Raw genomic sequence first — 70,690 nt, forward strand, 5'->3', positions numbered from 1 at the left:
ATTTTGCCACCTCGATCACTTATGAATGTTAAATAGGACTGGTCCCAGTACAGACCCCTGGGGGACACCACTATTTACCCCTCTCCATGGTGAAAACTGGCCATTTATTCCTACCCTTTGTTTCCTATCTTTTAACAAGTTACCAATCCATGAGGACCTTCCCTCTTATCCCATGACAGCTTACTTTGCTTAAGAGCCTTGGGTGAGGGACCTTGTCAAAGGCTTTCTGAAAATCTAAGTACACTATACCAAGTAGATCCCCCTTTGTCCACATGCTTTGTAGGGTGTGTACGCTTTCATTTACAGTGCTGCTATAACAAATTTTAGCTCTGCAAAGTTAGAGAGCAAGCGTCCACTACTGCTGCTCACTGTTCATCCAGAAAGCAAGCTTCTCCCTCAACCTGAAACACCTTCAGGGCAAACTTCAGCATTCAGTTCCTAATCTGAAAGCTTATTTGTTTAAAAAAAAAAAAAATAATGCTCAAGATTAAGTGTCAACCTTTTTTATCATATATAAAGAAATCCAGCTGTAATAACTACAGTGAAATGCTCATTTTTCCCTATGGGAAATACTCAGCTAAGCTTGGGGAAATGCTCTTCTAGTATATCATCTTAGGGTAGCACACCAGAGCCTGAGACCTGATTGTGCTAAGTCCACAACCCTTCGATTAGTTATAAACTGAATACAACTTAATTCTCCTTAATGGGGTACATGTAGAAGACCAAGGATCAAATATTCTAAAGGGAGAAGTGCAACAAGAAATTGATAAATGTAGTAGAAAGACAAGTTTGTTATAGTTAGCCCCTCTTTTGATTCTGTGTGGGCATTCTCTTTTTGTCCTGAAGCTTAGTCTGCCCTCCAATACCACCTCACTAAAACTCATGAATTGATAGATCTGGCTTTTACTTGTAATGTTCATATCCCATTGTTACAAATGTAACCACTTATTTTCAGATAATGAGTCTTTGGTTCCTATCTCATACCTACACTATGTAGCAGTGACACCATAAATATTAATGGTGTCCCATCCATTGAAAGTTTGCTTTTTAGATAACTAAAAGGCAAATAAGAAGTACCATAACTTGCAGAGAGGTCTATACAACTCATTTAGACAAGATACAATCTTCTAGTATTGGGAAATATCTCAATGAAACTGATTATGAATCACCACTTGTTTTCATAATGCAAGATCTTAGCTTTTCTAGCCCATTACACATTTATTTAAGGCTTGTCTACACATGGAGTTATTCTGGGATAAATTGGCACTTATTCCAGAATAAGTGCCTTTTTCCAAATGTAGCTTAGCTTAATTTAATCAACTTCCAAAGAATTTCAATAAAGTACAGAATTAGTCTTAAATATCATCTTCTCCTGTGATCTCTAAATCAAAATGACTGTTAGATGCTTCTGTTCTCAGCTACTTTAACAGGATAAACTTGCATAAAGCATGAGAAACCAGTTCTCAGAAACACAATCTGAGTTAGTTTCAAGACATTTGCGAGAGAGAAAAGTTTAACTGTAAAGCTATAACTATTATTCCCCTTTCAACAGGAAATCTGGATACCAAGACAAATTTAAGAGGATCCAAAACAATGCTCACACCTCTGAAAACAGATCTTTAGACAGTTCAGATGGAAAGAATATTTATACTAGACACAGGGCTCTAAGTGCGGAAAAGGAAGCAGTGGAACAAGGGGAATTTCAGGTGCTACAGCTGTAGAGGAGAATATAGTGGTAGGCTATGGAGGAAATTTTCTACAAGGCCATAGGACATATGGAGCTTAGGAAGTATTAAATGTGAACACTATCTTATGGCAACTCATAAGAGCTCAGAGTAGATTTCAGCTTTTGACTACAGCTCAATAATAGAGGCAGTAAAAGAACAGGCTTCTGAGAAAAGAGAAGGTTTTCTAGCCTCAGAAGGAATAGACACACAGCAACATTACTAGTCTGATGTCTGCTACACTCAAGTCCTTAGCCAAGGCATCCCCCTGGCTACACGGCTCTTCCAGAATAACAGCTTGTATGTTTGGTGCAGTTCAAACCTTAGGAATTTGACAAGTCAATCTGAGTCATGACCCAATTCTCGTATCTTAGGAAAAAGCGTCCTTTTTGTTGTAGAATTTCATCGTTTCTCCAGTTTTTTGTACTTTGCTTCTGCAGAAGAAAAGCAGAATGGTTGTTAGAACTGAGAGGAGGACTAAAGGCTCCAATCCTGTAAGCTGATGCGTAGTCTAGATTCCCCTTGACTTCAGAGTGACCAAAGGCACTTGAGACAGTTTTTCAAAGGTATTTAGGCACCTATAGTTGCAAACAGGTGCTTTTAAAAATACCACTCAGTACCTAACTCCCATGGAAATCAATAGGATTTATGCACTTAACCTACTTAGGTGAAATTTTTAAGAGGACCTCTCTGCATCTTTAGGCACCAGATACCTGAATGCCTTGCAGAATCAGGTGGTGTTAATAATTATATTGGAACACTACCCACATTATAGTCAGCCTTCTCATAAAGCCTGCTACTTCTAATATACCCAAGTTATAATACCCTTCTTGCTCTTCCGAGTATATTTCTATTACCCAGTTTCCTGAAAGGAGAACAATCACATACTGCATTTTCAGAGTTCCAACACAGACTAGTTAAATCTCTATGAAAATTACTCCTGGCTTCTTCTGTGTACATTGTACAATAGGCTATCCTGCTCAATAGTAACAATACAGGAACATGGTTACCAAGCTTTTTCGAATAGGCATCCAGCTTGTAGGCTGCCTGCTCAAGAGCTGCCACTTGCTCTTCGATTAGGTTGATTTGTTCGAGATACGGCTGAAGACCAGCATCTTAAAAAAGGGGGGAAAACCAGACCAATCAGTTCTTACTAATTCACTGAGAGGGAACAGTTCAGAGCTGAAACAAAGAGCTTCGCAGGACATTGTTTGGTCAGTATATTTTACGGATGACAAAAAGAACAAGTGTCTAGAGTTAAATTTTTATTTTATACTTAAAAATCTAACTATTCTCAAACTCACCACCAAAAAAAAATACAGTGAGAATTAAATCAATACAAGTATCTTTTTAAACTCTTAATCAGTTTCTAATCAGCTGAAAGCAAATATACTAAGTATGTAGCCAGTTATGAGAATGAAAGAAGAATCTATTTACTTCACTCACTGTACAGGCATTTTATTACCTATAGTATATAGCTTTATAAATTGTATACAAGACAGACAGCTGCACAATGTTTATCACCAATTTTGCATGTAAATCCTAGAAATCTCCAGCTTTCAGCAGTAATCAAGCAGAATTGATTCATTATCTGTAGTGATGTTGAATTGCAAAGTTTTACGGTGTTTGGAAAACAAGATCACATGTACATTTCACTGCCATAACCCATAGCTGTGATGGAAGGTATATAACTGACAGTTACACAAATACAGATTTTGAAGATCCACTAAGGCTTTCTAGAAAGTCATCTCAATCTTAGAAAGAAACTTTCACTCTTACAGAAACAGGTACTGAATTAAAAAAAAAAAAATTGAGGACTCTCCAAAAGGTAGATAAATACATATCCTGGGCTAAGTTCGCTCTAAGATGTGCAGCTGCCTATTAAGCCCAGCGGAGGGGCTCAGGTCTGTGGCAGGGAGAGGTGCCCCAGTATGGAGTTGCCATGGTGGGGAGAGGTGCCTCTCCCCCGGCCATGAGTTGCTGTGGCAAGAGAGGGCTGGGGGGAGTCCTCTCTCTTCCCACCATAGTCCCTGGGCAGCCTGCACCCCAAACCCCTCATCCCTGGCCCCACCCAAGCCCATCCCCCCTGCACTCCAACCCTCTGCCCCGAGCCCCCTCCCAAACCCCTCATCCCCAGCCTCATCCCAGAGCCCTCACCCCCTCCCACATGCCCCAGCCCTAAGCCCCCTCCCACATTCCAAACCCCTTGGCCCCACCACATGAATTTTGTTACGTGCACTAATATGGAGGTGATGTGTCACACATCACCTCATATTGGTGCACATAAAATTCATTCTGCACATGGATGTAAAAAATTAGAGGGAACACTGATCCTGGGCCAGGATATTCACAATGATTAGGGACCTACCAAATTCATGGCCATGAAAAACGAGTCAGATTGTGAAATCTGGTCTTTTGTGTGTTTTTACCCTAAACTATATACTGATTTCACCGAGGAGATCAGAGTTTCTCAAATTGGGGGTCATGACCCAAAAGGGAGTTGCGAGGGGGTCACAAGGTTATTTTAGGGGGGGGATCATGGTATTGCCACCCTTGTTTCTCCGCTGCCTTCAGAGCTGGGTGGCCAGAGAGCAGCAGCTGTTGGCCAATCGCCCAGCTCTGAAGGCAGTGCCCTGCCAGTAGCAGCAGAGAAGTAAGGGTGGCAATGCCATACCATGCCACCCTTACTTCTGTGCTGCTACCTTCAGAGCTGGGCGACCGGAGAATGGCAGCTGCTGACTGAGGACCCAGCTCCGCAGGCAGCAGCGCAGAAGTAAGGGTGGCAATACCATACATCCTTACTTCTGTGCTGCTGCTGGTGATGGCTCTGCCTTCAGAGCTGGGCAGCTGGAGAGCATTTGGTGGCTGGGAGCCCAGCTCTGAAGTAAGGGTGGCAATACCACACCCCCCTTACAATAACCTTGTGACCCCCACACAACTCCTTTTTGGGTCAGGACCCCACAATTACAACACTGTGATATTTCAGATTTAAATAGCTGAAATCATGAAATAGTATTTTAAAAATCCTATGCCCATGAAATGGACCATGAATTTGGTAGGGCACTAACAATGATGACACAAAGTGCCAATATGGCTAGAACAGTTTCCTTTAGGTTACAAATCACTATTTAACCTAATCACATCTTTCATTTTTTCCTTTACCTTCTCCTGTGCATAATCTAAGCAGCTAAAATAACTAGTTGAGACAATAATACCAAGGAAGGGCAAAGTATTTTGGTGGATTAAATCTCTTTATCCCCATGCCACTGTTGATGTAGATAAATATTATTGTCCCTAATGTACAGATGGGGACAGTGATGGACACAGCTTATGGACCTGAACAAACTCTCCCTCAAAGTTAGTGAAGTCTTTCCATTGACTTTAAGTTGGATCAGACACTAACCTGCCCAACGCCACAGTGGGACTCTGACAGAGCTGGGAATACAACCCAGGGTTCCTGGCTTCACTTCTGCTAACTTATCACAAAACCATCCTTCGTCTCCCATACAAAAGCAAAGGGAGGATTAGTACTATTCAGAGAGCTCCATTCATTTAACCATCAGCTTCAAATGAAACTTATTCTACACTTATCACATATTCTAGGCACATACAGCCTTTACAGAATCTTCTCTCCTTCGAAAGGTACTAGAGTCATTCCTGACTCGTTTTTACTTACATTTTTGATTTAGGTCCTTCAGGTTTCGACTAATGTTTACAGCAATATCTTTCATTTCCAGATATTTCAAGCTAGTCAGCTTGTTCATGTTTTCCAGGAGTTTGTAGTCTTCACTGGTGGCTTTAGAAAAAAGAAAATATTTACACCTTTATAAAAACAACTAGCAGAGTTTGGAATCTACGTGCGCACTGTTCAGAGCTGAAGAGTTCAAGGTGACAGCTGAACATAGCTTAGAGTATCTCATTCAATAATATGGCTCTTAGCAAGATGCTCCCTAAAAACAATTTTCAGAGTAACAGCCGTGTTAGTCTGTATCCGCAAAAAGAAGAACAGGAGTACTTGTGGCACCTTAGAGACTAACAAATTTATTAGAGCATAAGCTTTCATGGACTACAGCCCACTTGCATCCGAAGAAGTGGGCTGTAGTCCATGAAAGCTTATGCTCTAATAAATTTGTTAGTCTCTAAGGTGCCACAAGTACTCCTGTTCTTCTTTTTGCCTAAAAACAATGAGATCAAATGTTGCAGATTGGAATATCAGATGGACTCAAGAATAAATATGTAGCATATTCAGTAAAAAACATGGGCTTATTTTATACACATCTACAATACCAATCATTCTGGCAGACAAAAGTTTCTATTTACAAAGCTAAAGGTCTTGATCCTGAAAGTTGATCTGCATGCAGGAACACAAAGCCCCACAGAAGTCAATGGGGCTTCAAATGGGGATGGTGGTCTGCCTGAATTAGGGTGACCAGATGTCCCGTTTTTTGGGACTTTTTCTTATATAGGTATCTATTACCCCCGACCCCCGTCCCGTTTTTTCACAGTTGCTATCTGGTTACCCTAGCCTGAATGCAACAGCCTGCAAACTGTTTTTGGTTTTGCATTTTTGTAGAGAAAAATAATAAGAGAAACATTAAGCTGAAAAAAGTTGGAAAACATAAGAGGTAAGACTTCTGTGTTAACCTTACCTCTGTTGGTTCGCATATAGGCTTTGATTTAACAGAGCACCACTAGAAAGGAAGGATGGTCCAGTAGTTAGAGCATTAGCCTAGGACTCGGGGGATCGGGGTCCCTGCTCTGCCATGAACTTCCTATACAACATTAGGCAAGTCACTTAGTCTCTCTACGTTTCAATTCCCTAGTTGCAAAATGGGGATAATAGCTACCTAACCTCACATGGGTCCTGGGAGGAAAATAAAAAAAAAAATAGTGAGGTGCTCAGATACTACAGGAATGGGGGCCAGATAAGTCCCTAAGATAGACAGAGGTGTTTAAGTGCCTTACTGAGTCAGGGCCACAGGCAGTATGAAATGACAAAGGTTCTTTCAAAGTCTGCTGATGTGATGTGGACAAAATGGGTAGCTTGCCAATAACATGCCACCAGGCTATTTGTGGCTTAACAACTTTAGCACAAATGCAATTTACATAAAGTTGTCGGTGCTACAGAGCCAACACCCTGAACCAGCAATTTCTATTCTCTCAACTGCAGCTAATGAGAACAGTAACCCATTTCAGCATGCTTCATGGGATGTTGGCTCTGCCGCATACGCACAGTACTTGTTCCATTCAGTAACAGGGAGCCGCCAACTGAGCACCCCCTTGTTGTCAAAGATCATTTCATGGCACCTGTCTCTGTCACTCCTGCTTCAGGGGCTTCTTAAATAAACTCCACACCCCTAGTCCAAAGGTAATGTAAGCACTCCCCTTCTTGAGTCCAATTTATTCAGTCCTCTCGGTACACACTGGCACTTCAGGCCCCAACCCCAGTTCAGTGTCTCTCTTCCCCTTAGCTAGGGAATCCCCAGCCCTCTTTCCTGGAGCTGTGTCCCCATTCCGTGACCACTCTCAGGCTTTACCTAGCTGGAGCTCAGCCTTCTAGCTTTGACTTCCAAACTCCCCTGATGTCAGGGTTTTTCTCCTGCCTTAGCAGGCTACTCCTAGTTGGGGTAACCTCCTTGATTTCAGTCTTCCCTGCAGGAGCCCTTCCCAGGTAGTCTTTGCTGCAGCTTCCTGCTGTTCTTAAAGGGGACAGCTGTGGTTCCATTACATGGCCTTTACTTCCCCCACCTATGGAGGTCAGTTATACTTGCCACAGGGGAATGGCAGCCCAGCTCAGTTCCAAAGTCAGCTTTGGTCCAGTCATGAAGCTACAGCATGTTTATAGGTCCCTCTTGCTCTACATCTGTTCCCTCCCCACTGAGGGCTTGTCTATGTGAACACTTAGGACCAGTCTACATTACAGTATTAAGTGGACCTAAATTATGTCGACATACAGCCATCGCAGTAATTAAATCGCTTTTGCATGTCCACACTATGCTCCTTGTGTTGGCAGTGCACGTCCTCACCAGGAGCGCTTGTACCGATTTGACTGTCAGCATGGGGCATTGTGGGATAGCTTTTGAAAGGCAGCAACAGTCGATGTAAGCAACGCAGTGTCTACACTGACACTGCATCGACCTAACTACATCGACCTAAGCACTATGCCTCTTGTGGAGGTGGAGTTATTAAGTCGATGAAGTGGGCGAGTTACATCAGTAGGAGCTACATTTTAGCATAGATGCATACAGAGTTAGGGAATAGATTAAAGCATACTAGGGAACTTTTAGCACGTGGCAACAGTGTCCATGCAGGCACTTAGTGCATGGCAGGCTACAGAGAAATAGATTTACACCTCACCTTGCCACAAATTAAGTGTTCGTACAGACAAGCTCTCAGAAGAAGAAATAGTTAACCTGATTCAGTACCGCACTAAAAACTTTTTGAAAGATAAAAAGGCACATCAATCTGGGGTCCTCTTTAGCTTTTCATTCAGATGCTCTGATGTTCTATCTCAACACATGATCCAAGTGGCAGCCATCTAACTGCCCGTGTGACCCCGCTGACAGCTGACATGCGTTAACAGTTCGCTAGAGCACTTTGATCTCGTCCTCTTTGAAATGGGACTAGCTCAAAGAACATTAATGAACTATTAATGCACATCAGCAGGGTGCATGTGGACAGTTAGATTGGGGCAGGCTAGTGCAAGGTGGATTCACATCCCAGCTTGCCATGGTCTAATTGCTTGTGTACATAAAACCACCAAATTATATTAAGGACACTTTAATTCTGCCCACACAGGGGCTGAATGCAGTTTAACTAATCCCCTTTTAATTCACACCTTAAATAATTCGGATTACTTTTCCTGAGTGTCCCTGTGTAGACAAGCCCTAAAACACTAAGCAGCATATTTCCTTTTTTAAACAGTTTATCTCCATGCTAGCCAGGTTTGTTAGTTTCACAGTTTGCCTTACCTGTCAGTTCACCTGTTAAGTAAGTGGCCATTTTGTTAAACATATTCTTACAAAGCTCATTGATATCTGCTTCTGCTGGTTCCTTAGCTTCCTCCGCTGTCTCCACAGCAGGATCCTCTAATCAGGTTATAAATGAACAGTACAAAGGTAAGGGAAAATTAGTCAAATACTGAAGTTCACAAAAGATTGTAAAAACAACACAGATCTTTTTGTTACATTTATTTTCAACATAGGGTGTACATTTTAGATTAATAAACAATTAACCCACAAAGTTATCTGTAAAATAGCATAAAGTTGATTTAACAGCCTCTCCAGTTTACCTTATTATTACAAAGGCAAAAATTAACCATGGCAAAGATTAGATGATGTGAAGACAATGATTTCAGGAAAGATCTTTGAGTCTGATCATTTCTATTGGCTGTGCCTATTGTCATTTTTTTTCATCTTTGATCACTGATTGAGAACTGTTCTCTATGTCCCCTTCAGAAGGTGCTGCAACAGTCCCCCAGTCCTGTCCACTAAACTTTTTCTTCTCCTTCAAATCCCTTTGTAACATTCCTTCTGTTCTTCCCACAAATAATCTCTCCACTGCTTCATTGGAGTTGTTTTCTTCTGCTCTGTATTTGCTTGTATTTTCTTTACATGGCTTGATTCTGAGATATGCCCAAGCACCCATAACTCCACCTGACTTACCTAGGGGCTGAGGGCACTTAGCAACTCCTGGAAGAGCTTGGCATACTGCAGGATCAAGCCCATAGGCAATATGCATTTTGGAGCAGGGAACCAGACTTACTCTATGTTTGGAATAGTGTGATGATAATTTGCAGGCTATATAAATGGTTAGTAAGCATCAGTTCCTTCTGCAAAGAACTGATAGTCTTATTAGCCTGGAATAGCTTTTCATGACAAAACCATAGGCTGCCCGTCTAAGTGAAGACATTTTCCTCTCCCTCTTGATGCTTCATCCTTCTCAGTGTCATTGTAAGCAAGGAATATTTGCCAAATAAAGGCTGCAGCAAGTCACATGTGAGACACAGAGAGAAACAGCACCAGCTGCCTGTGACAGAAGACTGGTGCCATCACCCACTTCTGGAAGGTTTAACATTATGTATGACTGGGTGCACTGCGTGTGGGGAATAAGACTAACTCAGCCTAGTGAAGGACAATCAGCCAAGCCAGCACCGCAGCCCATCACCGTTGAAACAACCCCTGCTCAGTTAGGGGATGGAGACCCTGGTCTTTTGGCCACAGAGCGATGCCACCCGGTTGGCTCACACCTGCCACAGGTGACGGGTGAACTGAGAGCTCTGGGGGGTGCCCCGTTCCCGCCCCAGGAGTCACTAAGGCCAATGGACAAATGCGGGTCCCTTTGGGATGGGCGCTCTGGCCCCTCTCGTAGCCTGGGGTGTGCGGGGGGACCAGACCCCAACTCTGCGGGGTCTCCTGGGCAGAGGCCGAACCCCTGAGACCCCTGCTAGGGCAACAGCACCAGCCTGCCAGGGGCTCCGCTCAGGGGCTGGGGGCCAGCTGGGCCCAGGGCCCCCTTGGGAGGTGGGGGCACATTAGTAGCGCGGCACCCGGGGGTCACAGCTCCAGGCCCCCAGCTTGGGGCGGGTTCGCGGGGAGGGGGCGCGGGTCTTAGGCTCCCCGCGGCCTCTCCCTTACGTTTGGCTACTTGCACCCGGGCCTCCGGCGGACCCTCGGCAGCGGCGGCGGTTGCCATGACGACAGGCCCCCCTCCGATAGACAAATCCCGGCCGCTTCCGCGTTCCCCCGAACTCGCCAAGCGTGGCTCCGCCCCCTGCTCCCTACTGCGCAGGCGCGGGAGCATAGCGCTTGCGCACAGACACGGCTGTCACATCCTTCTGCGCACGTGGGTGGCACTGGCGACCGGAGGGGCCCTGGTTGTCCCGGGCGGGGCCTCAGGTGCCGGGAGCCTAGTCCCCCATGCCGGGGATGCTAATGTCCACCTGGTGTGAGGGGGATGTGGTAGGGCCCCTCTCCTGCCAGACCATTTTAAAACCACCGAAAGCTTTATTTCCATTCCCTATGGGGCTCACCCCGAAGAAAGCTCCACCTCATGCTGGTGGAGGGAACCACGCTTCTGGCTGTGTTCCTTCAACGACCCTGGCGGTGCCCTAATGCCCAGCTTAGATGGAGGCGCGGTTGATGTGACACTTGGCGGTGTTAAAACCATCACCAACCAGGCTCTACTGACCTTTTTCTACCCACCTGTACAGCACCTAGCACAATGACTGATCTCAGTTGGGGCCAGACGGTAATATAAATAGCTATGAACATGTTAATTAATGCCCCTGTACTACTAAAAAGTGTCTTTTTCCAGCAAACAACACATTTTAAAATGTTTTTATAATAACTTTAAAAGCAAGAAGACTAATCACAAACAATTCTAAGTATCAGACAACATTGTTTAGTTATTTAAACAAACCTAGTAAACCCAACATTTGTACCAACAATTCAAAGCTGCTGAGGAAGTGAAAAGCCAGGAATTGTGGTTTCAGATCTAGCAGGGGCCCTTCCTTCTCTGAAAGTGAAAAACAGAAGCATTCATGTTTTGTGGTGTTAGCATGGCTAGTTCCCCATTGGGTTCAACTGTGATCTTGACAAGTGCTCTCTGCCTGCCACATATTATGACTAGCACATGCTTATCTTTAGACACTAAGGGTTGTCTTTACTGCAGCACTAGCTTGAGCTGTAACTCCAGTGTTGCCTCTAACCCAGTGGTACTCAAACTTTTGTCCTGGTGACCCCTTTCACCTAGCAAGCCTCTGAGTCCGACCCCCCCTTATAAATGAAAAACACTTCTTTATATATTTAACACCATTATAAATGCTGGATGCAAAGCGGGGTTTGGGGTGGAGGCTGACCCCCCCCCCCCATGTAAGAACCTTGTGACCCCCTGAGGGGTCCTGATCCCCAGTTTGAAAACCCCTGTTCTAACCTGAGTTAGGCCCACACACAAAAATCTGTAGATCGAGTGAAGTGGTGCTTTACACTCAAGCTAGCTTGGCCTGTCAGGGGGTGGATTGAAACTCCACTGCTGCTGGCATTGGAGCTAGCAATGCAGCTTCTCTGTGCTGCTAACCTAATCACGCTGTGCTGCTCAAGTGTTGTTTGGCAGCGTGTCTGCTCCATTGGAGCTAGGCTCACTTGAGAGAAGTTAACTTAAGCTAACGCTGCATGAGGATACTCTCTGAGACAGTGGTTCCCTCTATAAATAAACATTTCCCAATTTCAGAGTGGTAGCCATGTTAGTCTGTATCAGCAAAAAGAACGAGGAGTACTTATGGCCCCTTAGAGACTAACAAATTTATTTGGGCATAAGCTTTTGTGGGCTAAAACCCACTTCATTGGATGCATTTTCTACTGCATGCATCCAATGAAGTGGGTTTTAGCCCACGAACGCTTATGTCTAAATAAATTTGTTAGTCTCTAAGGTGCCACAAGTACTCATTCTTTTTACATTTACCAGTGTATCACACAGAGGTATCAGATTTTGCACTGGTTTCAGAGTGGTAGCCATGTTAGTCTGTGTCAGCAATTTGTATTTGCACTCTTTCACTATACTCAGAAAAGAAATAACTGCAGAATCTTCGGTGCTGCTATGGTAACATTCGATGTACATGACTTACTAGTTGCAACTATTCACTATATGTATAGAATTAGGCATAACATTTGTTTATTGTTGAAAAATTCCAATTCTGCAATGTTAAATTCCACAGCCCACTCTGCGCCCGCCTGAGGTTGAGACCCACAGCTTGAGAAAGACCACACTAGTGGACCATGAGTCTGTTCGTGTTTGACAGGTCCTACATAGCTGATCTTTCTTCTTTACCTTTTGGGAGGAGAGTTGATTTTGGTATGGGGAAAGCTTCCGATGTTATGGTGCTACTAGAGATAAAATCTGCACCATGCCCAGTTTGCAAAGCAAGGCAATTCAAAATGTTTTCTAGTCTTAAATCTTGAAGCGCCTCATAGAACAGGCCTCTATTGTGATCCAATAGGCACTAGTAAAAACCCAATACCAGTGCAGAAAAACAGTCATTATATATCAATGATGGACAGAATAAAGATGATTGCCAAAATGAAATCTGGTTCATATTAATTTATATGTTTAAATATGTTTTCCTGAGATACTGCAGACAGTGGCCACAGAATAATGAAGTTATATAAATTAGAGTGCACTTTTACAGAAGTGTGTAAGAGAACTTCATATTCTAACAATTTCTTACAATAAAATAGCCAGCAATTTAACTATAGACAAGGTAAAAAATGTTACTCATGATCACATAATAGATATTTCTTGCGCTTGACAAGTGGGCACTGAATCTTTCATTGGTTTTCAATGAGCATGGGCCTGACAAACTTTGCAGTTCCAAGTCCTGAGGTAAGTCACAGAGTAAAGTGAGGGTGAGGCTAGGTGAACTTCTTCATGAATCGGAGTTTCCCATAGGCTATCAGGAGGAAGATGGCAGTCATGCAGCCTAGAGCCACTATGTTTTCCCACATGGCCCAGTTGGTAGATGCAATCCCTTGGCTGCACAGATATGTTTCACCATAACACCTGCAGGGGGACATGGGACAGATGTTAATAGTGACACTTAGCACATTCTGCCAGAGATTTCCAAGTGCTTTACAAAGGTGGCTACTATTGTTTCTGTTCTGCAGAGACATTTTCTCCCCAAACAGACACTGAGGCTTATCCAGAGTCACACAGTGGGTCAGTAACAGAGCTGGGATACAACCCCAGGTCTTGTGACTCCCACTTTTCCTATCCTCTAGACCTCTTTGCCTCCTGTAATGGCTTCAAAGTACCAGCAATACCTAATGTGTCAGCACAGTGACCCTTTAATCGTCACATCTCACTGTATCCAGGGTCAAAACAGTTCAGGCTGGTACCATATCTTTTTGACTCATTTGGGTTGAAGTGTCCTACCATGAGGTAATACAGCCTGTTCTTCTGTATCATGCCAGGGATGATTTCATTCTTCCTAAACCATCTCAGATGGGCACCTTTTAACCTCTCATGATAACTCCACAGCCTCCCTTTTGTTGTTAATATACCCCCATTCTGGGAAAACGTTAGGATTTTTTAAAAAAATATCCTTTATAAAGATAAGCCATGGCAGGCTACCAAAACTAAATTTCAGATAGGCAAAGTCCGTTTGGATATGTTGTTGTTGTTGTTTGTCCTTTCTAGGCTGGGGTTCCAGGCCGGCACCCTACAGTTCCCCCCTGAACTATATTTGCTAAAATTGCTCAGTCTCAAATAAGCCCTCCAAAATGTGCTGAGGTGAGTGTCCTGTGATGCTTCCTTGAGAAAGCTGGCTGAAGAGCAGCTACTTTCAGGAGCGCTATAGTGACCCCAAACTAATGGCTGTAGAAACTCCACCCTCAGGAAACTCATTCCCACTGAGGCCCAAGAACCGTTGTGAGCTAGAGACTTACATTTCTCCAAATTGTGTAGCATTTGAGGAGCAATCAGCCACATCCCCAGGGGACGCAGTGATATTCTGGGGTTTCTCACCACAGAAGTAAAGGTCTCTAAATTCATTGACTTGCAGGGCCTGTGGAGGAAAGCAGACACCACGATGTAGTAAAATACTGCAACATCATCCTGCTATGCTGAGTAAACATTCGACTTTGGGTGAAAACATCCCCTAGGGGCTGCACCCTGATGAGGTGAGAAGGGCTGTGTGTCCCAATGACCTTGAGAGTTATGCCAGTGGGAGATTTTAACTCCTGGTAGGGCCACCTAAGTTGGGCAGGTCAAAGGGCAGGGACCAGTAGAAGATCAGTTTTTGATCCTCCTGGCTGGGAGTTCATTGATAGGCCAAAAACCTATCCTCAGGTAGGGTGACCAGATGAGAGAAAGAAAATATCGGATGCGGGGGGGCGGGGGGGTGTCATCACTGGCAGAGCAAAAAAAAAAAAAAAAGGTGGAGTGCCGTGAAATATCAGGATGCGGGACAAACGCCTAAATATTGGGACAGTCCCGATTTTATCGGGACGTCTGGTCACCCTATCCTCAGGGGGGAAAAAAAGTTAAGTTACTGAAACACAGCAAGGGAGCCGTTCTAGCAAACAGCACAGCAGACTGGGACGGCAGAGCGTTATTATTGCCCTAAGCGACTCCTGATGATGCAGGAAGGATATTCAGATTTGGGTGAAAAGCTACACTTTACTATACTGGGTGTCTCTCTTCCCTGTGGCTAATTACGCCTGGCAAACATACAGAGTTTGCTTCTCAGCTCAGCTCGCTAGTTCAAATCCAATTTAAGTAGGTAATGTCCAAATGGAACAGCCAAGATTTTCAAGAGTGGCTAGTGATTCTGGGTACCTGATGTGAGATACCTCAAAGTGCTGGGCACCCGCCCTCTGAAAGTCAGGGCCCCTTCAGGTGTCTCACATTAAGCACCCAAACTGAGGGGCCCAAGATCACTCATCGATTTTGAAAAACTTGGCTGTAGCCTTCTGAGAAGGTGTCTGAGGTTCTACGTGAACAGGGCTGGGTGTCCCAACTTGGTTCCTAGTGGAAGAGAAGATGGTGTGGTGGCTAGGGCAGTAGCACTGCCCTGCCTCCCACAGAAAATATGTTAAAGATGGTGAGGTGCTCAGACACTGTGGTAATGGGCACCATACAAACAATATAGATAGATGTCCCACATCACACAAAGTGCCACCACACATTGGCCACTGCCCTGGCTGTCTCTGCTATCAGGCCATGGACTACTGAACTGCCCTCTCACCCATAGAGACTGTCTCTCCAGGCTAGGGACTAAGTCCATGGGTGGGTGGTAGGATAGGGTGATTTCCCTGCTGCCGCCCGTGTGGTACCTATTTTGTGGTTCAGTAGAGGAGTTTATTCCCCAGAGCTTCCAACCCAACACCTTTCATGAAAATATAAACTCATAAAATTAAAAAAGGAGTCCTAAGCAATTACTTTCAAAATAACTTTATTCACCTTAAAAGCCTCTCCAGGAAGTGACACCTTGAGCATCTTATTCATTTCAGAATAACATTTTCTACTCACTGTGAGGCCGTATCTGGGGATGCTGAAGTATTTGAGCCAGTTCAACCATCCCATCACAGAAGGAAGGTTCACCAACAGGCCAGAAAAGATCTGAAATGACAGAAAAAAAAGAGGCTGTCATGCGTTCACGCACTGACAGAGATTCATACACTTTTAGGCCTTGGAAACACACAAAAGAGTTGTCTCACTTTAACTATACCAGTACAGTTAAAGCAACACTGCTTCCTCTAGGGTGGATGCAGCTGTACTGGTATATGTGTACCTTATACTGGTTATTCCCCATCCCATCTGGGAAAACGGCACTTGCATGTCAATCAAACTGCACCCACACTTCAGGCTATACCTGTAGAACTATAGGAGTTAAATACCCATCACCTCCGCCTTAAACTCTCACTCACTTGGTAGAACTCACCCAAGCCTTGAAGAAATGTAGCCAAGGAAGAAACATGTTAATGGTGAAAGCCAAAAGCAAACCAGAGCCAAAGCATAAATGAGGGGGTGAATGTCCCCATTCCTCAGACTACGTGCAGCATTTGGCACAACAAAATACATCCCTTTAGAGCTTATTTCAAGTCTTTTCCCCATGACCTGGCACAATGCTATTTGTCCAGGCTGCCTGCAGTGCAGGGAAGAGGGGTTTGTTTTTAAACTCCCTTGACTGAAGTTGTTAAAGAAATCATGAAAACATTTACTTCTATTTGAGACACTGAATTTTGGTGTAAGCAGACTTGCACCCACTAATGCCACTGGTGAATATGGTCCCGGGTGAGCAGTAAAAGGAGCCTGGTTCACTCAGGCCAGTCCTCGTTATGCACACACTCACATCATGGAGCCACAAGCCTCAGTAGCTTTCTTTCCCAGAAGGAAGGCTATTGACTGTGTGCACTGGGAGGGCTATTTGATGGGCCAGGACTGGAATAGCAGGGGAAGTTGTGGGTCAGCAGAATTGCACTGGTATGGTGTGCTTGGGACTAGACTAGCAGGGAGCATTGCATGTCAGGGTTAAGGTGCATTGTAGAGCAGTGGAAGGCCCAGGACTGGAATGACTAAAGGTGAAGCAGCAGGTTAGGATGCGGTACACTGGCTGCAGGACAGGATGGGAATAGCAGAGGGTGCAGTAGGAGAGTGGTGCACTGGCAGAGCTATGTTGGGCCTGATAACATGGGCAAGGGGTACTGCAGGTCAGTGCTGAGGCCCACAGGCATTTGGCAGCATTAGGTGGAAGCCTAGGACTGAAATAGCTGGGGGGAGCTGCAGGGCAGAACTAACATGCATTGGTAGAGTTGTGTGTGTGATCTCGGACTGCAGTGACAGAGGGTGCTGGAGGTCAGGACTGAGGTGCATTGTGTATGGGCAAGGGCCAAGACTGTCAGAGCTTCCCCACCCCTATTAATCCCTCACTTCCATTAGTGCTCAATCAATCCACATCTGCCTTCCATGCAACCCCCTCTCCCCCCAGCCGCGCACACAGTACTCACAAGCATGAAGACAAAGCAAATAGTGATAAACAGATTGGCAATGGCCACCACATTCATCCCAGCACTGATAGCCAGAGACATGGCCGTAGCGGTGTAGGATACTAGCACCAGTGTCAGCATGAAGAAAAAGAACCGTCCTGCTACTGCCTGATAACCTGTCAAAACAGCATGAGACAGAAAGGTCCGGTGAATGGCTGGGTTATAAAACCTTCGCAGCTGCCCTCGGAACCCTGTCCATGGTAGCAAGACACTTGCTCAGGCGAGGAGCAAAAGAGTTTAGAGTTGGCTGCAATGAAGCAGAAGCCAGATGGCCAGGAATTCAGGAGATGAAAACTGAAAAGTAAGTTTACTGGGAGTCGGTAGCCAGCTTCACCTTGCATTCCTGTTGCTGGCTGGCCTTTTTCTAGTAGGATTTCCAGCTAGATTTCACCCCATGAATTGTTCCTGTATATCAGACTGCATTTAACAGCCTCCAAACACACGCACAGTTCAGTCTGTGCAGGGACGCTGGAGGCACTACCTCCCCCTTTTTAAAAAAAACCATTTGTGTGGCTTAGCTGTAGAAATAAGCATGGACGGCTCAGATTCAAGATATCAAAGGTGTTTATGCAAGAACAAAGCGGGGCAGGGGTGGTTAAGTGAACGTATCAGTTTTTTACCAATCATCCAGTAACTTATGCATGAAAAGATAATGCCTGGAAGAGTTCTCATGGGCAAAAGGTCTCCAATCATCAAAGCAAAGAAGTATGCTGACACTCGGTAGTACCCACTGGTGTACTGATGGCTGTGAAGACAGGAACACAGGTTATTGTACATGTTTAGAGGTTATCAATATGGATGAGAACTAACTTCAGCAATGACTATCTGTTATTTATTAAAAAGACAGCTGTAATGTCAGGATAACTGGGTTCTATTCTTAGCTCTGCCACTGACTCACTATCCAACCTTGGGCAAGTTGCTTACTTGCTCGGTGCCTCAGTTTCCCATAATCCATAAAGTGGGGGGAACAATACTGATCTGCCCCTACAGGGCTGTCATAAGGGCTTCCTTATGCTTTGTAAAGGGTTTTGAGATCCCTGAGTGGAAGGCACTATAGCAGTGTGAAGCATTACTATACTGAAAAAGCCTCCCATCCCTGCAAAGGTAATGGTCCTGAACATTGCACAGGTGGAAGGCCAAAGGCTGGTTCTCACTGGAAGAGGATTGATTTGAAAGCTTCCATAGCTAATTTTGAATATCTGTTTCCAAGAGGAAGTGGAAGGCTCAAAACTTGGAACTCACTTCTAGGCCACTGACTCAAATCCAATCCAGGTCGTGACCACAAGTCGTTGGCTGTTTGCTGGGCCAGGTGAAATGAGTTGGTCTCAGGTCAGTTACCAGGGCCCAGGTGCCTGGGTCGCCACTGGCACTAACTGGAGCCTCCACTGGCAGTCTTTGTAGACAGGCCAAGCAGTGGTTAAGCTGTCGAGGCTGAACTCTGACAGGCCCTCACCCTAAAGTGCTTTATAGGGGACAGCGCTGGCAGAAATCAGCCTGAGGGAAGCTGGCAGTGCTGCTGCTGAGGCTGTAGTGGGGAGAGGCAGATGCGTCCAGTCTCCAGGGGCTATCATGCCAGTGCCCTACGGAGGCACTGCATACACTTTTAAGAGGTAATTATGTGACAGCCGTCATCTTGTCAACACAATGGGGATTGATTGAGCGACCTTCAGAGCTAAAAGTAGGAATTACTACAGCTTGAGCCAAGGTGCAGTAGCTGAGGGCTGTAACAACTCATACCCTGTGTGGATAGACACACTGGGGGACCTGTAACATACACTTCCCAGTGGGTTACAGTCACATTTCAGAGAGAGATTCCCAGTTGCCCCTTTAAGGGCAGCTTTAAACCACATTTTCATTACTGCTGTGGTGCAAAGAGGACTTCACAGGGGCCCAGGATCTGACACCCACTGATATGGAAGCTATTCTTTGAGTCCTATTTCCTATCTATGTATGTGGGATCACCCAGCTCATAGTTCAGGCGTCCTTACAAGGCTGGGCCTCAATGCTAAGCCATTATGGGCAGGGGTGATGGATTCTGCCTAAAAGTGGGGGGGCACGAGGGCCCATCCCTTCTGTCGTCCCACCCCTGCCCCTCCTCTTTCCCCTGAGGCCCTGTCTCCTGGCCAAGCTGTAAGTCAGAGCTGGGGGTCCTCCACCAGCCTGGAGTGGAGTGGCCTGAGAGCAGCTCCTGGCCCATGTCCAGGGCAGGTGGAGGGTCCGCAGTTTCCCACAGCTGCCTGTGTGGCTCTTACTCTGATCTGGCTCTGGCTCCCAGCCTGGCCTGGGGGCAGGGCCTCAGGGGCTGAAGAGCCGCAGCCTGGCCATTGTAAGAGCTGCCTGGCAGCTGTGGGGAGCCATCGACCATCCACCTGCCCTGGGTAGGGGGCCCAAGGGGTGGGGACACAGGCCGGGGGCTATTCTTGCTCCCCCTCCCCCGGCAGGTGGAGGGTCTGCAACTCCCCAGGACTGCTCTTACCCAGGCCAGGCTCCAGCTTCTGGCCTGACTAGGGGGCGGGGTCTCAGGGGGAAGAAGAGGGGCAGTGGGCCAGGCCTGGGCAAAAAGTGTGAGGGCCATGGCCCCTTGGGCCCCTCATTCTGGTGCCCCTGATTATGGGTTGTCTTTTCTCTACCTCTTGAGCATTCCTGTGCAGCTTCCCCAGCTTCTGCCCCCTGCTTAGCCTGGACTCTGTGTTCCCTTTGTCCCATCCCAGATTCCTAAAACAGAGCAGGGTCCCTATTTCAGAGGCGCAGTCTTTGTTAGCACCAGAGGTTGCAGAGGAGAAGCAAAGCCTCAAAGTCGGGTCCTGGCAGGTGAAACTTGTTTCAGGTAGTCTGTCAAAATTCGCACCCTCCACCCTAAATTCTGATAAAGAAATTCTTGTGGGAGGGCTGCTACTTACACAAACAATTTCTTGTCCTTTATAAACAGCTCGATTGCTGATACGCTGGAAAAGCACTGGTTTGAGGTTACGAAAAACAAGGATCCAACCCTGGAATACAAATCAAAATAGTTGAAGACCAAGGCACAGGCCAAAATCTCCAATACCAGAAACCTTATCCCGGATCATAGCAGCTAGAGATGCCAAAGGCCTATTATATCATCAAGGCATTTCCCTGCCAATACAGTACAGTTCCCTGACACAGGAGTATCAGAGAGACAAGGTGGGTATGGTAATACATGTTATTGGACCAACATTGCATACAGGAGGTATCATATACTTAACTGATACCTGCCTCTTCTTGTCTCCTTCATATTCCACGTGGGAATACTCCTTGGGGTGATGGGACAGCTGCTGTTTCAGGAACTACAGTAATGCCTGACCTCGGGCACCAAAAGTTAGGAGGTCAAACCCTGTTCACCCCTCCTGGATCTGAATGTAGCCCAGGGACCCGACGCCTCCCCGCTGCTGAAATGTGGCAGAGATTGACCCGAAATAAATGGGACCCTACTTCAAGCCTTACCTATTCTGAATGCCACTTTGGTCTAGTTTTACTCTGAAAAAGATGGCCCCCACAATCAGGGCTAGGAGGGTGGTCACTGCGATCTGGAGGTGCAAAGAAAAAGGAATTGTGCAAAGGGAAGAACAGGGAGGAGTCACTGGATAGAACACAGGTCATTAGAGCCACGTACAGGGCCCAAAATTTACATTTGTCTCTGATATTTTGGACCAGTGTTTGGGTACAAACAAAGATACTGGGCCAAATTCTCATCAGTTACCCTCCAGACAAGCCTAAAAGCCTTGGCCACACTCCTCCCCAAAGAAACAGAATCACGTGCTCCAAAGTAACAGCCCATCATCAATAACCTTAAACAGGGCAGAGAATTAACAGCACACTCAAAATTCAAGGCACTGTCTATATCCCCAGTGGGATTGAGAACTGATCATTTCCCAGACAGCCATCACTGTACTTGCACAAAACTAAGGCTGGGATCTTTAATGGTGCCTAAGTGGGTTGGGTGCCCATTGTCTATGAAGGGTGCCTAGTTCCCTTAGGGGCCTGGAAAATTCCAGCCCTATTTTGGCAGGTGCTTTATAAATATCGATAGACATAATGGGATTTGGAGTCCTCTGCCTCTACCTCACTGACTGGACTCTAGTCCTGGTCAGCAGGGAGCAAAAGTCACTCAGTGGCCCATGTGAAATTCTGTTTCTTAATGGACCCGTGGCCTAGAGATGTCTATGGGGTCACAGGAGTGTTCTGAGAAGAACTCAGCCCACTGTCTCTCTCTGCTGGATCCTGCTTGCTGCTCATTTGTTTAGGGTTAGATCGTGCTTTTAGTCACAGCCCCTGTCGTTCAGGGCTGTGTAATCTGTATGGGGCAAAGATATTGTGCTTTGGAGACACCCCAAGGAGTCCCAGTTCCTCCCCTGCTTCTGCCTTGCTACGGAGGCACTGTAATTGACTGCTGGCATTTACCAGCCATTCAGCTCAGCCAGCAGGTCTGCTGCGATGTCTACTAAAGACCTGGAGTTTTACATAGGTCACCAGCCAGCCATCAGGCAGTCATGATTTCTTGCCCCTGCTGACCAGGGCTGGATTCAAACCACTGATCTAGCAGGGACAGCGATACCACAACAAGGAGCCTGATATGACCACTGCAGAGTGAGACTGGAGTGGTCCTACTCAGCAGCAATGTCTCACCTGTGCCACAGACGCCTGGGGGTTCCTGATGAGGTTTTTGATGGCACGGATGGACACCCAGTAGAGCTGGGTGAAGAATCCATTTGCATATGTGACCTTGTTCATGCTCCTCGACTTCCCCTGCTCATTCTGCTGGCTGAGCTCCACTTTCTTCAGCTCTTCTCTCATGTCCCGATACTGGCTGGAGTTCAGGTACTGCTCGTGCAGAGTTTCCACCACGCTCTTGTCCACATTCTGCTCTTCATCACTGATTACCCCTAGAGTAAAGAGCCCAAGACAGGACTCAGCATGATTAATCCAGTCCCCCATCTTAAACCCGGCACCGTTGGCTCAGTGGGATCTCACTAATGCAACCCCTGATCATGAGGAACCCATGAAATCTTTAGCTGACCAGGATTTGGGATCAATGTGGGAGCTTCCCATTGAGTTTGCTCCAGGTTCCTTATTCATGGAGCCCACTAAAGAGACTGCTGGCCGGCATTGCAGACCAGGGCCCAGGCCTTCAAAGGGATTTATGTAATGAATAAACTCTCAATGTAATGAATCAGTAGGCGTTAGGAGCCTAAATGCCTTTGAGGATCTGGGCCCAAGTGACAGCACCCTAGCTAGCCCAGCTGCTTTAAAGGTGGCTGGAACCTTCTTCAATGGGTGGAGGAGCCCAAGTGTGCACCCTCTACCCCGAGATTCTATACAATTGGGTCTTTGTTGCGTGGCCATACAACAGACCTGTTGTACTACACAGTGCTGCACACTGCACATGCATACACGGCTACAGAAAAAGGTAGTGTTTGATCATAAAATCAACCCTGGCTGGTTTGTGTATGTTGCTTCCTTGGAGGACAAGCACTGTTTTCTAGTGGTTAGAGCATAGGACTAGGAGTCAGGACATCTGGGTCCTGCTCCCAGCTCTCTGGCTGTCTCAGGGTTTTACACTGCTGCCCATCACTGTACTATCTGAGCGCCTGCCACGTAAAACCAACAGCAATTACCAACATCCCTAATGAATTTCAGGGAGTCTGTGGCACTGCTCCCTTTTCAGGGTCAGAACTCTGCTTGGGCTTGAGTTTTAGTTTGTCTCTGCTACCAGTTACCTGGGTGACCATGGGCAAGTCACTTCATCTAACTCCATGCCTCAATTTTTTCCCATTGTAAAAGTGGGTTGATAGCACAAAGTCACCTTTTCAAAGCATTTTGAGAGCCTGAACGCTCCTGCTGAAAGGTGCTATATGTGAGGGCAAAGTACGAGTAGGAAAATACAACAAAATGCCCACTCACTAGGAGAAAACAAAACAAAAATCTACCCTCACTGCCTGCAACTTCCCCTGCAATCTGGCCAAGGCCTGCTGTCTCATTCACTGGCTCACCTCCTCCAGTCCCTCCATTGTCCAGGCTTCTCTGATCACCTCTGCTTGCCGTTACGGCGGTGGAGTCACCGTTTATCACGTCAAGGAAGAAGTCAGCTGGGTTGTTGAAGGGCTCGCATTGATACCCTGTAACGATAGCAAGCAGAACACATTCATGTTTTAGACCGAACACTGCATGGTAAGGACCAGTTATAAGAACACTCCACCCCCCACCCCATCCTCTTTCACACAAGCCTCTGGGGTGCTTTGGAAGCACTGACTAACCATAGCACCGCTGCTGAGAGGGAGGGTTACCCCTTGTTTTTCAGGTGGGGAAACTGAGGCATACCCATAGGTTAAGTCCACAATTTTGTCAAGTCTGCATTGGTTTTGGGTGCTTAACTAGAGACTCCTTTGGACTAACTATACCTGCAGCTCCCTCTGCCTTGAACTGAGCTGTGGGTGCTCGGCCTTTCTGAAAACCAAGCTCAGTGTTTCCTTTTGGGCACCCAACGCTCTGCAGGGCTAGACTGTCATGGTGCCTACTTGGCCCGTGGGGCAATAAGGCCCCTCCATGTCGCCTCTGCTCTGCTGGGGACTCTGGCCACGGGTGGGGAGAGCAGGGCTGCTCGGCCAGCGGTTCCTGTGGCAAGTGACTGGGTGGGTGAGGAGGGGACTGAGGGGCTGAGGAGACACAGTAATACTGGTCCTCCATCCCCTGCCACTCACTGGCCAGAGGGGAGTAAGCTGTGCACCCACACAATGAAGTACCCTCCCGAACAAGGGGGAAGGAAGAGCGACAGGGCAGAATGTAAGGTTACAGCACAGTGACAGAGAAAGGAATAGAACCCAGGAGTCCACACCACACTCTCCATTATCCACAGAAGCAGGGTTCCCACTTTGTAGTCATTACCCTGCTAACACAAGTGTAGGTGTAACACTGACAGACCCCGGTCGTCGGCAGGTGGGAATCGAACCTGGGACCTCTGGAGCTAAATACATGAGCCTCTACCGCATGAGCTAAAAGCCACGTGGCCCTTAGCTAAGGCTGTAGAGCAGCCTCATTAATCTCTCTCTCTAAGGGTACGTCTATACTTACCGCCGAACCCGGAGGTAAGCAATCGATCTTCTGGGATCGATTTATCGCATCTTGTCTAGACGTGATAAATCGATCCTGGAAGTGCTCGTCATCGACGCCGGTACTCCTGCTCCGCGAGAGGAGTACGCGGAGTCGACGGGGGAGCTCGCCTGCCGTGTGTGGACCCGCGGTAAGTACTTTGTAGTTCGAACTAAGGTACTTCGACTTCAGTTGCGTATTTTAGTTCGAACTGGGGGGTTAGTGTGGACCAGCCCTAAGTGATCTTGGTGCCACTAGATGGGACAGAACACCACACCCAGGAGGTGCGTGGGTTACATAGGCACCAACCACAGTGCTTTTCACCCTTTGTAAGAAATACCCTCTTGCACATGATCTTCCCTGCCAGTCTCCAGGGCTGGTGGCAATTCGGCGGCGGGGGGGCGGGGGGGGTGTCCTTCCACGCTCCGGGTATTCGGCGGCAATTCTGCGGCAGGTCCTTCACTCGCTCTGGGACCCGCTGCCGAAGTGCCCCAAAGACCGGGAGCGCGGAAGGACCCCCCCGCCGTAGAATTGCCGACAACAACCGGGAGTGCGGAAGGACCCCTGCCTAGGGCGTCAAAAACCCTGGTGCCGCTCCTGCCAGTCTCCCCACCTTCTCAGCAACCTTCAGACCTGTGGGCCCTGCACCCAGATCCCCGGTGGTCCACAGACCTCAGCATGTGACCCACTGAGATAACCCTGCCCGGGATGCATATAGCCACCTAACTGTTGTGACCTTGTCGTTTGTTTTACTGAGCTTCTAATTGTCTGGGAGCCTGCTGTCAGCCGTCATTTTGTGAGGCAGAGTGGATGCAATGAGCCCTGAAGGGGGGACATACACTGAGCTCTCATGGTGACCTTACTTTTGTTCTATTTTGCTTTTTTTAATCTACATAAAACTCATTCAGACTGTAAACATGAGGCTGCTTTTTGTGTCTGGAAAATGCAGCAATGGACTAAACGTAGCAGGAGCTGATCCATCATTATTAAGAATTAGGCACTAAGCAATTTAAATAATTTGTTACCTTATTTCTTGCCATATTTTGAGATGTAAGCACTAAAATATAATAGGGATTAGCATTATTGCATTTGCAGTGCAGACTTACCGATAGAACTAAAATATTTCAGGGCTTGCTTAGCCAGACCATGATACAGCACCTTTCCCAAAGCCAACAACGTTAGGCTGTCAAAGAGCTTGAAGATGGAATAGCGGGGCTGGTGGATAGAGAAAATGATGGTCCGACCTCTTCTCGAAAGCCTAGGATGAGAGCAAAGAGTCCAAACCTCAGCTGCGCCCATTGTTTGCCGGAAGCTGGGAATGGGCGACAGGGGATGGATCACTTGATGATTACCTGCTCTGTTCATTCCCTCTGAAGCAACCTGGCATTGGCCACTGTTGGACGACAGAATACTAGGGTAGATGGACCTTTGTTCTGACCCAGTATGGCCGTTCTTATATACATATTTCAGAAGACGGGGCAAGAGGGTCTGGTCATTCAAGGATATTTTTCTTAGCTACTGTTTTAGCCTACTCTACCCAGACCACTATTACCTAGTTTTCCTTTGAACTATGTTTGCTGGAAGCCCTTTCACTTGTGGTATGTCTTCACTACCGGCTGGATCGGCGGGCAGCGATCGCTCCAGTGGGGATTGATTTATCGTGTCTAGTCTAGATGCGATAAATCAATCCGCGAGCGGTCTCCCGTCGGCTCCTGTACTCCAGCGCTGAGAGAGGCGCAGGCAGAGTCGATGGGGGAGCGGCAGCAGTCGACTCAGTGAAGACACCACGGTAAGTCAATCTAAGTACGTCGACTTCAGCTATGTTATTCACGTAGCTGAAGTTGCGTAACTTAGATTGATCCCCGCTCCAGTGTAGACCAGGCCTAAGTGAATGTAGTGTTGAAGAAAGTGCCCAACTGACTGCCCTGAAGGCTTCTGCCCCCAGAACAGATACAGCATGGGCAGCAGCTGGGAAAGCTTTCCCTACAATGCCCAGCCAACAAGCTGCAAGCCCGAGAGGGAGGGAGCCATCTCTGGTGGAACGAGAGATTCAGCAGCCTTTCCGGAGTGGTTGTTATGGACAATTTGGCCCAATCTACACCCAGCAGTCAGTCCGTCTCCAGCTTCAGTTACGAGAGACCAAAGGAAACCTGTTATCAGCCATGATCCATTTTCCTAATGTAGGGAGGAGCTCTGGGCAAAACGTTTTGTACAAAACTTTTTTTTGGCCCAAAACTGCAGATTTGGCGACACCAAAACATTTCATGTCCATTTCACTAAACTGTTTTGGCCCCAAAGACCTAATATATATATATTTTTAAATTGGAATTCTTTGACATTTGTGAAACAAAATGTTTCGATTTTTTGGTTTGAAGCATTTCTTTCGTTTCAAAATTTCCTTTCGTTTTATTAAAACACAAACTGGTCAAAACTGAAATTAAACTTTTTGATTTTGTCAAGACAAAGTGGCTCATTCAACCCAAGAGGATTTGGAATTTTTTGAGTTTTCCATTTGCTGAAAATTTTCGAAAAGTTTCATTTTTGGTTCAACCCAAAACAAAATTTTGTTATTGTTACTTCTTAGAATTGCCAGCAAAACTGAAAAATCCACCATCGGCCAGCTCTAGTCGCTGTGAGTGACAGCCAAGAAGTGACTAGACCATGAGGACTGAGCTCTCAAATCCTTCCCACTCCAGAGGTGACCTCTCCAGGACAGAGTTGGGGTGCCCTGGTTGCAGTGGGAAGCTGGCAGCGGGGCTGTCCATACTGGGGCTGTTCTTCAGGGCTCTGAGCTGAAGCCCAGTGAAGTCAATGGGCTTTGGATCAGGCCCCGAGAAAGAGACTCCCAGGCCAGCCTCTTTCACCAGCACTAAGACCAGTTAGCCATTGGTTTAGATGAGCACAGAAGCATTGGTGTTAGATAATAAACCCCTGCAGCTCCTACCTCTTCAGTAGGATGAGCACCGCGTTGGCTGTGCTAGCATCCAGGCCGGTGGTGGGTTCGTCCAGGAATAGGACCGGGGGCTCCGTGATGAGCTCCATGCCGATGTTGGTTCTCTTCTGCTCCCCGCCTGACACCCCTCGGATTAGTTCTGTTCCTACCTAGAGCAAAGATTTTTGTGTTTGGTACCTGGCTTTGCTGTGGGGCGCCGGGCTTGCCCTGGCAAACAGTCCCATTAACACCCAGAGGACGAGCCGTGTCTGCAAGTGCTAGGCTGAGCCGTGCTTGCTGGATCCTGCCCTCAGGGGACACCACGGGGCAGTGTGGAGATCATGCACAAGAGCAAATATTTCAAACATAAATTGTGCTGCTGGCTAAAGGCAACCTGATGGGGCAAGAATGAATTCACCCCATAGCCTTTTCCACTGTGCGGGTGAGTGCATAAGGGCCTGAGTAGACCAGAGGGGACAATGACGACACCTCAGCTGAGATTGCCACAGTGGGCCCTTCTGACCCCTCTTGAGTTTTAGCATCGTGACCTTGACATCCTCACATCGTACCACAAAGCCAGGAAGTGGCTGGCAAAGGAGAAGAGCCCTGTGATCTGGGGGGCTGTAGGCAGAGTTCTTCCCCTGTTCCTATATAGCACATGCACACTGGACACGGTCCAAGCTGCGCCACTTCCTGGACCACAACAAAACCTAAAACTGCCTTCAGGGCTCAGCTCAACTGTCTTCCCTGCAGCATCCCTCCTACCCTATTTTTTTCTGCCTCAGAGAGGCACACAAACTCTTTCATACCCCTGGTTTGGAGCTAATGAGATGCAGCTGAACCAACATCAGAGTGAGCCAGCAAAAGTAACTCTACATTTTTGTGCTGGGTGTAGCCCCTGAGCTCAGGGCAGCTCAGCAGAAAAGCCCTGCATTCCTAGCATAGTACAGTGCCCATCCCCACGATATGGGCGAGAAGTTAGGATTCTGAAGCAGGTTCTCCCCCTGCCCCCTCAGCACCCGCAGGTACTCACCTTAGCATCAGCTACTTTGCTGAGCCCCAGCTCACTGATTATCTGAGTGACCCGCTCTTCCTTTTCTTTAAAGCTGATGGAGCTGGGGAGGCGCAGGGCTGCAGAGAAGAGTAGATTCTCCCTCACTGTCAGTGTGCCCATAACCACGTCATCCTGAAAACAATGCAAATTCACTGCTGAAAAGCCAAGCACATTTCAGCTCAATCCTAAGCACCTTGTTATTTGCCTTTCCGTAGCAGCGAGTGACCCCAGCTGGGATCAAGGCCCATTGTGCCAGGAGCTGTACGTACATACAGTGAGGGTCAGCCCCTGCCCCAGACAGCTTGCAATCTAAATAGACAATGCACACAAAGGGCTACAGAGACGGGGAAGTGACTTGCCAAGGTCACACAGCAGGTCAGGAAACAGAACCCAGGTCTCTTGTCCCCTAGCCCAATGCCCTATCCACTAGACAACACTGCTTCCCACAAAGGCTGCTGTAGTGCTGGAAATGCAGGCTATGGAGCTTTGCACTGGGAGGTCATTTGTCATGTAAGTCACTGTGGGCTCAACTTCTAGAAGTGCTGAGCACTGAGAACTCCAGCTGAAGTTGCAAGTGCTCAGCCTCCATAGGTTGAATGGCAGCCACTCGGAGGAGCCAAGGCCCCCACTATGAGATGGAGCTGGCTACACACTTTTAACACCTATTGGCTCCAGCTGCAAGTCAAAACAGGAGCAGAGAGTTCTCACCCCCGCCCAGCTGATATTCAATCCCACAAAGCACCAAAACTGTGGGTGGAATCCTGGCCCCAATGACATAAATGGGGGTGGGGGGGATTACGCTGACTTCAGTGGGATCAGGATTTCACCCTGTGCTTCCATCCGACATGCTTCTGTAACACCTGGTCAGGAAGCACCACTCCCAGTGCTCTCAAAACGCAACTGTTCAACACAGTCCCAGGCACTTCCATCAGATTAAATCTGTCCAATTTGTAAATATCTGTGCAGCTTCATAGCATTGAAATTACTATTTAAGGCTTGCAAGCCAGACTTTCAGCTGATGGAAATCAGCAGAGTTCCATAGACAATGCTTAGGTACATCAGCCAAGGTGCTGACTCTGTGGATAATTAATATGGTTCCAAGGCAGGAAAGGAGCAGATTTCTTTAACCTGCTGAGGCCCTTCATCCACCTACAAAGCAGAAAAAAGTGGGGGCACAGCCCAATATTTTCCCCCACATGCAGGTCATTTTGCATTTTGCTTTGGTTGCTTTATAGATAGCTGGTGGGTTGGAAACTGGAAAGCAAGGATTCCTAAACTGGGAATTCTTACAGGAAAAATCAAAATCCTTCACACTTTCTAAGAGCTATGGGGGAATTTTTGGATCCTGGGTCTTGATCTCAGCTGGAGGATTGAAATCCAACCTCAATTCAACCTCTGCTTTCAGTCAGAGGCCCCGATGGTTCCCTGAGTCAGCTGCTGCCTTAGTTGCCAAGTTAGTCAGGTGTGTTCTCTTTGCCTCTCCCAGCTACCTGAATTCTAGGCTGTCATTGCTACTCTAGAATGAGCTGAGTCCACCATTTCAATCTCTTTTCACAATTAGGGGGGAGGGATAGCTCAGTGGTTTGAGCATTGGCCTGCTAAACCCAGGGTTGTGAGTTCAATCCTTGAGGGGGCCACTTGGGGATCTGGGGCAAAATCAGTACTTGATCCTGCTAGTGAAGGCAGGGGGCTGGACTCGATGACCTTTCAAGGTCCCTTCCAGTTCTAGGAGATGGGATATCTCCATTTAAAAAAAAAAAAAAAAAAAAAAAAAAAAAAATTCAGCTGGCACTGCCTGCCTGTAACGTAGTAGGAGTGAGGCTGACCAGAGCCTGAAGATAAGAAGATCATTAGAGCTCTCGTTGCTTCCCAGCCTTATCAGATGTTTTACTGTATCTAGTCCTTGCTGACAACCACCCACCTGCATCTGAAGGGCCCTGCTTGAGATGTCTCTGCCTGTGGGCCATCACCCTGGTTAAAGAACCATGTTATCATGTAGGAGTCTGGATGCCACTTTTCCATTCTCATGCAACTCCCTTTACAAAGACTTCACACCATGGCAGCTCTTGATCACCAATATCTCTGCTCCTCAACCACTCAGCTTCTCCCAGCCAGGAGACAGACAGAAGAGAAACAGACGCTGACCTGCACGACATATCCTGAGATACACTTGAAATTTGGAGGTTGCGGGAAGCCATCTATGAGCACTTGCCCGGACAGGCCAGCAGGGTCCTTTCTAGCAGCCAGCACATCTAGGAGACTAAAGACAAGCAACAGTCCTTAGATTCCGCCATACCTACTTTTATTTTCATTGGGTAACTGCTACGATTAGGGATAATTACTAAGGCTTTGCATTTCTGTTGAGTCTGCACTGTAATTTGCTCAGACTATGCTGCAAACTGACTGATCTCAACTACAAGCAGTGCAAAAGGCACTAGGTTCAGGCCTCACCTGGCACTGGGATTTTAGGTGCAAACTCTTACTGTAGGTGCAATTCACAGGTGCACATCATGTTGCACTTGTGCAAATAGTGCCTACAGCTAGGGGTTTGTCCTGGCACAGCCACACCACTGCTAGAGCTGGGTGGTAGTTTGCAGCCAAAACGTTTTTCTGGTGAAAAATGCAAAGATTTGATGACACCAAAATTTTTCAGGAATTCCTGTTGATTTCACCGCACTGTGTGTAAAAAAACCCCAAATCACAAAAATACTCTGAAAGTCTAACCATTTCATTTCAACATTTTCAGAGTGAAACGGTTAAATTTTTTTATTCAAAATAACTTGTCCTTTTGAACTTTTCCTCTTTTATTTTTTTAAAAATTGAAAACAATAAAAAACACTCGAAACGAAAAAAAAAAAGTAGATGTGGGTCAAACATGATGTTCTGTTAGCCCTGAAACCAATATTTTTTGACTTTCTGATTCACCAAAAATGTCAAACATTGTTTTCTGTTCAGCCAAAAACATTTTTTTTCGATTTTTTGGAATGGCAAGTCAACTGTTATTCATCCCACTCTAAACAGTGGCTCTAATCCCAGTGGAGACAAGGAATGAGTCTTCCTGCTAACAGGCAAACTCAAGCCAATTTTTTATAACACAGAAGTGTGCTGTCTAAGGGTCCAATCCATTGTAAATCAGGAGCAACTCTATCTAGGTGAATAAAACACTATTACCAAAGTGAGCTCTTAGGTTTGGTCTACACTTAGAATTTATATTGGTATGGGTATGTCAGTGAATAGCAACAAAACCACCAGAGTAGATACACATGTATACAGAAAAGTACTTCTGTCAATGTAGCTAACAATGTTCCTACATCGGAGGAAAACTCGTTCTGTTGGTGTTTGCTGTATCCAGGGCTGGCTCCAGGGTTTTTGCCGCCCCAAGCAGCCACTCCCCCCCACCCCCGGAAAACAAAAAACAAGCAAACAAAAAAGCTGCGATCGCGATCTGCGGCACTTTGGCAGGAGGTCCTTTGCTCCCAGCAGGAGTGAGGGACCCACTGCCGAATTGCCGCCGAAGATCCGGACGTGCTGCCCCTCTCTGGTGTGGCCGCCCCAAGTACCTGCTTGGTAAGCTGGTGCCTGGAGCCGGCCCTGGCTGTATCTATGCTGACATGCCCGTGCCAACATAAGCTCTGTAATGTAGACACAGCATTAAGCAGATAGGGTTTTGTCCTATCCTGGGGGGATAAAAATGGATACTTTTTTTGAAAAAATTTATATATCAAATAATGTTATTTATATCTGATTTTTTTGGTTTTATTTAAATTGTAATAAGTATTTTTAAATATAAACCTGTTTCAATGAAATCTGAATTTAATGCAAAATATGTTAAGGCCTAAATGGCTTATAATCTCATAAAGCATTTAAATAATACATACATATGCTGTTTTGTGTGTTTAATTAAATTCCAGTTGCAGCTTGACACAAATCATGAGCAAAATGTTAATTATCTCATAAATAAGCAAGATATCATTCACTTTTTCTAACATACTAAAATGTACAATTAATAAGAATCTGAAAATATTCTGCTATATCATTGCTTAAATAAATGTATATAGTTGTAGTGTACCCTTGTAGGCAGTGAAAAGATGCACCAAATCTAGCATAAAAGCTCTCTTTAGTTGTAAATCAACATATTTGAATAGCTATGTCAACGAATGAGAAGGCACCTTTCTTTAGAAAATAACTGAAGTACAAATGGAAAGGTTGATGAAAATTGCTGATTTAAATCAAGGTTTGCCACGTGGTGATTTAAATCATTATTTCAATCACTGATTTAACTCACTTCACCCTGCTGGGAGGAGTTCAACGATGGCCTGTAAGAGACCATCTCACCCCCACTCTGATCTTCCTGGGTGATGATCCTGCTCTAGGCCTTGCATTGCAATGATCTTCCATGAGCTACTTTGCCCATCACTATCACTCTTAAACTGACCACTGGGGTGGTGACAGCGTGGCAATGCAAGACACTCTCCTCTTTTCCTCCCACACAAGAGCAAGTCAACAGATCCAACTTTTAAATGGAAGTAGCCTACTTTATACTTCCCTAGCATCTTTCACCCAGGGATCTCCAATCACTTTACAAACATTGCTGCAGCCCCTCTGCACCCCTGTGAGACTGGAAAGTATTATCATCCCCTATGCTATAGATGGGGAGAACAAGGGAAATCATTTGCTCAAGGTTATGGAGCAAATCAGTGACAGAACCATGAACAGAACCCTGGGGTCTGACTCTGCTCCCTCCCAGAGCTGGGCATGGAACCCCAGAGTCCTGCCTCTTCGTTAAGGACTAGACCATGGGTTCTCAACCTGCAGGTCGTATCCTGACAGAAGACAGTCACAACCACCCTGATAAACAGGAGAGAGTATATGGGAGGGGGGTCCAGAGCGGTTGCAATATGAAAATGGTTGAGAACCCCTGCATGAAACTACACTCTTGGTTGAAGCCCATGCAATATGTATACATCGGCCATGAATAAATTTGGGATGGAAATTAGCAGATTTCTAACTATCGGAGGGGCGAGATTCTGGAACAGCCTTCGAACTGGAGTAGCAGGTGCAAACAACCTAACTAGTTTTAAGACAGAGCTTGATAAATTTATGGCTGGGATGATATGATGTGGCTGCCTGTGACAACAGGGGACTTGACCCAGCAGGTCCCTTCCAGACCTATGTTCCTAAATCATGACGGTGCCTTTCCAAGGCCTTAGATTTTTCCAGCTAGTCTCCTCCAGCCTCCAGGGAGTTCAGTTTCCACCTAGGACTGTTCATTCTCCATTGGAGGAAACCAAAGAAAGACTCACGAGGATTTGCCGCTCCCTGTTGGTCCCAGGATAGCATTCAAACCCGGCTTCATAATGCCACTGGAAGAGAAGGGAAACGGTTACTTCTGAATGGCGATCTGCCTCCGTGGAGCTCCTGGCAGAACCGGGGCCTGACTTTGGATCCAAACACACTCCTGGCAGAACCGGGGCCTGACTTTGGATCCAAACACATTCCATGGGGTGGGAAGTTTTAGAAAAATTATAAATAAAAAAGTGAAACATCCTCCCTCACGCCAATTTGAAAGCAGTAACCATGTTCCCTTCCTTGTCCCTGGTCCCCAGTGTCTTAAAGGAGGCTTCTGCTGGAGATGATGCCTCTCCCCTCTAGCAGATTTCACTCCTCTCCTTTCTCCAAAAGAGATTTTGGGATGCATGAACTTACCACACATTGTGGAGAACCTTCTTCTCCACCGTTGTCCGTTTGCAGAGGGGCCCGTGGGACTGTTTGATTGTGTACTGGATGTTGTGGAAGCTCATGACAGAGCCCCGAGGGCACTGAAGGGATTCTCGCGTTGGGATAGAACGCAGGAAATTGCCTGCTTCTTCTTCCTCCCTGATGGATAGGATGCTGTGGTTGGCTGTGCCTGACCTCATGTCTTTGTTGGAGAGGCTGACCTCCACTGGAGGGAGGTCACCAGGGTGCTCTACAGCTCCCATCTGTTCGAATTGACTGGGTGGGAAACATTAGAGAAAGGGCAGAAAATAAAAGTTTTTTGTAAGAAGTAAAACTATTTTGAATCTTTAAAAAAAAAAAAATCCCACCCCAGCTCTGAAGCTCAGATCCAGGCTTCACTATCATCCAGAACAACACACATGGCAAGTTTGAAGAACCGGACCTGTATGTGTTTCGATTAGCAAGAGAAGTGTCTGAGTGAGGTGGAAAGCCACATCCACAAGGAGGGATTTGGGATGAGTGTGACGGCTGCCATCTTGGCCTACAACAGGGGACTGAACCAACTAAAAACACTCATTGCTACAGCTAGAAAGCATGGAGGTGACGTAGCACACACTCACCAGTGGGTTACAAATTAAACCACCTTATACTTGTGAAACGTTGCATAGGGCAGATCAGTCACTCAGGGCTCATCTACACACACAAGAGATACCAATATAATTATACTGGTACAGTTAAAGCAGTAACTCCCCCCTCCCCCATGCGTATGCAAGTATATCACTAAACAGGTGCTTTATAGCAATACAGCTCTTCCTGTAAAGGAAGTGGAATAAGTTATATAACAAATAAACCTTCAGTTCAGCTTTATCAGCTAAGTGAGGAGCAGGGAGATTTTTTCAAGAGGTGTCAAGGTTCCTTCCCCACTCTGAACTCTAGGGTACAGATGTGGGGACACGCATGAAAGCCTCCTAAGCTTATTTACCAGCTTAGGTTATCAGTAAGCTGCCACCACCAAATCGTTTATGAGTCATTTGAAAACTCTGTCTTCCCCGCAAAATATCTCCCTCCCAAATACTATAACCCTTCCCTGGGCAGCCTTGAGAGACTTCTCTACCAATTTCCTGGTGAACACCGATCCAAACCCTTGGATCTTAAAACAAGGAGAAACTAACCATTCCCCCTCCTTTCCCCCACCAATTCCTGGTGAGTCCAGATCCAACCCCCTTGGATCTTAAAACAAGGAAAAATCAATCAGGTTCTTAAAAAGAAGGCTTTTAATTAAAGAAAGAAAGGTAAACATCATCTCTGTAAAATCAGGATGGAAAATAACTTTACAGAGTAATCAGATTCAAAGAGCCCAGAGGAACCCCCTCTAGCCTTAGGTTCAAAGTATAGCAAACAGAGGTAAACCCTCTAGCAAAAGGAACATTTACAAGTTGAGAAAACAAAGATAAAACTAACACGGCTTGCCTGGCTGATACTTACAAGTTTGAAATATGAGAGACTTGTTCAGAGAGATTTGGAGAGCATGGATTGATGTCCGGTCCCTCTTAGTCCCAAGAGCGAACAAACCCCAAAACAAAGAGCACAAACAAATGCCTTCCCCCCTCAAGATTTGAAAGTGTCTTGTCCCCTTATTGGTCCTTTGGGTCAGGTGTCAGCCAGGTTACCTGAGCTTCTTAACCTTTTGTCAAGGCTGCTTCCCCACTCTGAACTTTAGGGTACAAATGTGGGGGCCTGCATGAAAACTTCTAAGCTTAACTACCAGCTTAGATCTGGTCCACTGCCACCATTCCCAAGTGGATTCCCTTCCCTGGGAAGCCTTGAGAAACTCTTCACCAATTCCCCGGTGAATACAGATCCAAACCCCTTGGATCTTAAAACAAGGAGAAATTAACCATCCCCCTCCTTTCTCCCACCAACTCCTGGTGGATCAAGATCCAATTCCCTTGGATCTAAAAACAAGGAAAAATCAATCAAGTTCTTAAAAAGAAGGCTTTTAATTAAAGAAAAAGGTAAAAATCATCTCTGTAAAATCAGTATGGAAAATAACTTTACAGGGTAATCAAACTTAAAGAGCTCAGAGGACCCCCCTCTAGCCTCAGGTTCAAAGTACAGCAAACAGAGATAAACACTCTAGTAAAAGGTACATTTACAAGTTGAGAAAACAAAGTAAAACTAACACGCCTTGCCTGGCTGTTTACTTACAAGTTTGAAATATGAGAGATTTGTTTAGAAAGATGTGGAGAACCTGGATTGATGTCTGGTCCCTCTCAGTCCCAAGAGTGAACGAACTCCAAAACAAAGAGCACAAACACAAGCCTTTCTCCCCGCAAGATTTGTAGTAGACACCTTCAGGCCACTCCGCATCATCTGTTTCCTGGGCTGTAAACTGGCAAACGTTTAATTCTCTGGAATAAAAGGGCTTAAGAGAATTAACATGGTATACCTTAGGCTTTATGGTGGAGGTGGGGGATGCTATGAGATAGTTAACAGCTCCTAGGCGCTCCTGGACCGTGAATGGTCATTCCCACGACGCTTCCATTTTATGGGCCTGGAGCGCCTTTAAGACCATGACTTGGTCTCCTACTTTGAAGGACCGTTCTCTGGAATGTTTATCATACCAGGCCTTTTACTCTTCCTGAGCATCCTTTAGGTTTTCTTTAGCAAGGGCTAAAGTGTTGGAGGGTGCTTTGTAGGTTGCTTACAAAGTCTAGAATGTTAGTTCCTGGAGAAGGCGTAAACCCCTCCCATTGCTGCTTCACCAACTGTAATGGCCCCTTAACCTCGCGGCCATACACAAGTTCAAATGGTGAAAACCCTAAACTGGGATGTGGTACAACCCTGTAGGCAAAAAGCAACTGCTGCAACACTAGGTCCCAATCATTGGAGTGTTCATTTACGAATTTATGTATCATGGCCCCCAAAGTTCCATTAAACCTCTCCACCTGGCCATTGGTTTGATGGTGGTAAGGGGTGGCAACCAAGTGATTCACCCCATGAGCTTCCCACAGGTTTTTCATGGTCCCTGCCAGGAAATTAGTTCCCGAATCGGTAAGGATGTCGGAGGGCCAACCTACCCTGGCAAAAATGTCTGCTAATGCCTAGCACACACTTTTAGCCCTGGTGTTGCTTAAGGGTACTGCTTCCGGCCATCGGGTAGCAAAATCCATGAAAGTCAGTATGTACTGCTTTCCTCTGGGGGTCTTCTTTGGGAAAGGACCCAGAATATCTACAGCTACTCGCTGAAATGGGACTTCGATTATGGGTAGTGGCTGGAGAGGGGCTTTAACCTGGTCTTGGGGCTTTCCCACTCATTGGCACACCTCACAAGACCGGACATAATTAGCAACGTCCTTGCCCGTTCCCTCCCAGTGGAAGGACTTCCCCAACCGGTCTTTGGTTCTGTTCACCCGAGAACGGCCACTGGGATGATCATGGGCTAAGCTCAAGAGCTTTACCCGATACTTAGTGGGAACTACCAACTGTCTTTGAGGATGCCAGTCTTCCTGGTGCCCACCAGAAAGAGTCTCCTTGTATAAAAGTCCTTGTTCTACAACAAACCGGGGTCGGTTAGAAGAGCTAAGAGGCGGTGGGGTGCTCCGTGCCGCCGCCCAAGCTTTCTGAAGGCTGTCATCTGCTTCCTGCTCGGCCTGGAACTGTTCCCTTGATGCTGGAGACATCAGTTCCTCCTTGGACTGTGGACTGGGGCTTGGTCCCTCTGGAAGCGATGCAGGTGCTGGGGCTGTTTCCATTGACTGTGAACCGCTGTCCGCTGGTGCACTATGTGGTATTTCAGGCTCTGGCTGAGCCTCTTGGGTAGGGTTATCTGCTGCTTCCGCCAGTTCAGGCTCGCTGGTGCCCTCTGGCATTGGAGTTGTAGACGGGTTTGCAAGCGCTGGACTCAGTGCTGGCAATGGTTCTGGTGCTGGTTGTGTTGCCAGTTCCGGTTCTGGGACTGGCTTTGGCTGGGTCTCTGGGATTGGATCCACTACGGCTGTTGCAGTCGTTGGCAGGGGATCCGGTTCCACCACCTTTGTCTGGGTCTCTGGTAACACAGACGGGGCCCTGGTGGACAGCTCAGGAACAGGGATGGGGGTGAAAGCTGGCTTAGCCTGGCTGCGGGTGACTATTCCCACCCTCTTGGCTAGCTTCACATGGTTGGCCAAGTCTTCCCCCAGCAGCATGGGGATGGGATAATTGTCATAGACTGCAAAAGTCCACATTCCTGACCAGCCCTTATACTGGACATGCAACTTGGCTGTAGGCAAGGTTACAGACTGTGACATGAAGGGTTGAATTGTCACTGGAGCCTCCGGGTTGATGAGTTTGGGGTCCACTAGGGATTGGTGGATAGTTGACACTTGTGCCCCAGTGTCCCTCCAAGCGATAACGTTCTTTCCGCCCACTCTCAAGATTTCCCTTCGCTCCGAAGGTATGAGAGAGGCATCTGGGTCTGGGGATCTTTGGTGTGATTGGGGTGCAATGAACTGTAATCGGTTGGGGTTCTTGGGGCAGTGAGCCTTTATATGTCCCAGTTCATTACATTTAAAACATCGCCCAGCTAAGGTATCACCGGGGCGATGTTGGTTGGTGGAGACTGGTGTGGTGGGATGAGAAGGCGTCTGGGGTTTCCCTTGGGATGTGGGTGGGGCCTTGGGGTGTCCCCGGTGGTAAGGTTTTGTTTCGGCTTGCCTCTTCTGATATTCGCTCCAACTGCTACTAGTTTTTTTCTTTTCTGCCACCTCCACTCATTTGGCTCCAATCTCCCCCGCCTCGGTTACAGTTTTGGGCTTCCCATCTAGGATGTACCTTTCTATTTCCTCAGGAACACCCTCTAAAAACTGCTCCATTTGCATTAGGAAGGGCAACTCTTCCGTAGATTTAACATTTGCTCCTGATATCCAGGCATCTCAATTTTTCCCAATGTGGTAGGCATGTCGGGTAAATGACAGATCGGGTTTCCACCTTAGGGCTCTGAACCGCCGACGGGCATGCTCAGGTTTTAGCCCCATTCTGATTCTGGCCTTGTTTTTAAAAAGTTCATAACTGTTCATGTGTTCCTTAGGCATTTCAACCGCCACCTCTGCTAAGGGTCCACTGAGCTGCGGCCTCAGATCTACCATGTACTGGTCTGCAATGATGCTGTATCCAAGGCAGGCCCTTTCGAAATTTTCTAAGAAGGCCTCAGTATCATCGCCTGCCTTGTAGGTGGGGAATTTTCTGGGATGGGAAGTGGTACCTGGGGAGGGGTTGCTAGGATTGGCTGATGTATCCGGCCTAGCCCTTGCTACTTCCAGCTCATGCTTCCTCTCTTTTTCTCTCTCCTCCATCTCTTTTTCTTTCAGCTCCATAGCTCTCTTGTGGGCCTCCTCTTTGGCTTTCTCTTCTCTTTCTCTCAGCTCCATAGCTCTCTTGTGGGCCTCCTCTTTGGCTTTTTCTTCGTTGGTAGTCATTTTCCTGTTTTCTTGTGCTGGGTCACACCCCTCTGCAGTTGACAAACTGGGATGCACTCAGCTCAGGCTGCTGCTGAGTTAACAGAGACTTTCTAACTAGCTACTCCAGAGGAAGTAGAAAGAAAAAAAAACAATTCAGCTTGTAAATTCCTTTTACCAACTGTTTGCTCATTGATTGAACCCTTCTCTTAACAAAGGCCCTTGTTAAAAAAACGTAACACCTCTGCCTTCAGGCAAGGAGAGATAAGATAAGCATCTACCTTCACCTCTGCTTTCCAAGCAGCTAGAAGGAAAAAAAAATCTTACTGGCTTTTGGGTTTAAAATGATTCCCACTGCTCTGCCACCATGTCAAGGCTGCTTCCCCACTCTGAACTTTAGGGTACAAATGTGGGGGCCTGCATGAAAACTTCTAAGCTTAACTACCAGCTTAGATCTGGTCCACTGCCACCATTCCCAAGTGGATTCCCTTCCCTGGGAAGCCTTGAGAAACTCTTCACCAATTCCCCGGTGAATACAGATCCAAACCCCTTAGATCTTAAAACAAGGAGAAATTAACCATCCCCCTCCTTTCTCCCACCAACTCCTGGTGGATCAAGATCCAATTCCCTTGGATCTAAAAACAAGGAAAAATCAATCAAGTTCTTAAAAAGAAGGCTTTTAATTAAAGAAAAAAGGTAAAAATCATCTCTGTAAAATCAGTATGGAAAATAACTTTACAGGGTAATCAAACTTAAAGAGTTCAGAGGACCCCCCTCTAGCCTCAGGTTCAAAGTACAGCAAACAGAGATAAACACTCTAGTAAAAGGTACATTTACAAGTTGAGAAAACAAAGTAAAACTAACACGCCTTGCCTGGCTGTTTACTTACAAGTTTGAAATATGAGAGACTTGTTTAGAAAGATGTGGAGAACCTGGATTGATGTCTGGTCCCTCTCAGTCCCAAGAGCGAACAAACTCCCAAACAAAGAGCACAAACACAAGCCTTCCCCCCGCCCCAAAATTTGAAAGTATCTTGTCCCCTTATTGGTCCTTTGGGTCAGATGCCAGCCAGGTTACCTGAGCTTCTTAACCCTTTACAGGTAAAAGGATTTTGGTGTCTCTGGCCAGGAGGGATTTTATAGTATGTACACAGGAGGGTTGTTACCCTTCCCTTTATAGTTATGACAAGAGGCAGACAGGTGTCTTGGACAATTTCCTCTGAGAGTAATATCCCATGATGCAGTGGGGGCTCTATGGAGGACTGGGGTAAATGTTACATGCCCTTGCAGGAAGCAGATCACAAGGGACTGACCAGCTAGCCAACTTACTCACCAAGTGTCCTGCACTAGTCCCTGGGCTGAGGCTTGGTTTGGGGCAGTTGATGGGTGACCTGCAAGGGAGCAGAGAGCTCTACACAAGGAACTCACGCACGAGCTGTCTTGGCTTTCTAAGAATGTGTAGAAATCCCTCAACGCTCTGCCCGTATTCTCATCCCCATGGCTCACCTACTCACCCCACAGTCCTTGTAAGCCAAAGGACAGAGGTGACTGAGGGAAGGAGAAACTGGCTTCAAAGGCAACCTGCAAAGGAATTAAGAGATGGTTGGATTTCTGCCCTGATTCTGTTTTTTCATGATGGATAAAGAAGGCCTGAAAGGCTGGGGTGCGGGTTTTGTTTAAATAAGGTAAAAATTCTGCTGCTTTGTTTTGTTTTTCTCCTCCGTTGAATTGATCCAGTACAGGGGAAGAGCTGCTTGCCACATTTGAAATACAGAGAGTGTCTGTCCTGAAGACCATATAACAATTGGAGAACCAGTGTGACATCACCAGAGTCCTGAGTTCACAGCCCTTCAGGTGGTTGAGCTCTTTGCAAGTTTCACCTTTCCTCTGAATTTTCTGGAACGTTAATGATTGTTTGATAACAAAGGATTATGACCCTTATGTTACCAATAAGTTTTCTCGAGCTAGCTTCACCTTAATACACACAGGATAAAACACTACAGTGACATAGCTTCAGTGCTGCAGCTATACTGCTGTAGCGCTTCAGTGTAGACTGGAGGAATTCTCTTGTCTTTGCACTAAACCACCTTCCCGAGAGGTGATGGTGAGGCTGATGGAAAATTTACTAGTGTCTACATGGGGTTTAAGGTCAGCTTAGTTACATCTCCCAGGGATGTGGATTTTTCACACCCTCAAGCAAAGTAGCTGGGTTGATCTAATTTTCTAGTGTAGACCAGCACAGTTGCACCAAAGGCATGATTTTAAACTGATTTAGTTAAATGGGTGCAACTCTGTGTGTGGACACGTCAATTGATTTAAACCAGGCTTAGATTAGTTACAAGAGCAAGCTAACCAGTTTTAAACTGATATAAAGTGTGTCCACACAGGGGTTTGCCTTGGTTTAACTCAGTTTGTAAATTCAACCAAGACATGTATATGTGTGTGTACACAAGCCCAAAGTCTTTATTCCAGGGTACATTTTTCAGGTTTGGCATTCTGACGTGGGCTAGTGAATGGCGAAGGGCTGGCAATGGGGGAGGGGAGACCTCTGAGATAAGCCAGAGGCAGTGGGGAGGGGTTCTCTTTGGGGAAAACTCAGATGGGACTATTAATGTTCTTTCACACAAGGCCCTAGAATCAACCATTAAGAAAAGAGCCGGGAGCCCAGCTACAAACCCAAATCTCATAACTTAAAAGATCAGGGGTCGAGCTCCTTGTTCGCTTCAAGCAATATCTGAACGTCCCAGGCATTAAGACAAAGGAAATAGCAAAGAGCCACTCTTTCCCCTCAACAGACAGTGAAACAAGATGCAAAAGTGACTCTGTCTGTGCTGCTCCCAAAGATCTCAGTGGGACCTGGATTTCCACACTAACCACAAGCTGAGGAACTGTATTTCCATCAGCTGTTTTAAATATACAAACAAACTACACGGGACAAAATGCTAGTCTGTCCTTGTTACATACCATTCAGGAGCACCTACTGCAGCCATAGAAATGGCTGAGACAGAATAATTTTATATGAACAGATAAATCAATCTGCATTTTCACCTATTGTAGCTATTTACTGGGTGCTCATCAGTGCTCTCTTGGTTTTCCTGCAGTTAACATTTTTAAACACTGAAATGAATCACTCTATAAAATAGCCATCTTCTCCCCAAAGCTGAGCTGCAGAGAATGGCAAATCTTTGCAATCCATGGCACTCTCCCCATGCCCCATATCCAGGAGCAAAATCCCGAAGGAATCATTACCTCTTTGTTCCCTAGATCTCAGCTTTGCTTCCTCTCTGTTGTTGTATCTGGAGGTCTCCCAGCAGTGAGTGTGTGGAGTGTGATTCTCTACTCTGGGGCTTGCGGTTTAGTTCAAGTTAGTTACATAAACTGTTCTGCTCACATGCCAGCTGCTGGGAGTGTCAAATTAGTGCTGTCATGCAATTCACCCCAGCTCACTGGAGAAGAAGTCGCCTGTAAAGAGTCAGCCAAGCCCAGTGGCATGTACCTTCTGCTTTGGGGAAAGCAGATCAGGACCCTGAAGTCTCTCTGGAGTGACACCAGTACTGCTGGGACTCCACCACCTATTCATTAACAAAATGTCCCTGTAGATTTGGCCAAACTCCCTTAGCCTAGCCTTTGGGTGACCTCAGCACCAGCCTGACATTTACCAGCACACTGCCAGTTTAAAACGTGTTCGCCAACAGCGCAGAACAGCAACTGCTATTGCCTCTATACTCCATCCTCCGAGAGCGATTGCCGTCAGGGTTCATGTCTAGTCCACAAAGCAGGCCCAGCTGTAAGCCGCCGGGGGCCTATTCACTTCCAAATGTGGGTTGGAGGGCAGCCACACATCCCCCCTCAAGGAGATGACAGGGTCCTGAAGGGGACACACAAGCCTCTGCACTGAGGGATGAACAGGAGGGGCTGTCCACCCCCTGATGGACCTTATTTCCCACTCTGGGTGCTGCTCGTGGTACACCTGAAGCCATGATACCTCTGAGTGTGGTTGTGTCACATCTCGTTAGCTGAGCAGGGTTGGGCTGTTTGGGACTTAGCTGGGAGGTTAGGGTGACCAGATGACAAAACTGAAATATCGGGATGCTGGGGGGGCCGGCGGAGAAAAAAAAAAAAGCTGCCAGAGCGCCCACCCCCTTCCTCCCCCCTGCACCAGCTCGCCTCGTCTCCACCTCCCCCAGTAGGGGAAGGTGCCCAGCTGGTGCAATCCCGCAGGCAGCCCCGGAGTGGGGGCAGCAGGCCCCAGCCCCTCCATCCCGCTCAGGTCCCGCAGGGGAACGAATGGGGCTGCTGCTGCCTCCGCCCCAGGGCGGGGTTTCCCTACAGCCTGCCCTGCGGGGTGGCGCAATCCCGTCATCCCGAGTGTGCCCGGGCCCGGCCTGCGCCCAGCTGCCCTGCAGAGCACCGCGGGCGGCGGCCCTGGAGTGGGGGCAGCAGGCCCCAGCCCCCCTGTCCCACTCGGGTCCCGCAGGGGAACGAATGGGGCTGCCGCTGCCTCCACCCCAGGGTGGGGTTTCCCTACAGCATGCCCTGCGGGGTGGTGCGCACGTGGCGGGAGGTGAAGCCCCGTCGGAGTCCCCATGCGGGCAGCTGCTGCCCCCCCCCCCCGGGCACATACAGGGAGCCGGTTCCCCAGGCCGGACCCGGGGCTGCCCCTGCAGGTACTGCCCCGCCCTCCTGCTGCTGCGCTCGACCGGGTCCCTCCTGCAGCTCCCGGCCCAGCCGCTCCCGGGCTCTGTGGCCCCAGCCCCGCAGCAGGGGCTACTCCGCTCTGCCCCGCCTGGGACGCTCACCTCCGCAGCCCCTCTCTGCCCCACACGTGTCTCCGGCCCACGCCCCCGCGCCGCCCACCCGGGCCCTGCCTGCTCCGTGCTGCCCCAGACCCATCGCGCTGCCCCGCGGGCTGCAGGGCTGGAGCAGCCTCCGCGCTGTGATCCCGGCCCCAGCCATGGCCTATGTGCAACTTAGGGCTGCCCAGGCTGCTGCACACGGAGGGGCATCTCCTCCCCAGGCCCGGCTCAGGATCCAATGGGGCAGTGAGGGGGTGGGGCTGGGGGGCGGGGATTTGGGGAGGGATCCACTGGGGGAAGGAGGGGGCGGAGTCGGGGGGGCAAGAGCCCCTCCAGGCTTCGCCTGTGCACCGGAGCGGAGGGCAAAATTGCTTGTTTGTCCAGTGTCCCGACCGACGCGGGACAAACAAGCAAATATCGGGACAGTCGCGATAAAATCGGGACGTCTGGTCACCCTATGGGAGGTATACAAGGAACACACCAGCTCACCAGGCTATGCTGCAGAATTGTTGGTGGTGATTCACTAGGTGGTGCTAGCATTACTAGAATGTGTTTTATGCTACATATGCCATGTAACATATCTCTGTAAAGGTCATGATCTACTGAATCTATTAATCTATTAATCCTATTTGTGTGCAAGTATCATTTGTGTATTCGAAGTTATGAATATTGGCTGCATACTTGTTTGATTCTAAGTAGGCTGTAGTGAAGCAGTTGGTCTGCTTCCTGAGAAAAGACTATTCTCAGTAAGTACCCAATCAAGAAACACTTAAGCCAACAATGAACTTGGAGACATGAATCCACATCTGGGCTTTCCTAGGGTTACCATACATCCTCTTTTTCCTGGACATGTCCGGCTTTTCGGCACTCAAACCCCCATCCGGGGGGAATTGCCAAAAAGCCGAACATGTCCGGGAAAATGGCGACTCTGCTCCTCCCCTGACTCTTCGGCTCTGTTAAAGAGCCGAGCTGCCTGAGTGCTATGGGCTTCAGGCAGCCCCCTTGCCTCCAGACCCCAGCCGCCAGCCGGGCACTTCCCCTCCCGGGCTCCGGCGGCGCAGGGTCCAGAGGCATGGGGGCTGCCCGAAGCCGGTAGCTCTCGGGCAGCTTTGCTCTTAAACAGAGCCGAGGAGTCAGGGGAAGAGCAGAGCCTCCGGCCGCGGTGCCGGAGCCCGGGAGGGGAAGTGCCCGGCTGGGGGCGCAGGGTCCAGAGGCAAGGGGGCTGCCCGAAGCCCAAGCGCTACCGGCTTCACGGTTTGCCGGGCAGCCTCCAGACCCTGCGCCCCCGGCTGGGCGCTTCCCTTCCCGGGCTCCAGCTGCGCTGGGGAAGTGCCGGCCGGGGGCGCAGGGTCTGGGGGCTGCCTGGCAAACCCTGAAGCCGGTAGCACTCGGGCAGCCCTTTCCGCGTGGTTGGGAGTGGGAGGGATGAGGGGGCGGAGTTAGGGCGGGGAAGGGGCGGAGTTGGGGCGGGGCTGGGGTGGCGAAATGGGCGGGGCCAGAGCCCATGGAGGGTCCTCTTTTTTTATTTATTAGATATGGTAAGCCTAGGCTTTCCCAGGAATGTGGCTTGGTTGGTAAGAAACTCAGTCATGCATGGACATGTGCCTTGCCCAGGTGACTCCAAAACTCCATTTTGTAGCTGGACTTTGCATAGGAGAGAGGAGGGGGTCTCCACCCACCAGAGAAAGTCTATTTAAGCCCAGGGGAGACCTCTCCATTTTGTCTTCAGCTGGCTAAAGAGAAAGCCTCTCCACCCCCAAAGATACCTGAAAGAAACTGAAACAAAGGACAGTGACTGCGAGGGTTCTGAGTGATTGCTGGACCAAGACTAACAAGGTATGGGGGAAGGGATAGCTCAGTGGTTTGAGCATTGGCCTGCTAAATTCAGGGTTATGAGTTCAATCCTTGAGGGGGCCATTTAGGGAACTGAAGTAAGAATCTGTCTGGGGATTGGGCCTGCTTTGAGCAGGGAGTTGGACTAGATGACCTGCTGAGGTTCCTTCCAACTCTGTGATAGTCTATAAAAGGAAACATTCTGGACCCGGTGAGGCTCTTATCTGTATTCAGTTTCTTACTGTATTAGACATAGACTTGCATGTTTTATTTTATTTTGCTTGGTAATTCATTTCATTCTCTTTGTTTCTACTTAGAACCACTTAAATCCCACTTTCTGTATTTAATAAAATTGCTTTTTACTTATTAATTAACCCAGAATATGTATTAATACCTGGGGGGGAGGGCAGGAACAGCTGTGCATATATCTCTATCAGTGTTACAGAGGGCAAACAATTTATGAGTTTACCCTGTATAATAAAATGGATTTATTTGGGTTTAGACCCCATTGGGAGTTGGGCATCTGAGTGTTAAAGACAAGAACACTTCTGTAAGCTGCTTTCAGTTAAGTCTGCAGCTTTGGGGCAAGTAATTCAGACCCTGGGTCTGTGTTGGAGCATACGGGTGTGTCTGGCTCAGCAAGACAGGATGCGGGGGTCCCAAGCTGGCAGCGAAAGCGGGGTAGAAGTAGTCTTGGCACATCAGGTGACAGCTCCCAGGGGGTTTCTGTGATCCAACCCATCACACAATACACCAGCAAACCGCTGCTAGTGTCAACACAGCCTCTACTGGTGTAGCTTATTCCACCATCCAGAACAACACAAGCTACACCATAAAAGCACAGCTCTGCTTGCATAACTGTGTCTATGCTAGGGGCTTTTGCCAGCACAGCTGTGTTAGTCAGAGGTCACACCTCTGATTGACAGAGCTAGGCCAACAGAAGTCTGTAGTGTACACTTTCTCTCTCTCTTGCGTGCATACTTTATGCCCCAAAGGAGACTCACTTGTTACCACCTTCACTGTTTCCTCTGGAGTGCCTGCACTGTTTGTTTATGGACAAGGCCTGCAGCAGGACATTCCCCGCTTGCTGTCCCTGCCACGTCCTCCCTCTGCTCAGCTCAGCACCACTCACTTTTTGGGAAGTGCTGGCCCCCTGCAGCTGTCCACGCCCTCGCACTGGCTGGAGGACTGGCATCCACTTTGCATCACTACAGCTACCTCCAATGGGCTTTCTCTACTGGGGGATCTGTGCAGGAGTTTATGCTGCTAGAAGCTGACAGGCTGAATGTAGGCCAAGGTCTTTTAAAGCTCCAATTTATCTTTAGCTGTTTATCCAAGTGTTTTTACTTGTTACACTTTTCCCAGATTGGAGAAGTCAGGAAAGCAGACTAGTCAGTTTCACCTGGGTTTATGGTCAGTTTCACCTCCTTCATTATTAGGATGCTGGATTGTCTGAATTTCAAACATTGCAGAGAAAAACTATGCCTTTATAAACAAACTGTTTCCTTGGGCTGTTTGCTCTCCTGATTTCAGGTAAGGATTCCTATTGTGATGGGCAAATGTACATTTCCCCCTAAATTATCTAGGTTTCTCTACCAACTACCACTAGCTTTGGTTTTATTGTCCCTCAGCAACTCCAGACTAAATGCACTCAGTTTACACGTACGAAGATGCTTTTTCTAACCACCAGCCCAGCAAACTCAGCCTGGGCTCTGAGAGACAAGCTAGGGGGTCTTTCTACCTGTCCCATCATCCCTGAAAATAAAGTTTCTGCAGCGCAAATTATATCTGCCACTCCCTGGCTGACACTGGGCTTCCACAGGTGTATTCAATTACATAAACCATTCTGTTGATGCACAAGAAGGAACAGACTCCGGTTGCCCCTGCTCAGCAGTGTTGACTCTGCAAAAGCAGAGCAGTAGAGACTTATTTTCCACCTCACTGAGATCAGCAGCTCTGACACTGATACTCAGCAATTCTGCTCCTGGAGTGTAAGGGTGGCATTTTCACAGTCACGTTTCACGGCAGAACCACATTTAAACTTTACTCTTGGTTCTATTTGTGACTTGACTTCCTCTTTCTCCTATAATCTGAAGTTCATTGCCCCAGTATTTCCTCTAGATGCATGACTCTTTGAGGGCATTTCAAACCTAAGCATTATTTGGTCCTTATTGCCCCATAGTTACATCCTGTGCCCCCTTCTGTAACTTGCACGAGACTAAGGCAGATATGTGTGTGTGTGTGCGTGCGCATGTGTGCATGTGCCAGGATTAGGCCCTGTTAATTGCCCAGTCATTGTTGTTCCTCAGCTGCACCTTTTAACCCAGATCCGGAGTCCTGGTTAATGCAAAGTGTAGTGCTGCTCCTACGTGGAGTCTCATTCCCATTCTCCATTGCAGCTTGAGAGAGATACCTGGGACAGGCCACCTCTTAGCTCTGTCATTATGAGATTGCTGGCCAGGTACCTCACCACCCCAGGACTGCCAGGCTAGGTTCCAATTCCCTTTTACTGGAGGCCAGGGAGATGGGAAGGAGCCCGACCTGCCAATTCTATGGCATTTGGCTGCAGACTGGCTTCCCCTGCATTCTTCACCTCCCAGCCCACACTCCTCCTGGCCCTGATGGAGCTCCCTGACTCCAGCATGAACCCTCTGTGCAGGGAATCAAGGGGATGGAGGAGGATCCAGGAGGTTGAGCATCACCCATAAAGCCTCTCTGCAGCTTGTATCCAGTGTGATTGATGTGTATTAGGTATCTCACTGGATGCTTAGCATTGCAGTAGCACCTAGAAGCCCCAGTCATGGCCCAGAACCTCATAGTGCTAGATGCTGTGCAAACCTGGAACAAAGATATGGTCATTGCCCCATGGGGCTAGGGGCTATACAAGCACATAGTGAGAGACAGACCCTGCCCCAAAGAGCTTATGGCCAGAAGCTCAAAGGTATTTAGGCACCTAACTCCCATTGAAAGATGCCTACCTTTGCAGATCTGGGCCTTACTAAATTTGGGCTGTCAAGCAATTAAAAAAATTGTGATTAATTGCACTGTTAAACAATGATAGAATATCATTTATTTAAATATTTTTGGGTGTTTTCTATATTTTCAAATATATTGATTTCAATTACAACACAGAATACGAAGTGTGGGGTGCTCACTTTATATTTTTGATTACAAATATTTGCACTGTAAAAAACAAAAGAAAGAGTATATTTCAATTCACCTAATACAACTACTGTAGTGCAAGCTCTTTATCATGAAAGTGTAACTTACAAATGTAGAATTATGTACAAAAAATAACTGCATTGAAAAATAAAACAATGTAAAACAGTAGAACCTACAAGTCCATTCAGTCCTACTTCAGCCAGTCGCTCAGACAAACAAATTTGGTTACAATTTGCAGGAGATAATGCTTCCTGCTTCTTGTTTACAATATCACCTGAAAGTGAGAACAGGTGTTCACATGGCACTATTGTAGTCAGTGTCACAAGATATTTACGTGCCAGATGTGCTAAAGATTCCCATGTCCTTCATGCTTCAACCACCATTCCAGAGGTGGTTGAAGCATGAAGGACATGGGATGATGGGCGTCCATGCTGATGATGGGTTCTGCTTGATAACAATCCAAAGCACTGCGGACCGACGCATGTTCATTTTCATCATCTGAGTCAGATGCCAACAACAGAAGGTTGATTTTCTTTTTTGGTGGTTCGTGTTCTGTAGTTTCCACATCTGAGTGTTGCTGTTTTAAGACATCTGAAAGCATGCTCCACACCTCGTCCCTCTCAGGATTATGGAAGGCACTTCAGATTCTTAAACCTTGGGTTGTGTGCTTTATCTATCCTTATAAATCTCACATAGGTACCTTCTTTGCGTTTTGTCAAATCTGCAGTGAAAGTGTTCTTAAAATGAACATGTGCTGGGTCATCATCCGAGACTGCTATAACATGAAATATATGGCAGAATGTGGGTAAAACAGAACAGGAGGCATACAGTTCTCCCCCAAGGAGTTCAGTCACAAATTTAATTAACACTTTTTTTTTTTTTTTAAATGAGTGTCATCAGCATGGAAGCATGTCCTCTGGGATGGTGGCCAAAGCATGAAGGTGCATATGAATGTTTAGCATACCTGGCACATAAATACCTTGCAACACCAGCTACAAAAGTGCCATGCGAACACCTTATGACGGGTTGGATCACAGAAACCCCCTTGGGATCTGCCACCTGATGTGCAAAGACTATCTCTGCTTCTGTTTTCCCTGCTAGCTCAGGACTCCAGCACCCTGTCTTGCTGAGCCAGACACTCCCGTCTGCTCCAACACAGACCCAGGGTCTGAATCACTTGTCCCAAAGCTGCAAGTTTACTTGAAAACAGCTCACAGAAGTGTGCTTGTATTTAGCACTCAGCTACCCAACTCCCAATGGGGTCTAAGCCCAAATAAATCCGTTTTACCCTGCATAAAGCTTATGCAGGGCAAACTCATAAACTGTTCGCCCTCTATAACACTGATAGAGAGATATGCACAGTTGTTTTCTCCCCCAGGTATTAATACATACTCTGAGTAAATTACTAAATAAAAAGTGATTTTATTAAATACAGACAGTAGGATTTAAGTGGTTCCAAGTAGTAACAGACAGAACAAAGTAAGTCACCAAGTAAAATAAAATAAAATGCGCAAATCTATGTCTAATCAAACTAAATACAGATAAGTTCCTCACCAGTTCCAGAATGCTCCCTTTTACAGACTAATCTCCTTTTAGCCTGGGTCCAGCAATCACTCACACCCCCTGTAGTTACTGTTGTTTGTTCCAATTCCCTTCAAGTATCCTGGGAGGGGTGGAGAGGCTCCTTCCTTAGCCAGCTGAAGACCAAAATGGAGGGGTCTCCCATGGGTTTAAATAGAATCTCTCTTGCAGGTGGAGACCTCCCTCCTCCCTCCTATGCAAAGTCCAGCTCCAAGATGGAGTTCTGGAGTCACCTGGGCGAGTCACATGTCCCTGCATGACTCAGTCTTTACAAGCTGAAGCCATTGTCCACATGGTATCTTGCATGTCTCCAGGAAGACTTCTCATGTGGATTGGAGCATTCCAAGATGCATTGTTCCCCAAGTGTTTCCTGATCAGGTACTTAACCTGGCAAAATCCTTCCTAAAGAAGCTGACCAAATGCCTCACAAAGCTTACTCAGAAACCAAGCAAGCGTACAGCCCATATTCTTAACCTCGAGTAGAAAATGATATATATGTATAAATAGGATGAATAGATATAGTAAACCATAACCTTTACGGAGATATATTACATGGCACAGGCAGCACAAAACATATTCCAGTTATGTCATACATACATTTATAAGCACCCCCCCCAAAGTTTTATGGGGTACACTGTCACACACCTGTTCTCACTTTCAGGTGACATTGTAAATAAGAAGCAGTCAGCAGTATCTCCCATAAATGTAAACAAACTTGTTTGTCTGAGCAATTGGTTGAACAAGAAGTAGGACTGAGTGGACTTGTAGGCTCTAAAGTTTTACATTGTTTTGTTTCTGAGTGCAGTTATGTAACAAAAAAAAAATCTACATTTGTAAGTTACACTTTCATGATAAAGACATTGCGCTACAGTACTTGTATGAGGTGAATTGAAAAATACTATTTCTTTTATCATTTTTACAGTGCAAATATTTGTAATAAAAATAATAATGTAAAGTGAGCACTGTACACGTATTCTGTGTTGTAATAGAAATTAATATACTTGAAAATGCAGAAAAACCCAAAAATATTTAATAAACTTCAGTTGGTATTCTATTGTTTAACAGTGCAATTAATTGCGCTACATTTTTTTAATGGCAGATAATTTTTTTGAGTTAATCGTGTAAGTTAACTGTGATTAATCAACAGCCGTAGTCTAAATAGATGAGGCAGAGACAGGGTGGGTGGGGGAACAGAAGCACAGAACAGGGCGGTCACTTGCCCAAGGTCACATGTAAGAATTGGGAACACAGCCCAGGTCTCCTGCCTCCCCAAGCAGTGCCCCACCCAGTAGACCGCATTGCCTCTATCCCTTGTTAGAGTCTTCCCTGGTGAAAGCGTTCATTTTGCTGAGAAGGCAGACGCCACAACAGTCATTCTAGAGAGACAAGTTGTCACCGAGTGCCCGGGCGATGCTTTGGAACTGCTCCCCACAAAGCCAGTTAGGACTTTGGGGAGCCTCCTCTCCCTTGGATCAGACTGTCTTCAGGCAAGAAGCTCACACAGCTTCACCTTCCTGGGTCTGACCTTGGAGCATTCAGCATATGCCTCTCCGTGCACTTCCCACAGTGAGTCCACCCAGGCAGGTTCCTGGGGAAGCCAGAGGGTCCTGCACGCACCCCCACTTCTCAGTCAGATGTGACTCTTAGCCAGCCAGTAAAACAGAGGTTTATTAGATGACAGGAACACGGTCTAAAACAGAGCTTGTAGGTGCAGAGAACGGGACTCCTCAGCCGGGTCCATTCTGGGGCCCAGCGAGCCAGACAACCCTGTCTGCACTCACTTCTCATCCGCAGCCAGCTCCCAACTGAAACCCCCTCCAGCACCTCCTTTCTGGCCTTTGTCTCTTTCCCGGGCCAGGAGGTCACCTGATCTCTTTGTTCACCTTTAGCTATTCCCTTGCATGGGGGAAGGGCCCCAGCCATTTGTTGCCAGGATACAGCGTGTCGGCCATTTATGCACACTGGAGACTTAAGCAATGCATAGGGGAAACTGAGGCACCCACACAGTATTCAGAGGAAACATTAAGAACAGTCACACAAGTCACAAATGCAATTTTGCTCTAGACCAGCGTTTCTCAAACTTTTTTGGCCACGGAACACTTTTTAGCCTATTACGGAATACTTATAATATTATTTTGTAGTCGTTTGGTTTTCAAATAAAAAATTGCGTTATTTATGCTCAAATATACTTGATTTTATAAAACAAAACAAAAATACAAATTTAAAATAACTTGAACTAACAATTTCTAACTGGAAAGCGCATATAAAGTAGTACAAAAAGCAAATGCAAGAGTCAAAATTAAAAACAGTGTTCTACTTAAAAAAAATGTTTTTATATATACACACAAACACCAAACAAATTAGATTTTTACTAGGAAAATCTATTTTTATAAACAGAAATACAAATTTGGATTTAATGGGATTGGTGTTTCTGCTTAATATTAGGAGTAATGCTGGAAAGTTGAATCCTCATGTCAGGCGCAGCATCAAGTCTATTCCTAGATTTGGTTTTTTGCAGTATAATACGAAGATCCCATCTCACACAAATAAGTTGTAGCAACAGGAAGGAGCATTCGAACTGCACCTCTAGCCACATTAGGGTACTCTTCTATTAGGCTGCTCTAAAAATTATTCAGCGGAAGGTCCTTAAACTTTTGTTTCAAATCAAAGTCAGAAATTAAGTCAATTAGGCTTTCATAATCGTGCAAAGTAAAGTCGACTGGTTTGGCTGTAATTACAAACGGATTTCGAACCCAAGCATTATCATCAGTAGTTGTAGGAAAATATTCTAATCAAGAAGCCTACAAGTCACGTAAGTGCTGTAAAATGGTGCTGGAAACTTCTTCATGGACTGTAGAATTTATTTCAGTCAGAAATTCATGTACTGTAGGGAAGCAGTCGAAGTTATTCTGTTCTACAGAAGATGCCCAGAACTGCAGTTTCTTTTTTAACGATGAAATTTTATCCACTGTAGTAAAAATGGTCACATTCTTTCCTTGCAGCGACAGATTAATTTAATTTAATTTTGCAAAAATATCTGCAAGATACCAAGTCTCATTAGCCATGAGGAATTTGTCAGACAGTCATTAAATTTTCGTCCTGAATTATCTGAAGTGAAGAATACCAGTAGTTCACTACGAAGCTCAAAAAGCCTCACAAGCACTTTTCCTCTGGATAGCCACCTCATTTCCATATGTAAATGAAGCGCTTTGTGCTGACTACCCATTTCCTCACACAAAATATTAAATAACCTGGATTGAAGTGGTCGAGATTTGACAAAATTGATAATTTGTACTGCTTCATTGAGCACAATTTTCAGATATGCTGGTATTTTTTTTAAACTGCAAGTGCTTGTCTGTGTAGAATACAATGGCTCTTAGTGCTTTCTGGTGCCACACTTATGATTTGCGTTACAGCTCCCTTCATCTTCCCGATCATTGCCCGAGCACCATCAGTACATACATCAATATATTTTCCCCAACTAATTTCATACTTTCTGATAAAATTGTTGATGCAGTTGAATATTTCTTCTTCAGTTGTGTTGCTTTGCAGAGATTCACATGAGAGCAGCTCCTCTTCAATAATATTATTAAATCTATATATAGTGAGGTGGCCTGGCTCCCAGCTGCCCCAGAGAGGGACGAGCCCCTCTGGTTGCCAAAGTGGGCGGAGCCACTGGAGCCTGCGCCTGCCCCCCAAAGGTCAAAGTGCAGAACCGGAAGTATAAAAGCCGCATCCCAGGGCTCAGAAGCTGCCTGGCCGCCGGAGAAGCCAGACACTGGGGGCCTAGCTCATGCTGGGGAAACTCCTGCAGTCTGTGACCGACCCGAGGACTGGACATACCAGTTAAGGCCTGATAACGACCAGAACACGGAGAAGCTGTCAACCCTACTGGAGAGAAGTGACCCAGAGGAGCTGCCAAGCCTACCGCTCGCCGAGTACCCTGAGGAGCCCATGGTCCTTGATTCCCTAGAGGACACCAACCAGATGCAGGTACTGCTAGAGCGGGAGGTAGGAAGTAGCCCGGGGACAGCCGACCCTAGTCTGGCTGCATCACACCCAGAGCCGACATCAGTGTGTTGCGGCCAGGATCCCCACTGACACAGCAGCAGGCTGCCTGCCGCTGTTAGGGCCCTGGGCTGGGACGCAGTGGAGTGGGCGGGCCTGCGTCCCCCCCGCCACCCCATTTACGGGTGGCAATCTCCCCCTCGCCCCAGATGCTCAGAACCAAGAGTCTGGGTTTTTGATCCTGAACTAGTTGCTCAGCCCCTGCCTGAGGGCCTGAGCTCCTGTTTGTTTGCTGCCCCGCCCTGACCCAGGCCTGGGCTTATTACTGAACTAGTTTGCTCAGCCCCTGCCTGGGGCCTGAGCTCTAGACTGCTTGTTTACCACCCCGCCCTGACCCAGGGCCCAGGCTTGTTCTGGAACTATTTGCTCAGCCCCTGCCTGAGGGCCTGAGCCCTTGACTATTTCCTGTCTCACCCAGCTAGTTCCCTGACTCAGCGGACCTCAATAGTGAGGCGGCCTGGCTCCCAGCCGCCCCAGAGAGGGGCGACCCTAACAAAACCCCTCTACATGTGGTACCAGAAGTGGAGATTAGATCCCCTGATCCCTGTGAGGAGGGATCTGAGGAGACGTGCCCGGGCAACCATGGACATGGAGAAGCTTATTAAATTCTTAGCGGAGAGCCAACAACAGCAGCAGGCGGCCCAGCTCCAGCAGCAGCAGCAACTGGTCCAGCAGCTTGAGACACAACAGCAGCAGCTGATTCTGGAACTGGGACGCCAGAACCGGGACCACCAGCAGCAATGCCTGCAGCAGTTGGCGACGCTGCTGCCCTGTCCTGCGGAGCCCCAGCTGGTGGGCCCCCCGGGGCAACCCAGCAGCGCCCCGGCCATCCGGTTGACAAAGATGAGCCCCAACGATGACCCAGAGGCCTTTCTGGTGACGTTTGAACGGGTGGCGGTAGTTGCCGGCTGCGCCCCTGACCAATGGGCTACCCTCTTGGCCCCTTACCTGACTGGGACCGCCCAAACCGTCTATCGGGGCCTGTCCACAGACACGGCATGGGACTATAGTCAGGTAAAGGCGGCAATTTTAGATGCCTTAGATGTGAGTCCGTAAACCTTCTGGCAGTGGTTCCGGAGCTTGGCCTACCCTACAGGAGCCCGGCCCCGGCTGGTAGCTCAGGAGCTAAGGGAGGCGTGCAAGCGGTGGCTGCAGCCCGAAAGACGAACCCCGGAGGAACTCACCGAACAAATAGTACTGGAGCAGTTCACTCATATACTCCCGCCGCGAGGAAGGGCCTGGGTGCTCCGCCATCGGCCTGCAACACTAGCCGCCGCCATCACCCTGATGGAGGATTTCCTAGCCGCTGAAGCACCGGTGGGTCCGACTATACGAGCAGCTCCACCTAACTCAGAGAGAAGAGGGTCCATCCGGACTGACCCACGGATTCCCCCATGGGGTCCGGAGCCCCAACCCTGTCCGGCTGAGGCCCCAGTGCGACAAGCCCTAGCACCTCGACCAATTCCTCGAGGAACCAACCGGATCCCACTACCACGGCCTGGACAGTCAGACCTTGGGCCCTGTTTTGCCTGTGGGAAATATGGCCATTTACAACAGGACTGCACAGCAATGGATTGCAGCTTCGGCCAGGTCTGCACAGGAGAAGCCCGTGCCCGACATCCACAAACCACCAAGATTACGGTGCCAGTGGTTGTTGAGGGTTACCCAACCATGGCCCTAATTGATTCAGGCTGTAGGCAGATGCTGATCCGCCAAAGCCTGGGCCTCCACGCCGACGCCCACCTGGGGACGATCCGGCTACAGTGTATTCACGGGGACGTACGACCTTACCCCAGTACTCGAGCCCAGCTAACTGTGGATGGGGTCACCCGACCGATGGTTTAAGAGCCGAGCTGCCCGAGCGCTACCGGCTTTGGGCAGCCCCCATGCCTCCGGACCCTGCGCCGCTGGAGCCCGGGAGGGGAAGTGCCCGGCCGGCGGCTGGGGTCTGGAGGCAAGGGGGCTGCCTGAAGCCCATAGCGCTCGGGCAGCTCGGCTCTTAAACAGAGCCGAAGAGTCAGGGGAGGAGCAGAGCAGCCGTGGGAGGGGAAGTGCCCGGCCGGCATTTTCCTGGACATGTTCGGCTTTTTGGCAATTCCCCCCAGATGGGGGTTTGATTGCCGAAAAGCCGGACATGTCCGGGAAAAACCGGACGTATGGTAACCCTAGCTATTGATAAGTGAGTTCTTGCCAGACAGGATGCTATTAAACTAAGTTTCCTTTTACATCTTCTAGGCTCTTCCCTTTCTCTGGAGGTGATAGGAATATCAGGACAGGATCATTTCCTAACAGCCCAATAGCACCTTATTTCAATGTGACTAGTTTGGAATGTAAGGATGTGACCATAAACTTCCCAGTTTATGGCTGGCCTCTCTGCTGCTTAGCCGAAGGCCTTAGGCTAAAAAACAGGCCTCAGACTGTCACAGTGAGAGAAGGCCCTTATACATACAGAGAGTGATTTTGATTCTTTCTTTTATATCTCTATAACTAGCTAATTGATAACAATACACCTAAATTCTTAAAGTATAGGCCTTTACAGACAGGCCTGAATATCTACCTAACAGTTGACACATCACAGAAGTTATAGCCTGTATAACTCTCATTACCGGGAGCAAAGTGCAGCCTGCCCCTGCCTAGGCTCATGGGTGGATAGGCTCACCCCAGCCTTTCATAACAGCTGTTTGGCTTTCAGGTGCCAGAGCAAAGTTGGAATGGAGGGGCTCTGCTCTGCAGCACAGCAGGGACGGAGAAAAGGAATCTCCCACCTCCTTGTGTGCTGTAGTGCCTAGCCAGCCAGAAGAACACAAAAATGGCCATACTTGGTCAGACCAATGGTTCATCTAGCCCAGGGGTCTCAAACTCAAATGACCATGAGGGCCACATGAGGACTAGTGCATTGGCCCGGGGGCCGCATCACTGACACCCCCCTTGCTGCCCCAGACACCGCCCCCACTCCACCCCTTCCATGAGGCCCCGCCCCTGCCCTGTCTCTTCTCCACCTCCTCCCCTGAGCGCGCTGCTCCCTGCTCCTCCCCACTCCCTCCTGGAAAGTGCTAAGCTCCACCAACAGTAATGCACCTCACTCAAAGGACAAAACACGCACTTAGTTTTACTTCTGTTAAAGCCCCCCCACTGCACTAGGCTGCACCACCACTCCACCCCTGCTCTGACTCTTCCAGGGGTGGCAGGTTTGTAGAAATTTTGGTGGTGCCCAGAACCTGCCCCCTCCCCCAAACTCCACTCCCACCTGCCTAAGGCTCTGGGATGGAGTTTGGGTGCTGGGTGCAAGCTCCAGGCTGGGACAGGGGGTGGGAGGTGCAGGCTCTGGGATGGAGTTTGGGGATAGGAAGGGGTGCAGGGGTGAGGGCGGTGGGGCTGGGGATGAGGGGTTTGGGGCATTGGAGAGGCTCGGGGCATTGGAGAGGCTCAGAACTAGGGTAGAAGGGAAGGGGAAGGGCAGCCTGCCCTGGCCATAGTGAAGGGGGGCACTAGGACCCTGCGGCAGCAGGTGATGCCGGAAGCTGGCAGAGCGGAGTGGAGTCAGCATGAGCTGCAGGCTCTGGGGCAGTGAAGGGTCAGCAAGCGAGCCCAGGGGTGGCAGGCGGGGCCGGGGGAGAGACCCGGCCCCAAACATTGGGGAGCAGCGAGCAGGGAGCTTAGCTGCCACATAAAATAACGCGGGGAGCTTGGCGGGCTGCAGGGAAGAGCTCCGCGGGCCACGTGTTTGAGACCCCTGATCTAGCCCAATGGCTTGTCACTGACAGTGGCCAGTGTCAGGTGCTTCAGAGGGAACGAACAGAACAGGCAATGATCAAGTGTTCCATCCCCTGTTGTCCAGTCCAAGCTTCTGGCAGTCAGAGGTTTAGGGACACCCAGAGCATGGGGCTGCATTCCTGACCATTCTGGCTAATAGCCATTGCCGGACCTTCCTCCGTTAACTTACGTCATTCTTTTCTGAACCCAGTTGTACTTTCATAGCAGCCCACAGCTGTTATATGACAACAGTAAAGAATCCCAGAGTGGGACTGGGAAGACGGTGCTGTAATTAAGGCTGTGAGTCAGGAGATCTCAGCTATTCCCTGCTCTACTGCACGTCACTTTCCCTGCTTGTGCCTTGTTTTCCCCATCAGAAAAGTGGGGGTAATGCTACTTTATCAAGGGCTTGGAGGTCATCACATAAGAATGTTTTATATAAGGGTATAAAGTAATTGAGCTGAACTGGGGCTGGCTGATGAGAGAAAAAGCAAAAGAGAAGGTGAGAGTCTGTGTCTGGGTAAGTGCTCCAGCCACAAGCAGGAAGAACTAGAAGTCTCAGTGTCTGAGCAGAGCTCTAACTGGGATGGATAGCACACATGCCTGGGCTGGCTGTAGGGTTACCAACTTTCCAAAAGCGGACACTACAGGCCTCCTGCTGCTCGCTCCCCCACCTCTCCCAGGACTCACCTGCCGCCTGCAGAACTGGGCTGGGAGGAGCTGGCATGGAGCCTGCCTGTCTGCCCAATCAGGGCATGACAGGGCAGAGGGGGGTGTTGGTCCCCTGAGTGAGGGGCTGGGGACAATTGGGGCACGGCAGGATGGAGGAGGGGGGTTGGTGCCCTGAGCGAGGGACCGGGAGCAATTGAAGCACGGTGGGGTGAAAACAGGGGTCAGTCCCTGAAGCAAGGGGCTGGAGAGAGCTGGGACCCCAGGAGGCTGAGAAGGCAGGATGGGATGTCAGAGGGAGCGGGTCTGGCTGCTGGCCCTGCTCCTCAAACGCCGCGCACTGTCAGAATCCCTCCCCTGGGTAACGCCGGTACCTACCTCTCTGCCAGAGCCAGGAGTCACTTCTGCCAATAGCAGCTGTTCTGCAGCTCTTCTGTTCTCCTGGTGACAGAGGCTGATTGCGGTTACTACGGTAACCAGACTTTTGGTGTCCGGTCAGCAGTACTGACTTTGGGCACTTGGCCACCCTAGATGGCTATAAAGAATGGTGTGATCTGACCAGGAGAGGGGGGAAAGGAGAAGGGGTGATATCTGATACATCAGGAAGGCATGCCCAGCTGCCTTGGAGGCAGATGGAGGAAGGGGATAGAAGTGCGTGAAGTCTCTGCAATACAGAAAAGACGAGGGGAAGCAAGCAAAGGGCTTGTCCACACCCCAAAGTTGTACAGTTTAACTCTCCTGGCACGGGTGCTCTGTAGTGACGACGCCATGAGACCGGTATCAAAAGGTGCTTATACCAGTAGAGGTATTCTTATACAGGAAAGGGAAGGAAGGGGAACAGGTTACACCTCTATCAGGCCCCTTTGTACCAGCCTAGCTGCACCCACAATTAGGGGTGGTACTAGGGTAGCTATTTTGGTTTAAAATAAAAGGTCACATGCCAAAGCAGCATAGTTCTACCAGTTACACTTAAATGTCATTCAGTCCTTGGTGGCTGACAAGCCTCTGGATAGGTCTGATCCAACTCCATTGATGGTGTCAGATGGGGCTTCAGATGGACGGCTGAGGTACTTCTCAAACTGGAATCCGGGGTATTCAACTCAGAAGACATGGCAATAACAATGGATACGAGCCAGGCATCGGCTGGGTCACTACACAGCAAAACACTGACCAGCCAACCTGTTCTTGGCCTGGATAGATGACAGTTTTTTATTACAGAGTGGAGTTTAGATCGTACCTTCGCTAGGGAAAATAGACGTGATCTTAACTGAAGGTAACTAATATGAGTTGAGATCCTAGGGAAGACAAGGCAGTCTGTCATGTTCATACATGTTCCCAGGCCAAAGTACACTCTGTGTTGCCCCATAGTCTTTAACACTACCTCTTAACATGTGAAAACCACTTTATCTTCACTAAAATTTTAACTCAAGTGCAAAGCCCTACAAGGAGCAGCTCTTATTTTAGGTCTGATAGAGACTTGTGCAGAAGAACAGATAAAGTATGAAAATGGTAGCAAACTGCATGCAACGTGGAGAGGGGGGCCCAGGTTGCAAGAGGGAGGAGGCATCAGGAAGACAGTCTGTGTGCACATGGCTAGAATAAAAACAACAAGGAGTCTGGTGGCACCTCAAAGACTAACAGATTTATTTGGGCATAAGCTTTCGTGGGTAAAAACCTCACTTCTTCTATGCATCCGAAGAAGTGAGGTTTTTACCCACGAAAGCTTATGCCCAAATAAATGTGTTAGTCTTTAAGGTGCCACCAGACTCCTTGTTGTTTTTGTAGATACAGACTAACATGGCCACCCCCGATACATGGCTAGAATGCCAGCTGCCGCTGCATCTCTGTCAATAGTTTGCTCACTAAAGAGCCAATTTGGTTCTATAAGCATAGAGTTTTTTCATGTTATTACTCAGCATGCGATCCCTAAAATGAGAGCTGTAGGCAGCTTCCACTCAGTTTTATAGGACACCACCTGTCTCTACAAACAAAGATCAAACAAAGATTATTAATTGTATTAGAGTAGCCTCTAGGGCAGGGTCTCAACCATTTTCTTTCTGAGCCCCCCACAGCACATGCTATAAAAACTCCAGGGCTCAGTGTGTGTGTGTGGGCGGGAACCGGGGCTCTGGACTAGTGTGGAGACGGGGGACTCAGGCCTAGATGTAGTTTGACTTCTATTTTGGTTGGGCAGGAGCCAGCGGGGGGTCAAGCCAGCTCTGCACAGCGGAGTCCGAGGAGGGAGCACCACCTCCACCCCCTGACTCTCCTCAGCAGGCCACCCACCTGTCTGGGTTGTGGGAAGGGGGCACAACCAAAAATTATAACTCAAAGGTGAGGGGCTCTGCTCAAAAAGTTTGAAAACAGCTCAGGGTGCACGGAGGGGGATAGCTAGGGTCTGTGTGTGGGCAGGGGGGTAGCTCAGGGGACAGGAGGGAGCTAGGGGCTGTGGCGGGCAGGGTGTAGCTCAGGGTGCAGGAGGTTGCTAGGGGCTGTGTGCGGGCAGGGGGTAGCTCAGGGTGCAGGGGGTTGCTAGGGGCTGTGTGCGAGCAGGGGGTAGCTCAGGGTGCAGGGGGTTGCTAGGGGCTGTGTGTGGGCAGGGAATAGCTCAGGGTGCAGGGAGGGAGTAGCTATGACGTTCCCCTCTGGTGTTATCTGGACTGGTGATCTGCTAGGTCACTCCAGTCCTTGACTCTGGCAGCCAGCCTTACACTGGTCTGCTGTGAGAACCCCCACTCCTGGGCTGTTCATGCACAGCCTCTGGCCTGTAAACTGCTCCTTGGATTGTGGAACCGAATGACACTAGCCAATATCTCCAGTCCCAGACACAACCCTAGGAACCTCCATTTTGCAGTGTCCAGTTATGCCTGCCAGACGCTGCAAGCTTATATGAGTTCATCAGTTTAACAAAGAAATTGATATGTACCAGGCTTGTTATCCCAAGGAGAGTCTCTGACACACTTCAAACCAAATGCACTGCTTTAGGTAGAATAAACAAACAAATTTATTAACTATGAAAGATAGATTTTAAGTGATTATAAGTCAAAACATAACAAGTCAGATTTGGTCAAATGAAATAAAAGCAAAACGCATTCTAATCTGATCTTAACACTTTCAATGTCCTTACAAACTTAGATGCTTCTCACCACAGGCGGGCTGGTTGCTCTTGAGCCAGGCTCTCCCCTTTGATCAGCGCTTCAGTCACGTGGTGTTGATGTCTGTAGATGTAGGTGGAAGAGAGAGGAAGAGCATGGCAAACGTCTCTCCCTTTTATCATGTCTTTTCTTCCTTCTTGGCTTTGCCCCCCCCCCCCTTCAGAGTTAGGTGAACATTACCTCATTGCAGTTCCAAACTGCCCAAAGGAAGGGGATGACTCCCTCACAGATTCTTTTATTGCTGCCTAGGCCAGCATCCTTTGTTCCTGTGAGGCTGGGCTGGGATGGTCCCAAAACCTGCCCAGATGAGGTGTGAACTGCCTCTCTGCTCTTGGAGAGTTTTTGCCTGGGCTTGCTTTAAGCCATGGGGATACATTTTCAGCCTCATAACTATATACAGGAAATTATAACCTATAACATTACTGTAACGATTACTATAACAACCATGCTCAGTGCATTATGAGCCTTCCTGAGACACCCAACATGACAAACTTTGCATTGGATACCACACAATCATTTTATAAAGATGAACATGGGGGTGCTGGATGTTCCCCCAAGGTACAGAGCATCACACCTCCCCTCTTAGTTTACTGCAAGAGGGTTAGTCACTGACTAGCTCGAAGGCAGTTTGTGTCATAGTTCTCTTGGCATCCAGCCATTAAGGCCATGAGGCAGTGTGCCTCAGTTTCCCCATCACACACAGCAAGCCAGGTTTTTTATGGTTTCTCTCCTGGGATAAGCTTTAAACCTGTTTCCAGGTATTGATTGAAAAGTAGCATTATCATAAGGTTTAACATCCATGTCAAAATTCTTATCCTCAAAACTTAACATTAATACCAAAATTTTTATTACAGATGGGTGTTTACAAGTATCTTTATGATACCACACCCTCTGTTCAGATAGTGTCGTTTGAGGTTAGTTTGTTCATTACTCCTGGTGTTCTTTGACCCCCTCCCATGTAATCAGTCACTGGCTTTTCTTTCTCTCCAGTGTTTCCCTTTGTGTGGGCTCTTAATTTAATCATGTTTTTGGAATTTTGGTGCCTCAGGGTCTGGCAAGATAGGTGTTCAGGGGGATCCTGCACCTTGGCTGGCTCTTTGGGGAGCGGTCTCCCAACCCCAGGACTGTATATATGCAGAAAATCCAGCTCCCCTTTTGGGGTTACCCGATGTTTCCCTCTCCCAGCACTGAGTCCTTCCCTGCCCCCTAGAGAGCTGTGATCTATGCTCTCTGGGCTCAGTGTGTTTACCCTTTGATCAGATTCACCTTTTCACAGCAGCTTTCCCATTACTGCTCTCTGGGTCTCACCAGCCTGCGGGAAAATACCCACTTCTCTGTTAGTTGGGTCATTTGTATTCTGACAAACTACCACCTGGCAATTTCCTGCTCCCAACTCCTTTGTTATTACAGGCATTGGAGTTGCATCTTGATTTAAAGAGACACATTTACTTTCCAAAAAACTTATCAGAAATAGCATCCTGAAAAATTGGGACCTGGATTCGGGTACCCTCTGCCATGGCTTTCTGTGTCTCTGAGAAGTCAGCTGTGTGACTGCTCCCCTCCAGGAGGTCAGGTACACAGTTCCTTCTCAAAACCTGGTTCACAGGCTGAGTGCCTGGGTGCACAGATGCTGACCCAGCCATCCTCCTAGTGTCCTGGACATCCTGCCCCAAGTGACTAGTGAGGAGACATTCCTATACCCCCACTATTCCTTCCCCAGTTTCCTCCTCTGTGCCCCCTCCTAAGTCACATTTCTCTGTGCTCCCTGGGAAGGGTTCTGTCTCTTGTGCACCTGCAGAACTCTGCCAGCTAACAACTGGGCCAGTTCCTTTAATCACTGACAACACCTTTCCTGCCCCTGTGCCTGAGAGCATGTTGCCTTCTGCTGGAAAGGAGCTAGTCTCAGCCCCTCCCATACTTGGATTACACTGTTTCCCTGTCTTACAGAGTCACAGGAATCCTCGCCCACCTCAGTGGTTTCTGAGCTCCCCTGCCCCTTCTCTGGACTCTCCTCTGGGACACATTTCTCTTTGCTCCCTAGAGCTGGGTTTGTCTCTGGTTCAGCTGCGACCTGCTGGCAGCTAACAACCTGGACAGTTCTCTCCCTGGCAGGCATTACACCCCCAGCCCTTCCTGATGTGGTGTTGCCTCCAGCTGCAGTGCAGGAGTTGGTCTCAACCACCCTCCCACCTGGAAGCATGTGGCTTCTCCCTGCTGCAGAAGAATCAAGGAGATTCTCCCCCATTCTCTCAGCTGTTCCTGAGACCTTACCCATTCCCTCAGGGGTCCCAGCATAAAACTGCCTCCTGCTGCAGGCAAATACTTTAACCTGAGCTACACGGAAAAAATCATTACCAAGAAGCAGCCCGACTAGGAGGTGTTCCATTACCCCCGCAGTTAAAAGACTTTCTAAACCTTCCCCACCACATGGATTTTAGCTAGTGGCATGAGGAATCTGCTTTCGCCCACCCCCACAATCTCTGCCATTTGGCCAGGTACCATACTGGCCTTTGGGACCACACTCTGCTTAACCAGAGGGGTCTGGGCCCCTGTATCCCTCTGCTCCAACTACTCCCTGCCATCAATTTAGACAACCTCAATATGCTCCATATCTGGTTCTGCAGAGGCTAACCTCACAAAACCAATACGATAGGATTCAGTTGCTTGGGGGGTTTCTGTGTTGAGGACAGCAGAACTAACATGAGCTATCGGTTGCCTGCTTCCTCCTAGCACAGGGCATTTATTCCTCAGATAATCAGTGGAATTACACTGATTGCACCTTTTGGGCTCTTCTGTTTTTACAGGAGATTTGGGATGAGGGTTAGAGGAATGTTTTTGGGTAAGAGAATGTTTAGGCTCCTGTCAAGGTTCCTTCCCCAATCTGAACTCTAGGGTACAGATGTGGGGACCTGCATGAAAGCCCCCTAAGCTTATTTACCAGCTTAGGTTAACAATAAGCTGCCACCACCAAGTGTGTTCCAAATCTTAGGGAAGAGCCACTTGGAACTCTGCCTTTCCCCAAATATTTCCTAAGTCTCTAACCCCCCTCTTTCCTGGGCAGATTTGAGACTAATTCCTCCCCGCAAGTCCTTACACCCCTTTTCCTGGCTGAAAGGAAAGGCTTGAGAGTATACCCTCACCAATTAGTCCTGGTGAACACAGATCCAAAACACTTGGATCTTAAAACAATGAAAAAAATCAATCTGGTTTCTTAAAGGAAGAATTTTAATTAAAGAAAAGGTAAAAATCATCTCTGTAAAATCAGTATGGAAAATAACTTTACAGGGTAATCAGATTCAAAGAGCCCAGAGGAACCCCCTCTAGCCTTAGGTTAAGTTACAGCAAACAGAGGTAAACCCTCTAGCAAAAGGAACATTTACAAGTTGAGAAAACAAAGATAAAACTAACACCCCTTGCCTGGCTGTTACTTACAAGTTTGAAATATGAGACTTGTTCAGAAAGATCTGGAGAGCATGGATTGATGTCTGGTCCCTCTTAGTCCCAAGAGCAAACAACCTCCAAAACAAAGAGCACACAAAGAAAAGCCTCCCCCCTCCCCATGATTCGAAAGTATCTTGTTCCCTTATTGGTCCTTTGGGTTAGGTGTCAGCCAGGTTACCTGAGCTTCTTAACCCTTTACAGGTAAAAGGATTTTGATGTCTCTGGCCAGGAGGGGTTTTATAGTATTGTACACAGGAGGGCTGTTACCCTTCCCTTTATAGTTATGACATGCCCCCCAAATCACAGATAGTGTTGGACAGCCGGTTCCACACTGGCTGTGATTTCTTCCTGGAGTTCTAGGAGAAAATGGAGTTAATAAGACACATGCACCTTTAGACATACTACTGATTATATAAAAACTAACAATATGTCCCACATTCCAAGAACAATTTTTAACCAGTTGATTTTGGGAAACTTTCACAGGAGAGTGCATCAGCCACTTTGTTAGAAGCTCCTGAAATGTGTTCTATTTCAAAATCAAAATCTTGGAGAGCTAAACTCCACCAAAGAAGTTTTTTGTTATGTCCCTTGGCAGTATGAAGCCACTTTAGCGCAGCATGGTCGGTTTGTAGTTGGAAATGCCGTCCCCAAACGTATGGGCGTAGCTTTTCCAGCGCATACACAATGGCGTAGCATTCCCTTTTGCTGATTGACCAGTGGCTTTCTCTCTCAGACAGGTTGTTGCTGAGAAACACGACAGGATGGAATTCTTGATCCGGTCCTTCCTGCATTAAAACTGCTCCCACACCACGCTCGGATGCATCTGTGGTTACTAGGAACAGTTTGTCAAAGTCTGGGACCCTTAGCACAGGGTCAGGCATGAGTGTTGCCTTAAGCTGGTTAAAGGCTTTCTGACACTCATCAGTCCACTGAACTGCATTTGGCTGTTTCTTTTTGGTTAGGTCTGTCAGTGGGGCGGCAATTTGGCTGTAGTGTGATACAAATTGCCTATAATATCTGGCCAAGCCTAAGAAGGATTGGACCTGTTTCTTTGACTCTGGAACTGGCCACTTTTGGATAGCATCCACTTTGGCCTGTAGGGGGTTTATAGTTCCTTGACCCACCTGGTGTCCAAAGTAAGTCACTCTTTTTAGGCCTATTTGACACTTTTTAGCCTTAACAGTTAGTCCTGCCTGCCTTATGCACTCGAAGACTTTTTCCAGGTGCTCCAGGTGTTCTGCCCGTGAATCAGAAAAAATGGCCACATCATCAAGGTAGGCAACTGCAGATTCTCCCAATCCCACTAGGAGACCATCTACAAGTCTCTGGAAGGTGGCGGGTGCATTTCGCAGCCCGAAAGGAAGCACATTAAATTCATACACCCCTGCATGAGTGATGAAGGCTGACCTTTCCTTGGCGGGTTCATCTAGCGGTACTTGTCAGTACCCCTTGGTTAAGTCTAAGGTAGAGATGAACTGGGTACATCCCAGTATCTCCAATAGCTCCTCTGTGCGTGGCATTGGATAGTTGTCGGGACGAGTTACAGCATTTAGCTTACGGTAGTCCATGCAAAAGCATATTTCCCCATCTGGTTTGGGAACTAGAACCACTGGAGATGCCCATGCACTGTTAGAGGGACGGATTACACCCATCTGTAGCATGTCCTGGATCTCCCGTTTTATAGCAGTTTGGGCATGAGGAGACACCCGGTATGGTGGGGTTCTAATTGGGTGAGCATTACCTGTGTCAATGAAGTGGTATGCCCGTTCAGTCCATCCTGGGGTGGCTGAGAACACTGGCGCAAAGCTAGTGCACAGCTCCTTGATCTTCTGTTGCTGCATATGTCCCAGGGTCATGGAGAGGTTCACCTCTTCCACACCACCATCACTTTTCCCTTCATAGTAGACACCTTCAGGCCACTCCGCGTCATCTGTTCCTTGGGCTGTAAACTGGAAAACCTTTAATTCTCTGGAATATAAGGGCTTTAGAGAATGAACATGGTATACCTTAGGCTTTATATTTGAGGTGGGGGATACGATGAGATAGTTAACAACTCCCAGGCGCTCTTGGACCGTGAATGGCCCATGAAACTTTCATTTTATGGGCCTGAAGCTCCTTTAAGACCATGACTAGGTCACCTACTTTGAAGGACCGTTCTCTGGAATGTTTATCATACCAGGACTTTTGCTCTTCCTGAGCATCCTTTAGGTTTTCTTTAGCAAGGGCTAAAGAGTTTCGGAGGGTGCTTTGTAGGTTGCTTACAAAGTCTAGAATGTTAGTTCCTGGAGAAACCCCTCCCATGGCTACTTCACCAACTGTAATGGACCCTTAACCTCACGGCCATACACAAGTTCAAATGGTGAAAACCCTAAACTGGGATGTGGTACAGCCCTGTAGGCAAAAAGCAACTGCTGCAACACTAGGTCCCAATCATTGGAGTGCTCATTTACGAATTTATGTATCATGGCCCCCAAAGTTCCATTAAACCTCTCCACCAGGCCATTTGTTTGATGGTGGTAAGGGATGGCCACCAAGTGGTTCACCCCAGGAGCTTCCCACAGGTTTTTCATGGTCCTTGCCAGGAAATTAGTTCCCAAATCCGTAAGGATGTTGGAGGGCCAACCTACCCTGGCAAAAATGTCTGTTAGTGCCTGGCACACACTTTTAGCCCTAGTGTTGCTTAGAGCTACTGCTTCCGGCCATCGGGTAGCAAAATCCATGAAAGTCAGTATGTACTGCTTTCCTCTGGGTGTCTTCGTTGGGAAAGGACCCAGAATATCCACAGCTACTCGCTGAAATGGGACCTCAATTATGGGGAGTGGCTGGAGAGGGGCTTTGACCTGGTCTTGGGGTTTTCCAATTCTTTGGCACACCTCACAAGACCGGACATAATTAGCAACCTCCTTGCCCATTCCCTCGCAGTGGAAGGACTTCCCCAACCGGTCTTTGGTTCTGTTCACCCCAGAATGGCCACTAGGATGATCATGGGCTAAGCTCAAGAGCTTTACCCGGTATTTAGCTGGAACTACCAACTGTCTTTGAGGGTGCCAGTCTTCCTGAAGTCCACCAGAAAGAGTCTCTTTGCATAAAAGTCCTTGTTCTACAACAAACCAGGATCAGTTAGAAGAGCTGAGAGGCAGTGGGGTGTTCCGTGGTGCCGCCCAAGCTTTCTGAAAGTTTTCATCTGCTTCCTGCTCGGCCTGGAACTGTTCCCTTGATGCTGGAGACATCAGTTCCTCCTTGGATTGGGGACTCGGGTTTGGTCCCTCTGGAAGCGAGGCAGGTGATGGGGTTGTTTCCGTTGACCGTGAACCGCTCTCTGCTGGTGCACTATGTGGTATTTCAGGCTCTGGCTGAGCCTCTTGGGTAGGGTTATCTGCTACTTCTGCCAGTTCAGGCTCACAGGTGCCATCTGGCGTTGGAGTTGTAGACGGGGTGGCAAGTGCTGGACTCAGTGCTGGCAATGGTTCTGGTGCTTGTTGCTTTGCCAGTTCCGGTTCTGGGACTGGATCCACTACAGCTGTAGCACTCGTGGGCAGGGGATCTGGTTCCACCACCTCTGTCTGTGTCTTTGGTAACACAGATGGGGCCCTGGTGGAAGGCTCAGGAACAGGGATAGGTGTGAAAGCTTGCTTAGCCTGGCTGCGGGTGACCATTCCCACCCTCTTGGCTAGCTTCACATGGTTGGCCAAGTCTTCCCCCAGCAGTATGGGGATGGAATAATTATCATAGACTGCAAAAGTCCACATTCCTGACCAGCCCTTGTACTGGACAGGCAACTTGGCTGTAGGCAGGTTTAAAGAGTTTGACATGAAGGGTTGAATTGTCACCGGGGCTTCTGGGTTGATGAATTTGGGGTCCACTAAGGATTGGTCGATAGCTGACACTTGTGCTCCAGTGTCCCTCCATGCGATAAGCTTCTTCCCACCCACACTCACAGTTTCCCTTCGCTCTGAAGGTACCTGGGAGGCATCTGGGCCTGAGGACCTTGGGTGTGACTCCGGCGTAATGAACTACAGTCTGTTGGGGTTCTTGGGGCAGTTGGCCTTCACATGCCCCAGCTCATTACATTTAAAACATCGCCCAGCTGGCTGGTCACTGGGGCAAGGTGGGTTGCTGGAGACTGGTGTGGTGGGACAATAAGATGTCTGGGGTTTTCCTTGGGATGTAGGTGGGGCCTTGGGTTGCCCCGGTGATAGGGTTTTGTTTTGGGTTGCCCCTTCTGATATTCGCTCCAACTGCTACTTGTTTTTTTCTTTTCTGCCACCTCCACCCATTTGGCTCCAATTTCCCCCACCTCAGTTACAGTTTTGGGCTTCCCATCTAGGATGTACCCTTCTATTTCCTCAGGAACACCCTCTAAGAACTGCTCCATTTTCATTCGGAAAGACAGATTTTCCAGAGATTTAACGCTTGCTCCTGATATCCAGGCATCCCAATTTTTTTTCAATGTGGTAGGCATGTCAGGAAAATGCCACATCCGGTTTCCACTTTAGGGCTCTGAACCACCGACGGGCATGCTCGGGTGTTAGCCCCATTCTGATTCTGGCCTTGTATTTCACTCCCCCAGGTCTCCTTACCTGCGAGCCCTACCCCTACCTAAGAGAACCTTCTTCCTGGCCCAACCCCTTGTTTGTGGGCCCTGCTTACACTGACCCAGCTGGTTCTTCCCCTCATTCCTGGGCCCCTCTGCAGGGTCCCCCAGCTCCAGCCAGTCCTCCCCA

The 70,690-nt window shown here is 47.9% G+C and overlaps 2 protein-coding genes across 7 annotated transcripts; both read right to left on the reverse strand.

Moving 5' to 3' along the window:
* Positions 1–487: 487 nt before the first annotated feature.
* On the reverse strand, positions 488–10,487 carry BLOC1S2 (biogenesis of lysosomal organelles complex 1 subunit 2). The gene is made up of 5 exons (XM_054035586.1): positions 10,361–10,487; positions 8,696–8,812; positions 5,401–5,520; positions 2,735–2,839; positions 488–2,158 (listed from the first exon to the last, which is right to left on the reverse strand). Exons 1-5 carry the CDS (start codon positions 10,416–10,418, stop codon positions 2,127–2,129), a joined length of 432 nt encoding a protein of 143 aa, XP_053891561.1. The 5' UTR covers positions 10,419–10,487; the 3' UTR covers positions 488–2,126.
* Positions 10,488–12,797: 2,310 nt separating this feature from the next.
* On the reverse strand, positions 12,798–42,835 carry LOC128839982 (broad substrate specificity ATP-binding cassette transporter ABCG2-like). 6 transcript variants are annotated; one of them, XM_054033367.1, is made up of 19 exons: positions 42,758–42,835; positions 41,023–41,089; positions 40,842–40,899; positions 36,283–36,485; positions 34,063–34,350; positions 33,660–33,719; positions 30,502–30,616; positions 28,336–28,488; positions 27,315–27,472; positions 25,477–25,628; positions 23,275–23,400; positions 21,911–22,167; positions 20,729–20,811; positions 20,167–20,256; positions 17,887–18,011; positions 17,228–17,382; positions 15,750–15,839; positions 14,165–14,283; positions 12,798–13,280 (listed from the first exon to the last, which is right to left on the reverse strand). In XM_054033367.1, the coding sequence occupies exons 5-19, from the start codon at positions 34,335–34,337 to the stop codon at positions 13,133–13,135; spliced, it is 2,106 nt and encodes a 701-aa protein (XP_053889342.1). In that variant the 5' UTR covers positions 34,338–34,350; positions 36,283–36,485; positions 40,842–40,899; positions 41,023–41,089; positions 42,758–42,835; the 3' UTR covers positions 12,798–13,132. The 6 variants fall into 6 exon arrangements, with proteins under 6 accessions (XP_053889342.1, XP_053889341.1, XP_053889340.1 ...); XM_054033366.1 differs by lacking the exon at positions 40,842–40,899 and having other exon boundaries at positions 41,015–41,089; XM_054033365.1 differs by having other exon boundaries at positions 40,842–41,089.
* Between the last annotated feature and the right edge of the window lie 27,855 nt (positions 42,836–70,690).

The sequence above is a fragment of the Malaclemys terrapin genome, chromosome 7 (genome assembly GCF_027887155.1).
Source record: "Malaclemys terrapin pileata isolate rMalTer1 chromosome 7, rMalTer1.hap1, whole genome shotgun sequence".
In the NCBI taxonomy this organism is placed as follows: domain Eukaryota; kingdom Metazoa; phylum Chordata; order Testudines; family Emydidae; genus Malaclemys; species Malaclemys terrapin.

Excerpts from the sequence above, each read along its gene's own strand:
- BLOC1S2 (XM_054035586.1), bottom strand. The coding sequence starts at position 10,418 with ATGGCAACCGCCGCCGCTGCCGAGGGTCCGCCGGAGGCCCGGGTGCAA. Across the intron at positions 2,840-5,400 it reads GAAGGACCTAAATCAAAAAT|ATGCTGGTCTTCAGCCGTAT; the intron begins GTAAGTAAAAAC and ends CCCTTTTTTAAG. Across the intron at positions 2,159-2,734 it reads TGCCTATTCGAAAAAGCTTG|AAGCAAAGTACAAAAAACTG; the intron begins GTAACCATGTTC and ends TTTCTTCTGCAG.
- LOC128839982 (XM_054033369.1), bottom strand. The coding sequence starts at position 34,337 with ATGGGAGCTGTAGAGCACCCTGGTGACCTCCCTCCAGTGGAGGTCAGC. Across the intron at positions 25,629-27,314 it reads GTGCTCATCCTACTGAAGAG|GCTTTCGAGAAGAGGTCGGA; the intron begins GTAGGAGCTGCA and ends CTCTCATCCTAG. Across the intron at positions 18,012-20,166 it reads AAGGACAAGAAATTGTTTGT|CCATCAGTACACCAGTGGGT; the intron begins GTAAGTAGCAGC and ends CTGTCTTCACAG.